At 35.9% G+C, this 55,581-nt stretch overlaps 4 protein-coding genes and 1 pseudogene across 10 annotated transcripts; 4 read left to right on the top strand and 1 right to left on the bottom strand.

Moving 5' to 3' along the window:
- Window positions 1-8,622: 8,622 nt before the first annotated feature.
- On the top strand, window positions 8,623-20,252 carry LOC105038807 (protein NUCLEAR FUSION DEFECTIVE 4). 2 transcript variants are annotated; one of them, XM_073261043.1, is made up of 3 exons: window positions 8,623-9,393; window positions 11,845-12,782; window positions 19,078-19,244. In XM_073261043.1, the coding sequence occupies exons 1-3, from the start codon at window positions 9,058-9,060 to the stop codon at window positions 19,118-19,120; spliced, it is 1,317 nt and encodes a 438-aa protein (XP_073117144.1). In that variant the 5' UTR covers window positions 8,623-9,057; the 3' UTR covers window positions 19,121-19,244. The 2 variants fall into 2 exon arrangements, with proteins under 2 accessions (XP_073117144.1, XP_010913012.3); XM_010914710.4 differs by lacking the exon at window positions 19,078-19,244 and adding an exon at window positions 19,283-20,252 and having other exon boundaries at window positions 8,624-9,393.
- A 1,990-nt stretch (window positions 20,253-22,242) lies between these two features.
- LOC105038805 (uncharacterized) lies at window positions 22,243-27,488 on the top strand. Of its 2 annotated transcripts, XR_012142838.1 has the most exons (3): window positions 22,243-22,440; window positions 23,609-26,429; window positions 27,292-27,488. XR_012142838.1 is itself a non-coding variant. In XM_010914709.4 (2 exons), the coding sequence occupies exon 2, from the start codon at window positions 23,758-23,760 to the stop codon at window positions 26,092-26,094; it is 2,337 nt and encodes a 778-aa protein (XP_010913011.1). In that variant the 5' UTR covers window positions 22,243-22,440; window positions 23,609-23,757; the 3' UTR covers window positions 26,095-26,663. The 2 variants fall into 2 exon arrangements, 1 of the variants encoding a protein (XP_010913011.1); XM_010914709.4 differs by lacking the exon at window positions 27,292-27,488 and having other exon boundaries at window positions 23,609-26,663.
- A 5,151-nt stretch (window positions 27,489-32,639) lies between these two features.
- On the top strand, window positions 32,640-34,431 carry LOC105038804 (nuclear transcription factor Y subunit C-1). 4 transcript variants are annotated; one of them, XM_073261030.1, is made up of 3 exons: window positions 32,640-33,006; window positions 33,281-33,374; window positions 33,527-34,431. In XM_073261030.1, the coding sequence occupies exon 3, from the start codon at window positions 33,601-33,603 to the stop codon at window positions 34,273-34,275; it is 675 nt and encodes a 224-aa protein (XP_073117131.1). In that variant the 5' UTR covers window positions 32,640-33,006; window positions 33,281-33,374; window positions 33,527-33,600; the 3' UTR covers window positions 34,276-34,431. The 4 variants fall into 4 exon arrangements, with proteins under 4 accessions (XP_073117131.1, XP_073117134.1, XP_010913009.1 ...); XM_073261033.1 differs by having other exon boundaries at window positions 32,640-33,032; XM_010914707.4 differs by having other exon boundaries at window positions 32,648-33,006; window positions 33,546-34,431.
- Window positions 34,432-40,567: 6,136 nt separating this feature from the next.
- Window positions 40,568-50,774, bottom strand: LOC105038803 (sm-like protein LSM36B). 2 transcript variants are annotated; one of them, XM_073261020.1, is made up of 4 exons: window positions 50,587-50,773; window positions 45,199-45,435; window positions 40,988-41,101; window positions 40,568-40,894 (listed from the first exon to the last, which is right to left on the bottom strand). In XM_073261020.1, the coding sequence occupies exons 1-4, from the start codon at window positions 50,687-50,689 to the stop codon at window positions 40,848-40,850; spliced, it is 501 nt and encodes a 166-aa protein (XP_073117121.1). In that variant the 5' UTR covers window positions 50,690-50,773; the 3' UTR covers window positions 40,568-40,847. The 2 variants fall into 2 exon arrangements, with proteins under 2 accessions (XP_073117121.1, XP_019703523.2); XM_019847964.3 differs by lacking the exon at window positions 45,199-45,435 and having other exon boundaries at window positions 50,587-50,774.
- A 1,250-nt stretch (window positions 50,775-52,024) lies between these two features.
- On the top strand, window positions 52,025-53,448 carry LOC140856534 (protein FAR1-RELATED SEQUENCE 5-like; annotated as a pseudogene).
- Window positions 53,449-55,581: the final 2,133 nt, after the last annotated feature.

The following is a 55,581-nucleotide window of genomic DNA, read 5'->3' as shown; positions in this document are numbered from 1 at the left end:
GGATATATTACTGATGAATGTTTGATATTTTGTTCAAGATATCTTCAAGGTGTAGAGACATTTTTATCGACCTCAACGGCATAATGACTTTGTGGAGAATGCAAAACTGTATAAATTCTCAACTGCTGGAAAATTCTTGGGAAGAGCTGAAAGTATTGTACTTGATCAAAAATCCTTAGCAAAGCACATCGTTGTGTTACTTTATAGTGACATAATATCTGACCATCGCAGGTTAGTATATTTAAGGCATGACATCAAGATTTAAATTTTATATTAGATATAATATTTTAAATGATATATTTATATTTTATGCAGTGAATTTTTAATTTATCAGAGACGAGCCAATCATAACATTCGTCATAATGCAAGGATTGAACAGTGATGGTTGGTTGAGTTATTCCCTATGTGGCTTTGAATCAGGTATGATTTATATTTAATTATGGGATATATTAATTTTTGATACATATTTAATATCAGATAACTCAACAGTACTTCATATCATTTTTTTTTAGGTATCAAAGATGATGGAGAGAAATAATTCAGATAAACTAATAGCTCTTGCTCGAGGACCTAACAAGATTGTGAATAGATATAATGGTTTCATAATTAATGGCTTTAAATTTCATACTAGAGAATGGGAGAAATTTAAAAAATACAGAATAGCGGTGTTATGGTGGAAGCGGATGAAAAATCCTATTATGGTGCACTTAAAGATATCTATGAGTTGGATTATTATGAAAAATTTAAAGTAGTATTGTTTAGATGTGATTGGGTAGACATAAACTTACCAAGGGTTTGAAATAAGATGCAAATGGATTTACACTTGTAAATTTTTCAAGGTTGATACACACTGGTGTGTTATTGAAGGATGACCCATTCATTTTTTTCATCTCAAAGCTCGTCAAGTATTTTATGTACAAGATGCAAAAAATAAAGATTGGTTTACTATCATCAAAACAAAATCTAGAGACTTATATGATATGGAAAATCAAGTGGAGGATGATGACGATGACACTTATACATAATGTATGCCCTATAATTTTGTGCCAGCTGATGATTTAAATGCTACAATGATGTTGGTTAGGACAGAATTTGAAGAAAATACTACTACTTGATTGTTACTGATAATAATTATTTATGATGCATATAATTTGCATTAATTATTGTGTTATTTTACTCCATATATTAACTGATTCTACTATTTATTTATATAAATGCTAGGTGACATCATGCGTCGTAGGGGATGATATGCTGGTGTGTAGTTCTAGTTTTCACAGACAGAGATCGGTATATCTTCTTCAGCACAGCAGTCTGAGGCCAGTTCAGCTGCATAGCATTTCGAGCCCTGTTTTTCTTCATCATCAGCACAGCACGATCCTCCTGTTCATCAACCAGATGATGAGATACACGTGCGGGTATATATTGTCTTTCATATAATTTTATTTTTATTTTATTTTATATATATTTATGATATCATTACTTTTATGTATTTTTTGCAGATGGATCCGAGAGAGTACACCTCAGATGCGGACCCACAGTAGTACGAGATGTGTGGCAGATGCGTGAGGGCGAGAGAATTATTGTGGAGTGCAATCAGCTAGGTCAGCCAATTAAGAAAGCTGTCTGCTTATTGACTTCATTTTTGGAGACTATTGCTCGGAGGCCTCAGCTATGTCCGTTGGGCTATGCAAAATGGAATGACATGCTTCCAACGTACAAAGTTGAGCTCCTCCGAGTTATAGGGGTAATAAATTGATGTTCATGCTGTATATTAATTGTTAATCACTTATATAATTTATTTCATTTAATTTTTTTTTATAGAGCAAGTTTGTTCTCCCTCCATCCACTTATGATTTTGTAATAAAGTCTCTCAACCGCAAATAAAAAAAATATAGAGCACAATTGAAGAGAGACTATATGAGACAAGGTATGACAGAGGAGGAGGTTGCTAGGAATTATCCTCCTGATGTACCCCCTCATCAGTGGATGGAGTTGGTTCATTATTGGTTCTCCGAGAGGGCACAGGTATATTATCTACTCATTATCTTTTCTTTTAAATATTTTATAAAAATATTGATTTATATTGTATATTATATATTATACATATAACAAGTTCTTTACTTTATTTTACAGACTTATTCTGCTATTGGTAGAGCTGCACGAGCAGCTTAGTCTGTTCCTCATATATCGGGGTCGAAGAGTTATGCACGACTCCGACAAGAGTTTGTATATTCCTTAAACTTTCATAATTAATTTTTAATTTTTATATTAAAATATTTATATAATTAATATCATTATGTATCGTGGACCATGTCTGTATCATGATACTCATATATTTTTTTAAATTATTATAACTGTTTGCTTAAAATTAAAATTATTTGTGTAGGTGGATGAGCATGGGAGGAAACCCGATAAAGTGAAGTTTTACCGGATGACTCATACTCATCAGGATGGTACTTTTATTCGAGATGAGTCGAGAGATTTATATGTACGGCATTATTAATATTCTATTTTTTACAATAATTTTAATTTAATTTTATTAGCTATTAATGTATAACTCTTGTTTTCAAAATAAATACAAGAGATGGCTACATCTCTCGTTACGGAGCGTGACGATGAGTCCGCAGCATCTATGCAGCAGAGCCGTATCGAGGTCGAGGTGTTCACAGAGTTGATGGGACCAGAGCGCTACGGCCGAGTGAGGGGTTATGGAGTAGGAGTCACCCCCACTCAGTTATCTGAGGTTAGTAGATATACGCAGCATGCTGCAGTAGATGCTCAGGATTCATGCGTCCACAGACTCGAGGTGGAGATACAGGAGATTAGACAGAGTCATGCCACTGAGATGGAGGAGATGCGACAGAGCCGTGCTGAGATGCAGGCCATGAGGGGATAGATTGATTGGCTTACATCTTTATTAGAGATGTATAGCCCATCTCAGGTAAACACATATTATTAAATATATAATTTTGAATTAATTTAATGATCTATATATTTTTATTTATAGATATGCAAATCAAGCTTTTCATATGTTTCTTGTAGGCTCCTGGCACATCAGGCACCCGTCGAGACGGCGGCACATCACGTGGAGACAGCGACGATCATCCGCCTGCAGATTGACATCATTTTATTTTTATTGTAGTCTTATATTTTCTGTATGCTTTTAGTTAGGTTGAATTCTTGATTGTAATGGACGATTAGTACTTTGTTTTTATTTATATAAAACAATATCTTTTGGTTTGGTTAAATTTGCTATTGAAGTTTACTTTTGGTGTGAATGGTGGTGATTGTACAGGTTTATGTTTGAATAATTGATATAATTTTATACAGGAATGTATGTATTTTTTTTGTATATAAAATCTATATTTTTTTTTTCTGTTAAAAAAATTAACGACGCTTATAAACGTCGTTAATAGACTGATTAACGACGTTTATAAGCATCGCTAGTGACTTAACTGCCGATGCTTCGAAAAGCATCTTTGTAGAGTGGAGGATGCGTTATCATTAACGACGCTAAAAAGCATCGATAAAATTTAATTTTACGATGCTTTAAAGCGTCGTTAGAAAATATTACGATATTTTTAAAAAGCGTCGGTGCTTTTCGTCTCCACTCTTACATAGGTGATATTTTCGCGATGCTTTTTGAAGCAACGTAAGGCTTATTTTCGACACTTATTAGCATCGTAAAATATCTTTTATAGCATCATCTTTTACCATTTTCACCGTAGTGCTAGGCTTCTCTTTGCATGCATGCTTACTTGCTAGAGGATGCTTTCAAAGTAGGCATACATTTGTTAAAATATAATAAATATGTACTAGTATAGTAAGCATGTACACACTGTGCTGATTATATTATAAGCTCTTTCATTATTTGCTAATTTTATTTGTCACCAGTTTTTGAAAGTCAAATGGTTAAAAATTGTTGGTACTTCGCTGCTATTATTTGTTGTTTTCGACCATAATGGCCAATAAATATTTCCTTAAATGTTGTTGATGATCGCTAATTAAGGGTGCCAAGCACTAAAATAAGTGATTTTCGAAGACCATATTTAGTAAAAAGAAATAAAAAGCTGGTCTCGTGGAACCCGGATCGTCTTAACTTTTTCGTTCACGTGAAAGAAAAAGCTGACCACTCTTTTGTTATCCTATTGGAACCACGCAAGTTGTTAGCACCCGTCACGGGATGCCTACAGTTATCACCACAGGTTTGGGCATGCCATCAAATATGACCGCCCAATGGAGACTTAAAAAAAGTTATATGAAACCATCACTCACGTCCACTAACGTACCATCATTCTTTTAGTTCGTGTCAAGAGAGCACTCATTTTTTTTTTTTTCTGGTTAAAAGAGGAGAAAAAAAGAACCAGGGGTGTTCCTCAACTGTCTTTTGCACCTTTTACTTCACACCTCATTTTGAAATGGGCAGGAAGAGATATTTGAACTCTTAACTAGAGATGATCTGTTGTCAAGCAACTGCATGTTTTAGCAATGAAATGTGGTTTATTTAAGGACTCATCTGATTCGCAAAAAGAATTCTTCTTTCCTAAAATTTTATTCCTGGAAAGCTAATATTATTAGTAACATGATCCGTGGGAAGTGGTTGAAGTATGCCGGTTGGTCATAAAAAAAAATATATTATAAAATAATTTATATTTGATTGAACATCTATTTTATTAAAAAAATTATATAAAATATCTATTATATTTTTAATATAAAAAAATTTTATTCTATTCTACATGTTATTTTTACTTTTAAATAAAAATTTATATTTAGTTGGACATCCACTTTATTAAAAAAATTATATAAAATATCTATTATATTCTTAATACAAGAAAAAGTTTTATTCTTTTATACATATTATTATTATTTATAAATAAAAGATTATCATGGTTAAAGATATTTTTGACCGTATATCGTGGGGGAAAAAAATTTGAAGCGTTGTGATAAAGAAAAAATTTATTTCAATCGTGGATCTTTTGATGGATTAAAAGGATATTTTGATCAAAAAAAATTTTTCACTTCTCATTTTATAAGAATTTCAAAAATCTATATCATATATAATTTTTTTTTTCTATGAAATATCATAAGGATTATATTTCTATAGAAATATCTTTTTTTTTTGAAAACTCTAACAATATATGAGAGATTTTCTCCATTTTCTATCGGCCAAATTTTCTCCCCTCCACCTTATGCAAGCCAAACGATTCCTAAATGATATATTATGGTGCAGTGAGCTTATATAGCACAACCAAACAATTAAGAGCATGATAAAAGCACTTGCCAACATAAAATTTCATAGTCCAATACCCACCAAAGCGAGAATTAAATTTGGACCCCTTAAATACTTTGACAGGTAGCATATGTTGATGTAGGATTGATTGGTGGGAATTGTGAGTATTTTCTAGTAAGTGTGCAATTGGACATCGACAAATTATTTTTTTTTTTATGGACAATAATAGCAAAAGCCATCGTCATTTTACTTAGAAATGAAATTATATGAGTGGTAAGATATAGATCCAAGAAAGACCATCCCCAAAAATAATAATAAAGATTTTTTTACGTGTATATCCTTCTAAACATTCAAATTTGTGTGAATATCCATTCTTGATATTTATATGTATATCTTTATGAAATACTTGTTTTGCACGTATATTCTTTTTTTCTTATTTTTTTGTATATGTACCTATATCATTTGATACTGTTAAAAAATTAATGGTTTAAAATTTAAATGAATAAAATATCCTTATGGATGTGCAAAAAAATATATATAAAGATATATATATAAATAATAATTTTATAAGGATATTCATGCAAATCTGACTATTTAGAAGGATATACAAGCAAAAAATTTTAATTTAATTTATATCTATTTCATCTAGATGAATTCAGGCCCTCTTACTCTACAATATAGTAACATATTATATAATATAACAATATGATGATGATATGATATAAAATTTTATATATAGAATACTATATTATATTTTATTTTTATGCAAGATAGGATAATTATGTCCATCTTATAATAACATGATATATCTTATACACTTCACAAAGATATTTTTGATAAAAAAATTTAAAATAAAATCTAATGAGATTATAAATTCTTATTGTTATATAATGTCCAAATCTGTAATTATGTCTATTCTATACAAATATATAAATTATTCATCTAATATCAAATTTAGATATTTTTTTTTAAAAGTATATTATTATACATTAGAGGAAATATGGATGGTTATGATCTATGTATTTTTTAGATAAAATAATTTTGATCTATCATTTAATAAAAAGATCATTTTATCTATGTAAATTATTCAATTAAGTAAATTTATTATTTTAGCTGTATATGTTAATTTTTTCTATTAGAATAAAAAAATAATTAATAAACCAAAGAAAGTGTATTTATGTTTAGGATTTTTTGCGTATATACCCTTCAATCTCTGAATTAGAAATTCAGTTAGTCCAGTACCAAAGCACAGTGAGTTGCTTGCAAGTCACTGAGGCGATCTCAGGTATAAGGGACACTTATACCTATATCCCATCAAAGACATTCTCGACAGCAGAATACTCTGGAGTTGGTCACGTTCAATGATGATGTACCCTTACATCTCACCTGTATGCCATACCAGTGTCTCCACACTCCTTGGTTAAGAGGACAACCAACCCATATGGCCTACAGCGACCTATTGAGTGCATATACAAGAAAAGATATTTTATGAGGGTATATATATAGATATCAATTTTGAAATAGTATTTATGCAAATTTGAATGTTTGAGAGGATATACATATAAAAAATTTTAATAATAATAATAATAAAAGAGAGCAAAGAGCAATAAAATAAAGTTTACTTCCCTCTCAAACCCCAAAAATAAAGAGAACAAAATATCTGTATAGCATCAAATACCTGTACCTCACCTCTCACCCTTGATGCTTCTAGCCATCTTTGGTGCACGTGTCATAGTTTTTCTATGAACAACTGAAAAAAATATAGTTTCAAAACAAAACTATCATCCATTTGCTTAACTTAGGATTTACAATATCCCTGCATCGTTCAAGAACTCTCAGGAGAAAACCTAAATTTAACCGAACTCACTATGCTACATGTCACCCTAGATTAACAAACATCAAACAACTTATATCCAATGGAACTATCCAGGAGGAAAATTTGCCCAAATCAAGCATACCACTTGACCCTAACTTAGCAAGCCCAACCCAACTGATCCAAGATGGAAAAGAACCCCCTTTTCTCTCTCCCTTGATGCTTTCTCCAAACTACTGAAGGGATTTCATCCAAAAGTGGCTGGAGGTTTGAGCGTATTCTCATGTATTATATAGCTTATCACATTTGGTTGCCAGAAATGAATGCATCTATCAAAATGTGGTTCAAAGTCCCAAATTGATTACTATGGAAGTCCACATCCAGGCTAAGGAATTCATTTATGCTGTTGTCTCGGAAGAACCATTGATAGCATAAATGTGGCTCCTCTTCAGCAAATTATGTGTTACTCTAACTAATTCATTTTTCTTGGGAGTTTGGCACCATACTTTTGGTTTTCTCAAGATTAATTTCGATATCTACGTTCGAAATAGGAATGCTTATGGCGGTTTGGGATATATTATCAAAGCTTTATAGATTTATTTATCACTATTAGTGGAGTTTGGGTTCTTGATACAATAGTCCAAATGGTAAAACTAAGAGTAGTATGAAAATATATGACAAATACTACAAGAGTCTTAAAAGCTCTGAGTAAGATTTATCATAACTCTATATCAGTACTATCCTATTATAGTATCGATATATGATTCGATACAATACAAGACATATGATTCGATACAATATAAGACAACATACTAAGCATCGATACAGTATGATAGAGCATACTGATATGGTATGATATGTGATAGTAGAAGACAGTATGGTAGACCATAGCCCCCTATATTATTTTGGAAGGAGGCTTTTTGATAGTTGTTAAATGTCTAATGTGAACATTACCTCCTAAGGCCGACTCCTATCCACTGATGCCGGTAAGTGTCAAATAATTTCCATCCTTTATTCTTTTTTGAAGAGATGATGCATGTTTATGGTAACATGACCAATGATTAGGTTATAAGTTATGGAGCTAATCATATAGGACTATTCTATTTTTCTGCTCCTTTCCAAATTTTGAATATTTTTGCATGTTTATTCTCATGGATTTATATAGGATTGGTGCAATATATCTAATTTATCAAAAAAAAAAATTATCCATCTAAATATTCTGACAAAGTTGATCAACTGGATTTAGTAAATCTAACGTGATTGCGTCTCCTTAAAAATAGAAACAAAAAAATGTTTTTTTTTTTTTTGGAAAGATCCGATCATGGGCCCCACCTCAATGACCTCACACGCTTATCCCCTCAGGAGCTCCGCCAAACGATCGCCGATGAAATGACGCTGGATCCTGGCAGAAGCCGAGGAATCGTAACCGCATCATCTACCCGGCGGAACCTACGTGCCGGATCACACGTCACGATAATGGAAAATGTTGTCGTGTCTTAGTGGCATTTGCGAAATAATCACAAACGAGGAGTTTCTTTTCATAAGCCCCGGTCTCCTTGTAAAATTTCAAATTCCTCTCGATACCTTTCGGGCGATCTCCTCCCCGGTTCCCTCTTCATTATCTCCTTCTCCTCCCAAATTTCAATCCACTTTTTTTCCCGTTAAATCCTAAAAGAAATCCCCATTAAATTGTCCGATCCCAAATTCTATCTCCCAGAGACCAAAAAGATCGGACTTTTCTTATTAATCCGTGCAGTATTCGTGAGTTCTGTGAAGAATTTCCCATGAAACCGTCTCATTTGTTCGACGAAACCTCTTTAATCCATCTCTTTTTATTCCTTTGTAGCTCTGGAGTATTTCATATAAAAAACAAAGATTTTTTTTTTGGGAGTAAAAAAGAGTAAAAGATTCAATTTTACTGGGTTTTTCCCTTTTATTACAATCTAAAAGTGACTCCAGAAGGGGAAAGATCCAATCTTTATCACAATTTTTTGAGCTCTCAATCTGAGAAGAAATGGGGAGGCTTCAAGGAAGATTTGGATCCTTCCTGAACAACAGATGGCTGGTTTTTGTGGCCGCAATGTGGGTGCAATCCGTCGCAGGTATTGGATACCTCTTTGGGAGCCTGTCGCCGGTGATCAAGAGCTCTCTTGGCTACAACCAACGCCAGATCGCCAGCCTCGGCGTCGCGAAGGACCTCGGCGACAGTGTCGGGTTCCTTGCCGGCAGCCTCTGCGAGATCCTACCTCTCTGGGCGGCGCTGCTCATCGGAGCGCTGCAGAATTTAATTGGATATGGGTGGGTTTGGCTCATCGTCACGGGGAGAGCGCCGGCGTTGCCTCTGTGGGCGGTGAGTAAAAGTGGATGTGTTTAAATTCATAGCTTTGATTGCTTTTTGTGGGAATTTTCCATTGATGTTCGAGGTTTGTCATGTTCTTTTGCTCAATCGAAGCAGAAATTTGTTGAAGATGTTCATTGGTTTTGTTGTTTTGTGAATTGTGATATTGTTTTTGTTGTCTGAAAACGTATCTTCTTTGCTCTTTTCTATTACTTTGATAATTGGATCTTTAGGGAATTTCTCTGGTTAAATTGGATGCTTCTAATTGTTATTTTAGGTGCCAAGCTTGGTTTTCTGGTCATTGAATAATATGAGAGTTCTTTGATTGACTTTTCTTTCTTGTTTGTATTCTAAATGGCTTTGTCTACCTTCCCACTCAAACGGTGGATGTTTGTTGGACTTACTTGAATCCTTTAATTATTGGTTCTCTTTTTTTTTTTTTTAAGCAACTTGCCCCCAAATCTTTTGCATTTGGATGAACTGAATTTTGTCTGGTGAAATATGTAGTACTCATTGTTTTTAGTTCTCTGTCTTCTTGGCTTTAAAAAGAAAAAAAAAACAAAATCTTTTCTTTCGAGTGCACTGCAGCTTGTTGTCTCTATTCTAAATGGCCTTCATTAAATGTTACGGTTATTACTGTTTTTTCCCGTTAACTGGAATTTGTCTGGTGAAATTTTAAGGATTCACTTTTCCTAAGTTCGCTTTCTCCCTGAAAGCGTTGGCAGGGATTGCACTGTGTTGCTCGTTTATGTGCTCCAGGAATTTATCCAGCTTTTGGGATGCTCAATTTGCTCTTCTGGGCAATGAGTGAGCGTGTTCTTTTTTAAATTTTATGGATTAAATGCACAAGCACATCAGTGATCTGGTGGCTCTGGGGAATATGATTACTAAGAATGAGGCCTTTGTCCAAAATTGTAGTCAATATATTGCTCAAAGATGATATTCACCATTTTTGGAATTTTTAAAAATATTATAAATGATTTGCAGATGGAAACTGATTTTTCTGGTGGAAATTGTGTTTGGAAGTGATCTGAGTGAAAGGCTAAGTTTGAATCCTTGCATGAAAGTGAGGCTTAGTGAAAGGCTCAAGGCTTTGTATGTCAGTAATAAGTTGTTATCTTATGTGGACTGAGTGCTTGGAGTCAAGAGCTATATGAGGCCAATGTCACATTTTATCAGACATGCAGTTCATGAACTCATAACTACTGACAGTTTTCTAATATCCAAACAAGTAAGCTCTCAATGAAATAGGAAAGAAGACAAACTCCATGAATCAAATTTGAAGAATGATTCGCCTACGATGAAAAAATGTAAATCACCGATTTTATAAATAAAGAACATAAAATTGGCAACCATAAGCTAATAATTACTGGTCATATAACAACTAGATCAAAATTATAGGTAATCAAAATGAACTCAAAAAATATTTATAAAAAAAGAGGGAGATGAAAAAATGTAATAGACAATAAGTCACCAAGCCACATTAAAACAATTGCTACCATAAGAAATCCTATTAACATGTGCTCATCATTGGTTTTCCTCTTAGGCCTCATACTCTGTCAAATCAAGCTTCCTCAAATCTCCACAGACCATCTTAATCAATCAACTCCTTGATTGTTTTCTTTTCTTTTCAGAACTTTACGCTAAAACCTTATTGTCATGTTTTTTACTTTGATAAATCTTACATGTATCATTTCGCTTGCAAGCTTGCATTTTTTGAATCCCTGTAATTCTTTTAGATGAAAATCAAATGAAATTGCTGTTAAAATTTAGCTTTCCTCTGAAATTTTGATTCTCTAGTCATGCTTGGACTTGTTTTCAGTGCTACTCGTCTAACAAAATTTTGTCCCCTGTTAAATAATAAATTAGTCTAATAATAGTCAACTCACTTTTATACTGCCAGCTATTAATATCTAGTTGGCATCAAAAGTGTTTTAGTTGCTGAGTAAATCATTCTATACATCATGCGAGTATGTTGTAAATTATGTGATATTTTCATGAGAGAATTTATAGTTTATCCTGATTTGTTTTGGTCATGGAAAGAAAATACTTAAAATTCATGGCCTTTTACTTCCAAACAAGAACAGTATCTTTTGTAGTTTATCTCCATGATCCTTATATATACCTACATGCATTTTTTGTGACTTTTTATTTATCCTTATTCTGGACTGTTCCATTTCTACTCTAATTATTATCAAATCACTAGTTCTAAGGTGAAATATAGGAGTCCCAACACTGTTTTATGAAAATATTTACTTGGAACTTTAGAACATTATTTTCTAAGTGTCTTGTCCTCCTTTTTTGTTTGCTAATCTTTCTGTTCAACTAATGACTGAAAAAATATTTTCCATCAGTAATATGTATTGTTAAGTTTTTAAAACTATACATAGGATGCTATCCCACTTTCAGATGATATGATTCCAAAAATATTCATTTTTAGCTCTGCTTTTACCTGTGGTGCAGATGTGCGTTCTTATCTTTCTGGGAAATAATGGAGAGACTTACTTCAACACAGCTGCACTGGTTTCATGTGTACAAAATTTTCCCAAGAGTAGGGGCCCCATAGTGGGAATACTAAAGGGATTTGCTGGTCTGAGTGGTGCGATTTTGACTCAGATATTTGCAATGATACACACATCTGATCATGCTGCTCTCATCTTTATGGTTGCAGTGGGACCATCATTGGTAGTTATTGCCTTGATGTTCATTGTTAGACCTGTTGGAGGCCACAGACAAGTGCGGCCTTCAGATAAATCTAGTTTTATGTTCATTTATAGCTTGTGTTTGCTTCTTGCTGCTTATCTAATGGGCATCATGCTTCTAGAAGATTTAGTTAACTTGAGTCATACTGTGATTATTGCATTCACAGTAATGCTACTCTTTCTCCTAATATTTCCCATTGTCATTCCATTGCTCTTGACTTTCCATTTTGATGTCATTTCTCCTGCTCAAGAATTTCTCTTGCCTGAGACTTCAAAAGGAGAGACAAGTAAGTCAGGTCAATCTGAGGAACAAAATGAGGTTATTCTAAGTGAGGTAGAGGAGGAAAAGCCAAAGGAAGTTGACTTACTGCCTACATTGGAGAGGCAGAAGAGGATTGCCCAGTTGCAAGCTAGACTATTTCAAGCAGCAGCGGAAGGAGCTGTGAGGGTCAAGAAGAGGAGAGGTCCACGTAGGGGAGAAGACTTTACCTTGACACAGGCATTGATAAAGGCAGACTTTTGGCTTATCTTTGTCTCTCTTTTGCTGGGATCAGGATCTGGTTTGACAGTCATTGATAATTTGGGCCAGATGAGCGAGTCGTTGGGTTACGATGATACTCATATTTTTGTATCCATGATCAGTATTTGGAACTTTCTTGGCCGTGTAGGTGGAGGCTATTTTTCTGAGATCATTGTGAGGTATGATTATTATTTCACTTTCTTCCATATCTTCCAACTCATAAAAGAAATAAATTTCTTGAGCACTTTATAACATACATGCATCGAAAATTTTTGTCTGTGCATGACAGCATCCAGATTGATCATTGCTGTTGGTAATTAGCAGAACTGTGAATATTTTTGTCTGAGTGTTTCTTTTTTTTGTTCTTTTTTTTTTTAATTTAAATGCAATTTTGTCGGATACGATGGAGCTTCCTGATACATGCAACAATTGGTTATGTCAATAATGGTAGGTTCAGACTTATTCTGGGATATAGTGGAAAACAGAAGTGATAAACAGGGGAGACAGGGATTTGGAGATGGGGATGGAATGTGATATTCAATACTTGACAATGTAGTGGCTCATGTTTTAGCAATTAAGAGTACCGACTTTAAGAATATGGAGCAGAAATAATGACGTTATAATATAAAGCATGCTAGAAATCAGCTTAATTTGTTAATCTCATGGAGTGACTATTAAATGAAAGGAGAATAAATTTATACAAGAAAACTTGCTTATTACAAACAGCATGTTGTTTTCGAAAATTAGAAAAATGAGTACACTTGGAGCATGTAGCATATGTATGAGACAGATAAATCTGATTACATTGACAGAGTATGAGAAGGAACATGTGGCATCATTTAGAGGTAAGCTGCTGAAGAAGATAAAATGGAACTTAAGAATTGCTATGATTATTGGGAAAAGCCATGTAGCTTATATGGTATGATGGTGGCATTAATTACAAAGAAAAGGACAAACACTAGAGAAGTCATTGGATATTCTAAGGCAATGCATGTATAGGGAGAATTAGTGAAGGAATACTTTGATTCTGCTTACACCCAAAAATTAATTGGTCATCGCTCAACTATAGAAAATGGTCAAAGTTGTTCGATTGATAAAGATCTCATTAATTTATGCATGATACTTGGAAGGGCTACATTTGTCCTCTTGTCACTCATACAAGAGGTCACTATTGGTAGTTTATGCTGGAATTAACTTCCTAAGGGAAGTTAGGAAGTTATTTTGACGAGGAGAAATTAATCATGCAAGAAATCACAAGCAACCATCAAGGACGGAGTTTGTAATGACCTAGGATCTCGTCCAAAAGAGCTAGCCACAAGGTACAACTTAGGTTTCTTGGCCTTGTGTAGGTACCTAAGATTTTTCCAGTGCACAACCAACATGGGATTAGATACATGCATATTCCTCTTGTTCCACTCTGATACCATTTTGACAAACCAGGACCTCACCCTAGCCAAGGTATTATTTGTATTCTTTGGCCTTATATAAGTATCCAAGGTTTAGATATCTAACTAATGAATAGCTAATGTGGGACTAAACACATGCTTGCATGGGTTCTTACAAAGTTGCGACAAGAAACCATACAAAAAAAGGTAGTTGTTGTTGAAAATAACTACCAATCTACAGCATAAGAAAGAGCAAGAAGGCTTCATTTGCTATCTCTCTTACTCTACACATGTGGACATTTGACTATATAAACACAGATAAAGCTTCCATGCCTTTCATATGTACCACAATGAACATCGAGAGGATTTTGCTCCCCAACCTTATTAAAAGTATCCAAATGTGAATTCTTGTTCCACCTCATAGTTTGCCGTGCCACCCTATACCGCCTGGTATGGGGCATCCCATAGTATATCAGTATTATACCAGTATGCTGTACCACTCTATACCAATACTACCATACTGTACCTAACCATGTATCGATATTGTAATATGGTTTTACTGCATCGGAGTCTAGTACCGAGACAGTGAAGCTTGTTCCACCTTGTAGAAGATCGAGCGTTAAGAGGATTCTGCATCCTTGGCCCTTATCGACAACTAATTTCTCCAACATGACAACCATTCCACCCTGGAAAATCTATCTTGTATTTAATTACTTTTCTTTCATGTAATCAATCTCTTATTGTGTAGTTTCTTCACCTGTAGTTATTACTTATTTGTTTTCTTTCTTTGCAATATTCTCTTCCTATTGGAAATTTTAAATCCTTTTACTAAAGAAAATTGAACCCTATCTCCTTATCCATCCAATTCTACTGGTCGATCTAATTGATCTAGCACACCATCAACTCCATCGGCCACTAGTTTTTGTTAGGAAATATTTTTGGTATCCTTAGTGGGATATAATAGGATAGAATGCCAAAGAAGAACAAAGGTAGTAAGCCAAGGTGAAACATTCTAAGGGAATGATCATATCAAAAATGCTGAAACCATAATCAATGAGCATGAAAATTATCCTACGCATAGTGAATTTCTGTTGCTGGAGAAAAATGGTGAGGAAGAAACTTGTGATGCTCATAAAATGTCTCATCTAGTTCTCAAGGCTAAGAAGCGGTTAGAACTTCTCAACAAGGCCACAAATTTGGCAAATGGAGAACACCTAATGCGAAAATTGAAGGCCACAGAATGGCTAATGTATAACATAGCAAGATTTTGTTTCATGATTAATTTATAATATTTAACTACTGCTACATTTCAAGAAGTGATTTGGCATCTACATGAGAATGATGCTGTGTATAATTATTTAGCAAACAAATATTATAATCTAGCCGTTAGAAGATTTAAACAACATCAAATAAGATATGATATATTTTGACTAGATTATCTCAAGTTACACAAATCTATTATGTCTGGCATAAGATTATTCACTTATCGAGTGGTCTCACATGAATTGGAAAAATGGAAATGGTCAATTGCTCGATAATGGCCAAATCAATGGTCGTTATCATATATTTCAAAACTTGGGGAAATAACTGTTCAAACTTCGAAGTGGAAGATTGATTCATATAAATATTGATCTTATGAATATATTATGAATATATCCTCAAATCTAAATCTGGGGACACTCATTTGGAGCCAGTTCACCTAAAGATTGACAATAAGACTATATGTCCACTAATTCGGAACCTGGGAGGCATATTCATTCAAATCATGTGTTTGATTCACTTAAAGATAGAACATATGATTATATGTTCACTAATCCTAATCATGGAGGGTGTAGTCATTCAAAACATATGGTTTAATTACCCAAAAATTGACCATGGGGATATGTGTCCTCCAATTCCCAAAATGGGGGTATAGTTATTTAAAAGATATTGTCCATTTAATCAAAACTCAACCATATAAGAGTGAACAAATTTATTGTCAAGATCAAAAATATCTAACAATCTTAAACAACACCCACAAAAAGCTAGTCATCAAGTAGCAAAAATAATTGAGGAATATTGGTCGAATTTAATTGAAAAAAATCAATTAAATGTAAAAGTGAAAAATCAACCAATAACGGTGGATCAATCAATGCCTAAAAAGATCAATCGACTCATAATGGTTGATGGAGGCTTGGAAAGGCTAATCACCCAAGGCCTAGAAAGGCGAATGGACCACTAAAAGCTAATTGAGCAAGGCCTAGAAAGGATAAAATATCAGTAATGGCTGATTAACCAAGGCCTAGAAAAGCCAATCAATCAAGAGAGGTTGATCAAACAAAGCCAAAGAAGGCTGACCAACCAAAAATAGTCAATTGACCATGGAATACCAATCGGCCAAAACATTTCTTCATGTTGACCAATAATAATAGCATGGATCATGATGATGGATCATGTACAATCACTGTTTTTGTTATTATTATTCATCTTACTTGGTTGTTGGGAGCACATTTATTAATCATTAAAGGTATGCCTTTGGTAACCATAAAGCATGTGTTTGTTCACTGTGCAAAATATAGCATTTTCTAGTTGACCAACACCATTGTCAATAGGTATCAAGATACTTGATCAATCTTCAATAGTAGTTTATTACCATGCTTGACTTACCGTTTGTTATGTTTGATTGATCGTATATCAACTTATGTATATTCTACTCAACAAAAATATCATTTTCATGACTCAATAAAAATATTTCTTTCATTCATTTTCATTAGCCACGGGGAGAAATGTTTACACTAAAAAAACTTAATTGGCAGTGACTGGCTATAGAAAATGGTCAGAAACATTAGATTGATCAAGATTTGATAATTAATTTTTCATGACACTTGGAAGGGCTATGTTCGGTCGCTTGTCGCTGATACAAGAGGCTGCGTGTGTTTTTGCTGGAATTAAGTTTCTAAAGAAAGCTCTTTGGACAAGGAGAAGTTAGCCATGCAAAGAACCACTAGCAACCACATAGGAGGGGGTTACCAAGACAAAAAACTATACAAAAAGGGTAGTTATTGTTGAAAATAACTACTAATTTGCAATATAAGGAGATGAGGAAAGCTTCATTTGCTATCTCTCACACTCTGCATAAACTCATGAGCTATTGACATCAGCACCAAAATGGACAAGGCTTCTATGCCTCTTCTGTGTACCGCGATGAGCATCAAAAGGATCCTGCATTACTGACTTTGGTCCAACGTTCTCCAACATGAAGTCTCATTCTGCTTTGGAAGAGATTGAGTGAGCATTGAGAGAATTTTGTATCCTTGATCCTTACTGGTCTATCCAATTCTCCAATGTGACAATGATTCTACCTTGGAGAATATTTGTCTTATACCCAGTTATTGTGTTTTCATGTAATCAATCTTTTATTGGTTGGTTTCTCTACCTGTGAGTCATCGATACCCTTATTTGCTTTCTTTCTTCACATGTTCTCATCTTATTACAAATTTTAAGTTCTTTCACCAAGGCAAAATCGAACTGTCTCCTGATGGACCTAATCCTACCGATCGACCTGATCAATCTGGCATGTCAGCAACCCTATTGACCTCTAAATTATGCTTTTCAGAAAACAGGCTCATAGGGCAATAGAGCTAGAAAGAAGTTTATTAATATGCAATAAAAGATGTGATTGAGCATATGAGTAGCATGCTGCTTTTATTGATATATAAGATATGGTTCTTTAAAAGGTGTTAAAGACATAGCTAAGCTGAGGGTGAGGAAAACTTGAAATAGAAATCATATTGGCAGGATTTAGAATAGAGTTATAGACTAAATGTGGTAAGATTAAGCCATTAAGGAAGATGGAAGGGTACTGCTGATGCTACTAAAAGAGCACTTCAAGGGGACTCATATTTAGGAAAATCATGAAGAACAGGATATTGGTGTATCTTTGTCAGCCAAGATAAAAAGGCTTTTAGAAGAAAATGGAACATTAAAGCATTCAGATTAAATGATGTGCCAGTGGTAATATGAAGAAAAGGAGAGATAGGTTTGTTATATATGACTTGCATATTCAGTGAGTTTTGAATTTAGTTACACTAGAAAGGACAGTGTATAAAATTTTAACAACCATTCTGGAATTAAGCTCATAAACCACGTAATGTAGGTACAGTTTCATAGCATTTTCAAAGAGCCCTATTGAAAGTTGTATGTTAAGGCTATAGTCTTGCACACTCATCTGGTGGAAGATTTAAGTGAAGTGATTAAATTTTTCTTTTTCTTATTTCTTTTTCTTTTTTGGTTAATGTGAAGAAAGTGTATGGTACGGTATTGCTTCTGTTTAATTGTGGGCATTCAAAGTAATGCTAGAATTTCATTGGCATGCAAGAATTTCATTTATATGCCATTAAAGCTATGCCTTAATGTGTCAAGGCTTGGAGCTTGTGGTCTACCATGAGTTTCTAGCTGCAGCTACCTTACAGATTTAACATCCCTTTTTAATTTGCAATACTTGTCATGTATGAATTGAATAATGAGTTCTAGTTGTTTTTCCTATCAAACCATGTATAGCCTGGAAGCTAGTTGAAAAATAGATTTTATTTAGTTTAGAAAAGTTAGTAATGTAAAAATGTCTGCAACTTTGGGGAAGCTGGTTCATGTTGTAGCAAATGATAAGCCAACAGAAAAACCACTAAAAAAATAATTTCCAGTTGTGCATGTGTTTTGCATGTATTTCTTGCTTTTTTAAAAAAATTCCTGCATATTGATTTTAATTTTATCACATGTTTCATACTTTTGTTTCGCAAGTTGCAGTGTATAGCCATGCCTTTAAGATCAGAACAAGAAACAAATTGAGGAAATGTCTGACAGTTTCTCTCTCTCTCTCTCTCTCTCTCTTGAAAATTTGCCACAACTAAAGTTTGAACCCTGGAGCTCTCCTGAGCGGAAAGGAGTGCCAATCAGCTGATCCAAGGCTGGTTGGCTGAAATGTATGATAGGTTGAACACATAATTACTTCACCTAATAAAGCTTTGTGTCTAATTTGTATGTAAATATGAATATTCTAACTACCACCAGTCAATAGTTGTCATATCTTTCATTGATTGCAAATTTTTTGCAGCTTTGCATCTTCTGAAACACATCTGTGGCAATATTGCTCATAAAACTCATTGAAATTCATCACTTGCAAGATCTATTAAGTCATCTTTCCAGTCACTGGGTTATCTGGTATTGTTATCCTCATATCGAACTAACAACATTTATTATTAGTTGCTTTGAATTCCTTGCTTTCTTTTGTCTAATAACACACTACTCTCCCTGATCAGGGACCATGCTTATCCAAGGCCAGTGGCTATGGCAGTAGCTCAGATTCTGATGGCTATTGGACACTTCTTCTTTGCCATGGCTTGGCCTGGAACAATGCACATCGGAACATTGCTGATCGGACTTGGATATGGAGCTCATTGGGCCATTGTGCCAGCTGCTGCCTCTGAGCTGTTTGGCTTGAAAAACTTTGGGGCCTTGTACAATTTTCTCACTGTGGCCAATCCTGCAGGTTCACTGATCTTCTCAGGTCTAATTGCTAGTGGTATTTATGACTATGAAGCAGGGAAACAAGCACACATGCATAATAGTTCAGCTTCTTTACTTCAGAGTTTACTTCATGATGTAAGTTTCCAGGTGGAGGAGCCGCTAAAATGCAAGGGGGGCATTTGCTTTTTCTTCAGTTCCTTAATTATGTCCGGATTGTGCATCATTGCAGTTATCTTGAGCCTGATTCTTGTTTATAGGACCAAGATTGTCTATACCAATCTATATGGATGTACTCGCACATGAAGTTTTTCTTTCAGGAAGAATAGAGTCTGGTACTAAAAATGGTTTTTTTCCTTGTATGTACCATCAAGCATCAGATTATCGGATTCAGAATCCTCATTAGTGTCTTATCCATGTTAAAATATCGGAGCCAGATCCCTACCATTTGTAGCTCTCAGGCAGCAGAATTTGCTGGAAAATGGAGATTAATGAAGCCTGCATAATGTTCTTGTTTGAAATTGTCATTTTATTTGTGCAGGCATGAGATGTCATGCTATCATTGTATATTATCTTCAGGAGCTTTGGTTTCCACCCTTATCTTCTTTGTTATGGTTAGTCTGTATTTGTAATTTGTAGTGTCATTAGTATCCATTGTCTTATGACATGGAATTTGGTTGGGTTCAAACTTGGCGTCTACTAATATGTCATTGGAAAAGGTTTTGAGGCTAGCCTCATGGGGCTGGCCCCAAAGCTTGAAGAAAAGCACCATCCCAATTAAAACATCAATAGTCCCCATCTCTCTGCACTTCCAATATATTAAATAGTCTAATAGCAGCACTTCTTCTCCATGGACTAATTAAGATGCACTTCTTCTGTATGGATTAATTAAGATGGTTTTCTTTAATGTACATTATTTTCCTTTTTATGCTTGACTGCGTCATGGAGAACAAACAACTTAATGCTCTTATCTGGTAACTATAGTTTGTCTTAAATTTCCTTTGGATTCTTGGAGTTATATGATTGAATTGCGGGTACTTAGTAGGCTCCTATTATGTCCTTAGTTTTGTACTCCAGGCTAAATGGTTTTGATCTATTCTGTGCCAATTCCAAAACTATATGTGCTTGACAGGTTTCACACTGCATCTTTGAGGCCACAAACTTGGATGTCCCAAACCAAGTTGGTGTGTGTGGGGCACTCTGGCACCAGGGGCAAAATGGAAGAATACTAGTTGTGTATGTATTTGCAATGGATACCAGGCCTTACCAACAAGATTTCATAGGTTTTCAGCTTTCACATTCTGGATGGATAATTCAGTGGTAACTTCTCATGGACACCTAAGTTCAGCTAAGCTTCAGTTCTGAAGTAAAAGATGAAAAGAACATTCCTTGATGCAAGAAAAATTCATGGACAAAGAGGCTTTTATTTTTTGAGAGTGTACAAGGAGGCTTTTGTTTGACAACTAGCTAGTTTTATACATTGTTGAAATGAGAATTGTTTGCAAGTCAGTCACTACAGTAAGCCTAACTACTAATCTATTTTTGGAGTCTTCTTACTGCAGTAAGCCCAAGTTCTGATCCATTTTTGGAGTCTTCTTACATTGTGAAATCTTTTCTTGATGTAACTTACATTGTGAAATCAAAATAAGTTACCTGAATAACAGCAATGGTTCAAACTGAAGCTGTATATTTACCAAAGTAGTACTATCAGTTCTTCCAAACTAAGCTGTCTCCAAGTATGCAATTGGAGTCTTGTACCCTAACCTTGAATTCCATTAAGATAGCACTTCTGAATGCATCATATGAAAGAGTTACTTACATTTTGTCAAATTAGAAATCTTGACAGTAAAAAAGGAATGATAGAGAAGAATTAATGTAACAAAGGAATGATCATTAAATGTAGTCAGCCTCACAAAAAAGTACAAATAATTTAGTATTATAATACAAACTCAAAAATATTTGACACTCAAGCAGGAAGTTTACCTTCTTTATATATATATATATATATATGAATATGTGTAGTCTAGTGAAGGAAACAGTACCCTAATAATAATAAGAACAAGAAGAAGAACAATAAAATTATTAAAGATCATTATTAGAGTATAAAAAATGATATGGATGACTCTAAAAGCAAGCAAATGCTTGGGCCCCGCATGCAAGAAAATTCCATGCTCAAGGGTTGTGGGATCTAATGGGTGGCCAGAGTGCCCTCTCCCCTGGAACCAATGTCCAAGTTAATCTAACCACGCAGGGTAGAGCTTGTAACCCTTCACCCTAGTTGATCTAACCACCAGGGTAACCCTTTACCCTAACTTAGATGTAACTTAACCCCACCTTCTGCATGGGCTAAAAGTCCTAAAGTTTCAAAACCTCCCTTATATGTGGGTCCCACATGGGTATTTATTAGCATGAAAATCCTTCACATGTGTTGTCCTATTGATCTATATATTCTAGTAAAAATATCAAAAAAAAAGAGAGATTATTCTGTGTAACTTAAAACAGAGATCAAATGTTATTTTATATTGCATCCAGATTTATAATAATTCTCGTATCAAATATGATGTACCATTCATTATACATTGCTAAGTATTTTATTTGATACTTTCTTAGTTAGAATAATAAATTGCTGCAAAATGAGCAAAATGGCAAACCAACCCTTGGGTTAGGACATAACCCTTTCATCTTACATGAATAAAGGTAGGTTAGGGTTAAGGGAAAAAATAATTAAAAAAATAGAAGGTTGTGACCTTTTTCTTTATTTTTCTTTCTTTTTCCTCCATAGGTATTTGGTATTTGGGAATTTTGGTTTTGAGGTGTGAGGGGGGTTTGACCAAAGGTGTTCAATTTCCCCCCCAATTTTTAACATTTTGGTGGGAAAAGATTGGAGTTCGAGGGTTTTTCATGCGGCGTCGCGATTCAAATTCCTCCATCGTCGTGGATTTTATCCGAATGGGTAATCGCTTCTTCCCTTAGATTTCCTTCGCCCTATCTCCTGTATCTTTTTGCACCACCGGCCGTGTTCTCTGGGCGGAGATCGGGCCATCTCGGGCTTTTAGGTTTTGAGCTCAACCGAGAATTTTTCCGAGCCATCGTTTGTTAATTGCTCTTCAGGACCAGTGATATTTGTAAAGTGATCGAATCTTAGCTTTATGTGGATTTCTTGGTGTTGTTTGTGCTATTCATTTGCTCTCATGCTCGATTCTCATATGGGGTTTCGGTTTTCCAACGGCCTGGTGCTTTAAAAATCCGAGATCTTGGGAGAATTATGGATTTTGAGACTTAAAAAGGGTGAGAAAAATTTGAGTCCCTTTGTTTGTTAGTTTTAAGAAACGGGAAGTTGCCTTTTTTATCATTTTTAAGCTTTGATGTGCTTGTGAAATGTGATCTCACTGTTGCTTAATTGACTTTTTTATTTGCTCATCTTGATTGATAGATATTGTCATCTTCTGATTTGAAAATACTCCATCATCAGGTTTTGAGAATACTGGTCTTCTGATTTTAGATTAGGGATCGATCGGTTAGGAGAGGAACTGAATGGTGGATATTTATGCGTTTTTACTTGTTTTCACTTGCATTGTGCGCTTTATATTTTGTGTTGCGTATGTCATAGAAGCTGAAATGATGGATTTTGAGGGTTTTTTTTTTTTGCCATCTGTTTTGTATTCACTGCACTTCATAAATTGTGCTGATGGTACGTTTTTGACAAGCTGAGTGATGAGTTCAATGAGCTTTTATTTGGTTGGGTACACATCTTGCTTTATGCATTGTTCTTGTAATAAGTTTCTGAGGGTCTGAATAAATGATCTTCATATATTTTTGTTTGCTTCTTGTATATATTTCATTCATATTTTTGTTCTTGTAGTAAGGATTTGAGAAATCAAATTAATCTTGATGTGTTTCTGTTTATTTCAGTACAAATACACTTTGGATTTTGTGCTTGTAATAAGCTTTGAAACCTGAATGATTTTTTGCGTGCTTCACATTACAATTTACATTTTGTGCATGTACTTTGTTTTTGAGAAGCTGAACAATTGATCTTAATGTGTTCTTATTTGTTTGGGCACTTTGCACTTTGTAATTGCATTAACTTTTCTTTGGGTGTTGTGTTGTTTGCTGTTTAGGATATGGGAGAATTTACTAGGACCAGTTGGCTTCAGGCATTGAAGAATTTATTGTTTCAGTTAGTAGAAGTGTAGGTTGTGCTGTTGTTGGTCTTGAATGGAGAGTTTATACACGAAAAGACCATTTGTGTGAGGATAGGAGGCAGATAATGGAATGCAATAGAGATGAGGCCCTTAGGGCAAAAGAAATTGCTGAAAGAAAGTTCAGTGCGAAGGACATTGTAGGTGCTAAAAAATTTGCTCTGAAGGCCCAAAATCTCTTTCCATCACTTGAAGGTATCAACCAGATGATTGCAACTTTTGATGTTCATCTTGCAGCACAAGTGAAGGTCAATGGAGAAAATGATTGGTATGCAATTCTATGTGTGAATGCTTCAGCTGATGAAGAGACTGTGAAGAAACAGTACAGGAAGCTAGCTCTCCAACTTCACCCGGATAAAAACAAGTCAATAGGTTCTGAAGGTGCTTTCAAGCTTATTTCTGAAGCATGGAGTGTTTTGTCTGATAAGAGTAGAAAAATTATGTATGATGAGAAGAGGAACGGAAAAGGATTCCAGCAGAAAGTTACTCAACCAAACAGAGATCATTCTGTTCCTAATTCTTCCAATGGTTTCTACAATTTTTCCAAGAACACAACATCCAGTAAAAGAGCTCGGAAGAGTAACAGTGGTGTGGCTCAATCTGCTGTACCCCCCTCATCTCATCCATCAAAACTCGATACATTTTGGACCTCATGCAATCGATGCAGGATGCAGTATGAGTACCTCAGAGTGTACCTCAATCACAACCTTCTATGTCCCAACTGCCATCAGGCCTTCTTGGCCATTGAGATCAGCGTTCCTACTAATGCACCTAATTCCTCTGTTTCTTATTCAACTAAACGGCACCAACAGAATTCAAATCATAATTCTACAATGAAGAATGCTTATGGTCATGAGAATAATTCGACTTTTCCAGCAACAGGACACACAGGATTCCAGTATGGAGGAAATGTTGACTCCTATAGTAATACAAACTTCCAATGGGGTTCATTTTCTAGTTCAGCTGGTGTTGCTAGCTCAACAGACTCTGCTGCTCGGGCTGCAGATGTGATTCATCAGACATTTGAGAAAATAAGAAGAAAATATGAGGAAACACAATCAACAATTAGATGTGAAGAGGTTCCTCGGAACAAGAATTATGTCTCAAATAATACTGTTGGTGGTTCTGGAAGTTATAATGCTAGTGCAAGTGGCAATGCATATGAACAGGAGCGACCTACTTCTAAGGTTGGCAAATCTGCAAAGAGAAGAAGAAATAATGGTGGCGATGCTGGTGCAAATCATGGCAGAGATGGAACAGAAAAAATGGTGGCAGGCACTGGAAAAACTGGCGCTTCCGAACTGGAAAAGGCTAATGGTGTTTACGTGGATTATGGTAAGGCCAGAGTGACTGCAAGGCAGAACAATTTCAGCAGGGAGTACGTGCAAGTTGACATTAGGAGTATACTGATGGAGAAGGTCAAAGTGGCAATCAATAAGAAGTTGGAAGAATGGAACTTGGATGCTGCATCCAAACTGGCAGAGAAGGACATGTCCAAGCAGAAACAAAACCAAAATGATAATGAAAATGTAGCAGATATGGTTGTTGGGGATGCTGCTGATCAGAACCAGTTAAATGACTCCAGAATTGGCAAAAAACAAATTCCTGATATCAAGAGTTCCCCTAATGACCGTAACGTAGATTCTGATAAAAAAGCTACCAAACCTATATCAATTGATGTTCCTGATCCTGATTTCAATGATTTTGACAAGGATCGTACAGAAAGTTCTTTTGAAGGTGATCAGGTATGGGCTACTTATGATAATGAAGATGGTATGCCTCGTCTATATGCTCTGGTTCAAAAAGTCATCTCACAAAAGCCTTTTAAGATTCGCATGAGTTTTCTCAATTCAAAGTCCAATAGTGAATTGGGTCCATTAAACTGGGTTGCCTCTGGTTTTTCCAAGACATGTGGAGATTTTAGGGTGGGGAGATATGAAGTCAGTGATACAGTCAATATATTTTCTCACAGAGTTAGATGGGAGAAAGGTCCTCGAGGTGTTATCAGAATTATTCCTAGAAAAGGTGATATCTGGGCACTTTACAGAAACTGGTCTCCTGACTGGAATGAGCGCACACCTGATGATGTTATATACAAGTATGAGATGGTGGAAGTACTTGATGACTACAACGAGGATCAAGGCGTGTCCGTCACCCCCTTACTGAAAGTAGCTGGTTTCAAAACAGTGTTCCATCGACATTTAGACCCAAAAGAGGTTAGAAGGATCCCCAGAGGAGAGATGTTTCGTTTTTCCCATCAGGTTCCTTCTTATTTGCTTACAGGTGAAGAAGCTCATGATGCTCCAAAAGGTTGCCATGAACTGGACCCAGCAGCTACTCCATTTGAACTTCTTCAAGTAATTACAGAAGTTAAGGAAGATGCGGTGATGGAGACTGCTGAATGACAGGCATATAGTTGATTGTGGAGTCTATAGGTGCATTTGTTGACTTCCTAATGTCAAACATATTGGACTTATCCCATTATCCAACATTCATTGGGCTCATTAGCTCTATCATGTCATCATTTTTTCTCTTTTGGCTGATGACTTGGATTAGGACACCAGGGTGAACTTCTTGTTTCACAATCCTTTATGATAGTCATCGTTGGGCATCCCTAACCTCAATCTTCTCTCAAAATGGAGATTACTTGGATGAGATTCTCAGGAATTGGTTTGCAGAGACTTAAGATTTTGATGCCAGAGCCTCATTATGGTGTTTCCACCTTTTTATGCTTCCCAAGGTGAATGCCCTTTTTAAGTACTTGTTCCAGCTACTCGATTTGCCAACACAGATAAGATTCCAGATGTATCCCTACCTTGTGTGTTCATTTACTTGTTCTTATGTATTTCTTGGAGGCATACGCCATCTTTTCTAATATGTTTGAACTTCATGATTCTGATTAAAGACTGAAAGCTCATTCAGATTTTATGATAATATCAAGTCACTGTTCTCAGTGGTGCTTTTATTGTGCTCGTGCTCATTTTTTTCCAGAGAGCCTAATATGTGAAAGACGTTACATCTTTTGGCATTTTTAGTTACAACTATGGTTTTTAATTGTTATTTTCATAACTTGATATGCAAATATATCTCAAAATTCTGATCATGATTATTGTCATAATTTGTTAGTTCTCGTCAAGAGGACCGTTGACTGGTATTTTTTTGAGTCAGAAGACTCAAAACACTGATTCCATGCATCATTTAATTTATATTTTTTATGCCACTTGCATGTGTGCCAATCACCAGATCTTCTGACACCTATTCTTAGTTTTCCCTTTGACAATCATATCAAGTAAAGTGTGTTTGTCCAGAGCATTGCAAGTATAATTACTCCAACATATATAGAGTTACCTGTAAATTTAATCCCACTTGTACATCATTTTAGGAACTTGGTTAGCAATTGGTATTTGATTGGTTTTACAATATTAGAGGTCTACTATGGTAAAGAGTTACTTTACTGCCCACCAAAAAAGAACAATCAATGTTGTTCTTGCATATTGGGAGCTTGATTTGCATAAGTGGAATCCTTTGTTACTGATGTAAATTTTCCTACTCTTGAATTTGTATGTTCCATGTATTTCTCCTTATGATTGTTGCACTTCCAGGAGCAAAGGACCATTATTATTGCTCTTCTTTCTTTTGTGCTATGGGATACGCTTAGCAGTAAGTTCTTAGCCTTGTTTCTTTTTATGGTTATATTGGGTATGTAAGTGAATTGTTATGTTTTGCTTTTCTGGGGTTTTTGTATGGGACTGAACTTACAGGAGGAATGCTTGAATGGAACTTATATGTTTTGGTCCTTTGTTCACCAGCTAGTGGACTGACATGTTGGTAGACTTGCTTCTTTAATGACATATTTATAGTATGACAATGCTCTCGGACGTCCTGCTTTATGAATCCATGTCCATGTCCATCTCTGACATGCATAACCCACTGGAATTAGCTCAAATATGTAATACCTAACTGTGGCTGTGGTGGAGCATATGTCATGAAATGATCATTGATGTCAAATCACAATTCATGGTATTTCTGTAATTTTGGCTGTGGCTAGCATGTTGCATGTGTCTGTATCTGCAAAACACATGCTCATTATGCTTGCTTGCGCAGAATGGTAATCCCATTGTTCTGTGTTTCTCAATGTTCTAACTTTAATATTGAGTAGGCTTGGCATGCGGAGGCTTAGCATGCTAAACATGGTCTTTCAGTAGAAAATTAATTTTGGGTCCATAGATGTTCTAGTTTGGAAGATGGAACTGTAATAGTTTCATTTGACATTCACTTTAGGTTCAGTCTTTGGAGAAACTTTCATGTTACCGTCCGTTGCAAGTGAAGTCCTTTGACATGGTTCTTGTGAACACATTCCATGCCTGTTAGTGTGTGCTTAATTGGCTTGTTGGGATATTCTTTGCTTGCACACTGACAATTAGTTGATCATTGGAACATTGTCTTCAGATGCTCAACTGTCAAAAATGTAGGCTTAAGATGCTTAACTTTGAAAGATTGACTGTAGTTGTATGTTACAGGGTCGGTCATATTTAATTTTTTTGGACTTGAAAATGTGGGCACGATATGGAGAACAGATTGTTTTCTTTGCAGACCTCAAATTTCAAGACCTCTCTACTGATCCATTGTTAGACTGTGCTTTAACTGACTTATACTCTTAAATTATCTATCCAGATTATATAATCTACCTTCATGTTCCCTGATTATTGATTGGAAGAGTAGTTAACATGGTTGTCCTGTAGTTCATACTGATCTTTTCCTTTTATTAGTTGATTCTATTCAAGCAAACTGTAACTAGTACAGCATCATTGCAAACTTGGACTTTCAGCCTGTGAACTGAATCTGAGAGGCTGGCATTCATAGTTTGTTCTACAATAATTTGCAGATAACACTTAGTTTTGAATATATTCTGAGGTGGAGCATGATAAAGTTTTTACTATGATGCACCCAATGGTCACAAATGCAAGTTCTTGCTGCTTATTGGCTACTTCAGACAGCTGGCAACTGCCTGAAAATGGAATGGAGTTTGTCTTTAAACCCACTGAGGTATCTACCCATCAGTTCTTGAAAAGCTTCAAGTGCTGCAAGCTAGGTTTTTTTGGATCATGCAGTGCCTATCGCAATTTTAATGTCGTCCTGACAATTGGGGAAAGATTTCTTTGGAAGGTGCGAGCTCACCAAGCTGATAAAGTTTGGTGGTTGTGCCATGGATGGATTCATATCCTGCTTCACCAAAGGCTGAAGGGTTAAGCATACTTGGAGAGCTATCTCTAGAGTGTAGCCAATTGCTTATGGATCACCTTTATTAATATCATCACATCAAATGTTCAGATTTTTTTTTTAATTATTTTTTATTATTATTTTATTTTATTTTTATTTTTATTTTTTTGGTGGTGTTGGGTCTTTTGGGTTGGGGGGGGGGGGGGGGGTGTTGTTGTGTTGGGGAGGGGATCTGCAACTGACGAATATAGAAGTTAACTTTGCTCTGTCTTATTCTTTTTTGATTCTGCAATGCACAAGCTATATCTAGAGTATTTATTGTAAACCTCTTCTCAGAGACTGCAGGTATGATAAATGGTGAAGCCATTTCATTTTCCAAAAACATACTGGCTTCAACATGATTACTATTAGTGATCTGTTAGTAATTTCAAGCACCTCCATGAAGTTTTTGATGAACCAAACCCAGATTTAAGACATGATGAAATTTAGAAACAGGTAAGTAGGATCCTGGATTGTGCGTGAAGAGAGCTTGTGTTACATGGACTGAGTATTTTGTCAGTGGTTATACTCAAAATAAAAAGAAGGAAAAAGAAAAAAAAAAAAAAAAAGGAAAAAAATGGTTGATGGTCAGATTGCACAATTTGAATGTTGAGGCATTATCATCCAATTTGTGACCTTACGTCATTACAGCATTGTGAGTGCCAATAGCAAACAATAACGGGTAGTTCCATTTGCCGGCCAATAGGGGTACCAAGTGTGGTATCCACTTTGCAGAAGCGTGGAATCATTGTCAAAGGCCAAGATTGGACAAGTCAGCGTGCTGTTTCCTTCAAAACCTCAGGCCTGAGGTGATTTAATATCTGAACAGGTTTGCTCATGCGCACTACTTGGTGCTTAGCCCGGCTGTTTGATATCTCTCTCCAAATGGACGTAGAAGGTTTAAGCATTGTCATGGCCTGGAATTTTTACGCAAGGTTGCAAATGGACCAAAGATGGGACACGAGATCGAGATATATGCCTAGATGCTGGATTGAAGAGATGATGAAGATTAGTGCTTGATGCCAAGTTAAGAAGGCAATGGAGAACAGGAAAATGGCCAACTCAAACCATGCACGTCCATTAATGGGTTATCAAAGTAGCAAGAGCTTACCATGAGACCAAGCCAGACCAATTTTTCAGAATTGAGGGGGTCTAGAGTGGACCTTCTTTGTGACTAGTTTTTTGATGAAATCTATTTGTAACCAGTCACACAAAGCTGACTGCCTAGAGGTCTCAGGTGAGGCAAAAGCCACTATATTGATGGTGTGGAGGGTATAAAAGTTAGAACAGAAGAGTAGTTACTTTAGGCTAGTGGGTATCTCCTAATTCCCACATATTAGATGGGTGCTTCATGCATAGGCATGCTCAAAGGAGAAACAAATATATTTCCTCAGTAGTCATTTGCGTCATTGCAGAGATCTTATGCTTAATGGTTTGTCATTTTGTGAGAGGTTCTTTGCTAATTATTTGGGCCATATGCATGTGATAAAGTAAGCAATCCACTTATCAAGGTAAATAATTAGTTAAGACACCCATGTAGCCATATTGTGGTGGCTAGAGTTGTCTTCTTCCCACTTGATGACTTTGACCAGCGCACAAGCCTCCCACACCATGGTGTCAGTGCATCAATGATGAACTTTTCTAAAGGTGACTTTAATGTTCTACAAGAAGGGTCTATTGTAAACCCGAGAGAGGGCACATTTGGCTGATGACTAATGAGGCTTATTGCTATCATGAGTTATTATTCCAGCTCCAGATTTCCAGGATCAAATGACTTTTGATGCTTGTTTCACTAATCTGCAGAAGTTTTGCTGACCCCTGTTCTAGCAAATCCTATTCCAAGAACTGATAGGGTATCGTGAGAGCTTATCCAGTTATGATATAAGTTCGTTCTGCTATGTTACATTTCTACTTAGAAAGCCTTTGCCTCTTCTAGAAATTGCATGCACCTCTTCCATCTTTTAAGAAATATGCTATGAATATTAAAAAAATAAATAAAAAAATAAATACTGTGATCATGACCTTCATTAAAAAAAAAAAAAAAAAAACCCTCAGGAGTATCGATTTTGGGACCAAACGTCACATACTGGTGGTCCTTGGAAGTCAGAAAATGATGTTTCTTTACAGAGAGGAGTGTATAGAGATTTTTTTTAAAGGTTGGCATCATAGGACTTCTGTGAAAGGTACGCCTGCTTTTCTCTTGACAACTGTTTCGGTAGCTAAAGTTTTTACCCAGATAAATTTTAATAAAATGTTTTAAAAAATTTGTATCCATTGAAATTTTATGTAAAGGTGATGCCTGATTACCGTATTATTAGATCAACTGGTTAAAGTGTGTATGAATATAGACGAAAACTGGGAACAAATTATGCATGCATTTTAAAGCATCACGAATTTTTCTCTCGATGGGATGGGAAGGATCCAATGGGCTTTTCATATGGAATGGGACGGGACAGCTTTTCGGTTTTTTCGGTTTACTTCTCTTTATTCCGATTTTACCCATATTGAAATGGGTGGATGAGATAAAAAGAGACAAGACCGGATAAAATGCTTTAGATGTCGAATCAAAATTCTTTTTTCTTAGTTATTTTCGCTAGTTTGTCTTTTAATTTGTCAAACCCCAGCATTATGGCCGCTTTATGGAAGGTTATTTTTTGCTTAAAACATTGGTAATACTTCAGCAACAATGTCAACAGACTCGGGAAAAACTCAAAGTTTATCAGCATAGAGGAATGACCCATAAAAATAAGGTAAGTGGTAACACAGTCAGAGAAATAGATTTCAAATATGTTTTTATGAAACATGAACACGGCAATCGTATAGATATTCAGAATCTAGTATACAAGTTGACAAGCTACCCTTTGTCTGGTGGTCTGGATAAATTCTTTGCTAGTTGAGAAGATGATGCCATGTATAGGAATTTTAACTTTGGCAAGGACTTGGTCATCTAAAAATGTACTTATTTTATTCCCAGAAAGGAAATCTTATCATGTCCAAGCAACAGGTAGAGCAGTTTTCTCCTACAAGGAAACTAAAACATAAAAAGGAGCACATAGTATCTCTTGATTTGTTGCAAGAGGCAGTTTTACAACTGGGCTTTTATTTTATAATTGGAGATTTTTGGGTTTTTCTTTTTCTTTTTTATTTTTTTGAGGGAGATAACCGGAGAAACTTAACCTACATTGGTTGATTAATCTTCTCCTAGGAAGAGAATACCCATATCATTGATCAATACACCAAGTTAGCACTCCAAGTTCTCATTTACAAAGATGGCAAACATTGTTCATTGGAAATTTCTTGAACACATTGAGTTTTGAGGAGTGAAAATGGACTTAGTTCAAGTGATTTGTGATGAACAGGAAGACAAGACTCCCACAACGGGCTAAAGCTTGTTGCGCTTGGTGGGAGGGCTTTGGAGCAGTCTCATTCAGAATTTCTGCACCACAATGGGCAAGACTCCCACTTCCAGACCAATGCCCATGCACTAACACACCCTCCCATCATTAGCTTCCCTGTGCACTGCGGTGCTCCCTCACTGCCTCTACTTGGAATTCTCACCTCCTCCACCACACTTTTAAAACACTATTCTTCTTTTCACCACCCCCTGTCAATTATCCTCTTCCTCCCCTTCCTCCTCTTGTGCCTTCAAAAATTTGAGCTTTCCCTTTCTAAGTTCTTCTGAGCACCCCACTACCAAGTCCAAAACAAAGCACCAAGGAGAATATCTTTAAGTTTATCTCTACACAGAGAGAGAAACTTCTATGGATAAGGTTCTATGGTCTCTCCACATCTTATCCTCTTTCTCTGTCATTCCTCTCCCTGTCTCTCCTATTAAACTATGAGTTCTGACCCATTTGAAGCTCATACATATTCCTGCGTCCACTACCACCATCAAAGAACCTCTGGAGCTCAGAAAGACACACAGAGAAGTTTCTTTGCTCGGTCTCCAGTGCCAAAAACCGACCCATCTTAAAATTCCTATCTTTCTGATTTCCTTTTGCTGGTCCGTTCCACTGTTGGACTAAAGGAGAGACCTTTGAGTAGAAAAAGGCCGAAAGGTACAACCTTTCCTTCTGGTTTTGAGGTAAAAAGAGGCCCCCATTTAGAGTTCCAACTCCGTGTCCTATTATCTAGCCAGAATTATATACTATTTTTAGCAGAAGAATCAACTAATAGGCACTAAAAAAAAGTCTTTTGGACTCCACTGGCATTTCTTCACCGAGAATCCGATGCCTCTGCAAGAAAAAGCTCAAATTCTGTCAGGTAAAATAACACTGCTCTGTGCTCTTGACTCATCTCTAATTTCGAGTCCGTGTTTTGCTCTCTTGCCAGATAAATGTTGAATCCAAAGAGCCAATAGACCAACTTCTATCTTCTCAGTTCCTTCTTTTGCCACCATTATCAACAAGACTTCAAACTCCGGAAGGTGAAAGACTACTCTCTCTCTCTCTCTCACACACACACACAAGTTAATATTTGAGTGGTACTTGTTTCAAATTTCAACTCCATTGCCTTCTTTCAGCTAAGTTTAAGCATCATTCTTCTCTAAACCGGAATTCAAAACTAGTTATTTTTGAGCTTTACTGGTGTTTGGCAGAAACTTGGAAGTTCTATAGTAGTTATTAGAATCAGAGGAGGCTAGAGAGTGGGGAATGGACAACCAGCAGCCACACTCGTTTCCACAAGCTCCCTTCCAGCACCTCCTCCAGCAGCAGCACCAGCAGCTCCAGATGTTCTGGAACTACCAGCGCCAGGAGATCGAGCACGCGACCGACTTCAAGAACCACCAGCTCCCCCTCGCCCGCATCAAAAAGATCATGAAAGCCGATGAAGATGTCAGAATGATATCGGCCGAGGCTCCCATCCTCTTTGCCAAGGCCTGCGAGCTCTTCATTCTTGAGCTCACCATCCGGTCTTGGCTCCACGCCGAGGAGAACAAGCGTCGGACCCTGCAGAAGAATGACATTGCCGCGGCGATCACAAGGACCGATATATTCGACTTCCTTGTGGACATTGTTCCAAGAGATGAGATCAAGGAGGAAGGGCTGGGACTGGTGGCAGGTGGCAGTGGTGGTGCTGCTGCTCCTGGGGTGCCATACTACTATCCTCCAATGGGGCAGGCTGGGTCAGGTGTGATGATGGGCCAGCCAGCGGTGGCTGGGATCGATCCATCGATGTACATGCATCGCCCGGCGCAGGCTTGGCAGCCGATGTGGCAGCAGGGGATGGCGGAGGATGGGTCGTATGGTGGCGAGGGGCAGGGTTTGGATGGGCAGGCCTATGTTGCCCATCCCCCTCCCCCTCCCCCACCTCCGCCCGGTCCTTAGAATGGAGAAAAAGGAACAGATATGTTCCTTCCAGTGTTTTTCATTGAGATTCTGAGTCTGCAGGTGCAATTTATGCGACGTTGATTGTGATTTTAAACTTTGAAATCATGTCACTTAATAGTTATGAATTTCTGATATGAATGGTTCTTTCTATGATATGTTCCTAATTGTATGTCTTTTTTGATGTAAGTTTCTAATCAAGTAGCTCCATATCTTCAAATTATATGAACAAGGAAATGCTAGTTCTGATTCGAGCTTTCATATATATTATGTCACATAATTGGCATGAGTCTTTTTATTTCGAAAATCCATTTTACAGTCTGATTTTATGAGATCTTGTTCTCACTTTGTCTTATTAAAATAAGAGGCAAGATCTTTCTGTTGGATTTGTCTCTGCAAAAGTTTTGGTTTCAAATGAGAAACAGTCACCAGAAATTTATACTTTCTTCTTCCAATTGATATAGTTGGCTCTCTATATTGTTGGGATGCTGCTTCAAGTCATCTCATGATAAGTGAGAGAGGAATTGGAAAAGGAGAGGAATCTGGTGGTTGTGTTGCAACCATTAGTCTAATGCGAAAGATTGTAAATGCTCTTATAGCTTGGAAGTTAATTTCTCTGAAAGTGCTATATACTTTTCCTCAATACAGAGGCTTTTTCTTTGTTGCTTCATTCGATGCGTTCATTTAAAGTTGCTTCTACTTGAAGTTTATTTTGGTTGGCTGGCTAAGATGTTCTAATTATCTGATTAAATACTCATTAAGAAAGCTTTGCATTTTTTTTTTTTTTTTGAATGGATAACAAAATTAAACATTCTTTCAATTGAAATTAGCTTCCTTTCTCATATATTACAATACTGCATATATTGATCTAGATAGAATTCAGCTAGCATATGCAGGCATGCAAGTCATTACCTCGTCATGGCATATCTGCTGAAATATGTTCATTTGACAGCTAAACCATCAATGCTCCGTGACAATCCCATGGATTGTGATACCCGGCCCCAAATCTTTCCCCACACAAGTCTTAGGGCATGAAAAAAAGAAGACCAGATCGAGAGTCTTCTTCTCCAGCAATTCAAGTAGGAATCGAAGATCCAGGCCACCAAAACCCTAGATCTCCTCTATAAAACTCCCCCTCCCCTCCTAAGCAAGCCATGATGAGCACCTACCTTCCTCCCTCTTCTTTCTCTCTCTTTCCTTCCGTTGAAGCTGTGGCATACCCTTATCGTGCTCACCTAAAATTTTCATCGAACTCACTAAGCTCGAGGTAAACCCTACCCTTTTTTTCGCTTTCTTCCCCTTCTTTCTAGCCGCGGACCGCCGGATTCATCGGAAAAGCCATCAAAGAGAAGACTCTATTTTTTTCCTATTTTTGGCCGAATTTCTTTCTTGTTTCTAGCCACCGGCACTGCCATCCTCGGTGCCGCACCCCTGGATCATGACACCTTGCCTATTTACTGTCTTCCTGTAGATTTTGGCTGCCGATGATTGAAAAAACCAAAGAAAATGGATGGTCCCTTATTTTTCCTAGTTTTCTTGTTTTTTTTATTGGCAGCCACTTGCTGCCGGCCATCTCTTGCTCCTCCACCATTGGCTGCCTGTGTTGCCGCCCACCGTCGGTCTTCTGGCCATCTTGCTCTCTTAATCGGCCAAGAAAAGAAGAACAAAGAAAAAAAAGGAAAGAAAAGAAAAGAAAAGAAAGAAAGAAGAAGAAAAGAGAAAAATTTTCTCTCTCTTGTGCCTCTAAGATTTTTTTCTCTCTCTCCTTCTCTCTTATATCTCTCTACTCTTTATTTTTTCTCTCTCTATTCGATGCATGGACTCCAATATAAACTTGAGATGATCTTTTCAAAAAGTTTCGAAATCACTTCGATATCCATATAATATGTCGGATCCCACCCTGGCCATGTTAAGTATCTTTGGTCCCCACTATTGAAGAACCATGTTGATTGATCTTTGCTTGATTCTAATTCATGCTTCATGATTCTTTAATCAAGTCATGTAGATCTGATCCTCGATTAGGAAGTCCTAAATTGTCTGGATGTCCGAGCAATTTGTTAGACCGACCATCCAATCTACAATCTTCTTTTCCTATAATTGAATTTATCGAATATAAATTAAATTAATTAATTATGTTTTAATATGTTAATAAGTTTGAAGAGCTAAGACAAAAGAGGTAAATAATCCATACACTCCTTACTTGTTTTCGAATTAGCAGGTACTTTCCACGCCTAAGATTTTATGAAATATAAAAAAAATATTTGACATCAATAATTCTATGTTTCCTTAAATTAAGGATCAAGCATATGATTTTATATAAATCATGTAGTATCATGTAAAATATAATTTTATGGATATTCTAATATTAACGGTTTGTTTGTAAACTATGAATCCTATATTTATGAAAACCATGTAGTTGTTATGAATGTCCTGATTTTATGATTATTTTACTTTTTGGATTATGAACTCTTTAAAGTTGTTAAATATTTTTCAACTTATTTATTTATGATGTAAGAATATATATTTTAAGAAAATATAATTTAAGAAATATGACTATGGGCTCTGAGATAGTTATCTATGGCTCCACCAATGGGTTACAGTAGTTGACAAACGGCCCTCGATCACCAATGGGTTATGGTAGCTCGACATGTGGCCCTCACCAGCAAATTATAGTAGCTCAACATACGACCCTCGCAATAGGTTATAGTAGCTCGATAATGGTTTCGTCAGTAGATTATAGAACTTGGTATACGTTCTCACTAGTGGGTTATAGTAGCTCAGCATATGACCTCGCCAATGGATTATAGTAGTTAATATGATTTGATTATGATCCTATCACGATATAAAGTGATCTTAGTATTTAGTCTAAGAGAATTATTAAGAATTATAATATTAAAATGACAGATGATTTATGGTTTTATCTATAAATTAATATAATTTATGAATTTATTTATACTATGCATCAGTACTATATTTATATACATTGCATGATTTATACCTATGCAAGAGCATCATTAATTTATGATATACTGTTACTATAAAAAAATTTATATTCTAATGATAATCATCTTCTCTAAATGATTTATTGATACATGTATAAACTTATGCTTGATCTGGATAAGATAGTGTAAGGTTTACTTACTGAGTTGGTGTAGTTCATATCTTTTTCTTTTTTCTATCCAGATGAATGATATTAATTAGAATAAAGGATGATCCAGATTGAGGGTCTATACTAGCGAGCTTGGAGATTTTGCAGCTGATCTTAATTTATAGGATAATTATGAACTTATAGTCAACTATTGATGAATATTGAGACATGTATTTCATATCCGATTTTGGATTTAGATACTTTGAATCAATCTTGATGATTTATTACTTGATGAATGATCGAATTAATTTTTTATTATATTTTATTTATGATGGATTTGAGCTAATTATGATTAATTGGCTTCATGTTATTGAGGACGGTACCTCTCGGTAGCATGGCCATATTACATCTCTAATCCTTGATACAAATCCATAATTGAAAAGTTTTGCCTCTTTGTTTCCAACGCCAAAAGCAGCATCTTTCTGTGATAAAATGAGAAGACACACTCTTTCGCTCATGGGCATCGACGAAGATGACTGAGCTAAGATGCAAGCATCAGTTCGTATGCCGCTTTCTAAGCCTTAAGCAAGCACTCATAAGGATCAAAATAATTTAATTAGTGTGAAATCTTGCCTTGAATTGCATAGCCATTATTCTCACTGGGAGACATTTGACTGTGCATATCCATGTTTAAAGTATTAAACTTCCAACTTCAAAGCAGTAAAATGAACTTTCTGATAAGCTGTCCAAGTATGTACATGTGTACCATATCACAAAATACAAAATAGAAACACAAGAAGACTGAGATTACTTCCACTATGATAATAAGTGTGGGAAAAAGAGATGCTGGCACTATTCAGTTTCTTTGCTTGTGAATTTTTAAAAGGCTTTTGAAGTGATAAGATCGGGAATATGATTTGCCATCACCTAATGATGAATCACTGTAGTTATAGGTGTCTAGGTTGCTCCCAAACATGGATTGACTGGAAAAAGCATCAGAAATACATCCTTGTTCTCTGCAAGAAAACAGTCCAGCACTTTTTAGGGGCAGCTCCACTATTCTTACTTTTTTTGTTTCTCTTCTGTGGATTCACCTATACTTTTGGTGTGTTCTAGTTACAACAGAACTCTCAGACCTCTCTTTGATGCCATGCATGCAACCACACCTACTTTGCTGCCTTAGAATGACCATGGATTCGAACAATCAAATGTTGGTAGCTCCAAAATTTAATATGAACCATTTCTTTTTGAGGGGAAGATTTTAAATTAAGCCATAGCTTTTGTGGTGACTCATGTTGGGAGACTGGATTTAGATTTCCCTTGTTCCTATCAAGGTCGAAGACACGAATAATGGAAATCTAGATTAAGAACATACTATCTCTTCTGGAGAACTCCTGCATCCATGAGGTCGCATCGGATATATAAATTGTTGTGCATTTGATCAGGTCCTTATTGTTGAATCACCCTGTTATCTTATCTATGGGATATCTCTTCTGAAGATGGGAATTTCATAAGTAGATGAAGCAAAGGGAGAGAGAACAGAAGAATTGAAGAAGCCATTTCTGAATATTTGGGATGCAAAATTTAGTTGAAAAAGGTTATTTCCAACACCCAGATAATCTTTGAGGATGACAGGTTGTATCCTATACTTGGTAAGAGATCAGAACCTCTTCTAGGAGTCCCTATCACATTGACATCTTGGATTGTGAGAGGAAGGATTAGATTTTTATTTGAAAAAAAAAAAATTCTACAACTGATTGAATCCAATCCTTTTGTTAGAGTTTGAAACCTCTGATCAGAGCCTTCATCCTCTTATGGCTGAATTTTTAAATTAGAAAACTGCTGTTTGATACTGTTACCCGGTGAGTTCAGGATATTTTGTGGTTGAGTGAAGAGTAATTTGAAAAAGTTCTCTCAAAAAAAAAAAAAAAAATAGTGGTTCGAAAAAGTGGCGGACAAAATTTAGATAAAATATTTTAAAATTATAAAGTCTTATTCTTGTAATATGATATAGATAGGTAGACTGAGAGAGAGAGAGAGAGAGAGAGAGAGAGAGAGAGAGGCCATTAATATCCATTACCGAGTGTTTTGGATTATACTGAAATTAACCAAAACCAGTGACCTCCAATATCCAGATAGTCTTGGGTCTATAGGATGACCCCCACCACCACTCCAATATACCATCCTTCCACCCTACATATTCACACCTTTCACCTGTGTGTGAAATCACACACTGATAACTGGCCAACCACCTAAATGGGCCCTCAAAAATTGCAAAAAAACAATAAATTTTAAAGGATAAACCAGCAAACAACCAAAAATGCACAAAACTATCAATGCTATTCTCAGAGCTAGCTTCCCAACAATTTTACAACCCAGCATACTGGACTTCTAAACTGTCAGGCATGATAATTCTGCCCTTCCAACGCTTCAAAGATTTAAGGTCATTTTGGCTATCTTCTTGTAACTTATACAACGTTCTAGTTATAAATCCGTTCATTTCATCACCAAGTTTTTCAGGTTGTTCAAATCTTGGAAAAGGTCCTTAGATAAGTTATAGAACAACTGAATTTTCTACTCTCTCAAGTTTGAATGGTCAGAAAATAATATAGAAGTGAGTTTTGCAAAATCAAGAACATTCCCTTCTACTAGGAGATTTTTTTTTTTTTCCTTTCGAAAGATTTCTGAACAACCAAACAGTAGTAAGGGCATCACATTCCCATACTTTCCATCTTGGAGAACAATAACCCTTTTCAAACCAGAACCAAACAACTCAGCACTCACAAGACAGAACAAAAGCTGAAGCTCCAAACAAGATGGTCTAATGGAGTGGAAGATAGGGAAAGTTTTCGCTTTCTCTGAACCGTCATGGAAGCAGGACCAGCTGTACTGCAAGTCTTGGAACCTTTGACAGAACCCCCTTAAACGCCGCTGATGATCTAAGGTTCCTGCATTATCAAAGATGATTGAGAGGTCACCAAATTTTCATTCAGATAATAGTCTATCCACATTCCACCAAGACCAACCTCAGCCACAGAGTAGGTATCCCTCATCTTTTTCTTTTTATGCTTTCTTTGCACAATGCTAAAAAGGTAAACATCATAACGCCCCCACTTGACAGCATCAAAATGCAAGTTGAACAGATTAATTTTTCCAAGTAGGAAAAAAAAAAGGTGACATTGCTAAAAAAATAGGGTAGCGGTCTGATCAAAACTAACAAAGATTTTCATGCTTCAATATTCCTAAAAGCCCAAAAGCAGCAGGATATGTAAGTCTTGCATACAATAATGCTTTCCAGTAGAGAAGCAGGACAGTATTTGCAGCCTGAAGTGTTGCTACTACATCGAGATTAAGCTCTAAAGACCAACATAAACATAATGTTAAAAAGCACACGTGCCCCTCTCATCTATCAAATCACATAAAGCTACAGACGTGCTTTTGATTGGGTCTACAATGCACAAATCTAGATTTCAGGGCAGCACCATCATGCCCCTTCTGCAAGAGTCCTTTTTGAGGTGCTGATATAGAGAACTGCATCCACAAGAGAGGAAAACAAAATTCAAACCACATTCGTCGGAAAAAATACAGTAAAGAACACAGATGATGTTGAATGAGAGAGAATACCATTATTTCCTCTGATAAAAGCATCCCCATATTTGTTCTTAAGTTGACCGTTGACATATTCTTCTGTTTGTTCCATTGCAATATTCATATAGCCATCCAAACAAGCTAGAATACCTGCATGCGAAGCATATGATTGCTAAACAAGAGGATCCAGGAAGAGCATACTGTGTTTCAGAAGATCTAGGATATAACTTCTCAAATGATGGCATTGGTGAAATTGCAAATTTACAAGTTCATCAGTAGGTAATACAGTTTGTGATTCTACAATTATTAACAGGGACAATCACTTGACATGATTGCTAAACAAGAGGATCCAAGAAGAGCATATTGTATTTTGGAAGATGCAGATATAATTGCTCAAGTGATAGCGTTGGTGCAATTGCAAATTCATAGGTCCATTGCTAAATAACGCAATTTGTGATTCTACAAATATAAACAGGATCAATCACTTGACATAAAGGCTTTCTTTCTTTCTGATACAATTTGTGATTCATTATAATCAGTAAAGGCTGGTAAGAAAATTACAAAAAATAAAAACAAATTGTAAAAAAAGAAAGATGAAATGGTATTTAACATAAAATTGCTAATAATTTGCCATGTACCGAATGTTACAAACTTAAAGTCTAGGTGTCTGGAAAACAGTAGGTTGTAAGAATAAGGACAACCATTACGTAGATGCTAATTCCCTCCCAAAGGCATGGTGCTAAGTTGCATGAAGGGAAGCTGGATTTATTCTGACATGAGATGCTCTGCACTGAATAGGTCTTGCAGTTAGTCAGCGCATGTATTAATCTATCTTGCATATCCTTCTTTTGGGGATTTTGTTTCTTTTTTTTGCTTCCAGCTGTGACAAGTTGTACAGCATCCATGAATGCATTCCAAACAGATAAAGGCCAAGTGCAAAATCTAACATAGGGTGCTTTCTTTTGATTTTTTTCTTCCTTTCTTTTTCTCAATTTTTTGTCTGATGAGGATATATTTGAAATAAAGGGACATGCCATAATGCCACATAGGGTAGAATTCATGGAAGTAAATATTAAGGGCCACAACTTTAGAAAAGAAAATTGGCACATCTTCAAAGTAATGGCAAGCCACCAGTGTCTAATAGGCCCACTGACCTAAGATTTCATGTCATTTCTCCTTCAACTATTAATAGGAAAGTGAAGGAGCTTGCATAGTCTTAAGCAAATAAACGAGGCTATCACATCAGCCTCAACCAAATAGAGGACTACTTAGAAGCAAGATGAACATTCTCATATAAAATCTAACTCAGACAAAACTGGAGGGGCCCAACCAACAAAAAGAGTTCTCAACAAAAGTTAGTTTAACCTCACTACAGCTGGAAAGATGAAATTTTGGCTTGAGGTTATGTACAATGGGTCGATAACAACAAATTTCGCTCCACATTCTATGCCAACTCGGAAGAGAGAATCCAGCTTGATTGTACTGATCTTAGTAAACATATGAGTTTTTCCTATTGAAGACAAAGATGTAATTATTGGCAATCTCCATGTATCCCTTGTTAGATTGCCATTTCTTGCTATTTCCTATTAGCATCGATAGAGCTATAAAAAATTTCTCTAGGCTCTAGGTTGGAAGTCAAGAAAGAGACCTCTTTATATTTGGTGATGCTTTTGGCAGGCCTCTACTGGTTTCGACTTTTTAAGAACTCGTTCCATGTTTTCAACCCTTTCTATGCTTTTATTTCTTTTTTAAATCTAGGTTGCTCTCTGTGTTTTTTTTCCTTCAAATCCTTCAGTCACAAACAAGGTTAGTTTGTGAAAAGCAATTGTAGAAGGTTAATTCATTAAGAAAGGACACCACAACCAGACTTTCCTAGGTGTGGAAAGATACATATATAACCCATGACAAATTAATTAGCAAATGATATAGAAGTACTAATGAGGAACTATAATATGTGGTGTAGGGACCATCCTATAATGATGCAAATCATTACTTACCAGTAAAAGCAATATGGGCCTTGTGAATGAGGAAAAACCATTAAGAGGTTAATACAGTCAAGCTAGTGGGTATTATTGGCATGCTTGAGCTTAACCATGTTAAGAATTTGAAGGAATAAGAATAAAAGTAACAGAAATGAAGTTGTAAGACAGTTTCTCAACAAAGCATAATAATGCTCATTGAACAAATTAAAAGAATTTTTTCTTTTTTCATTGATATGGGTAATCAACCTTATACATATATATATACTTAGAATGATAGAATCAGATCTAAATACAATCCCAGAAATCAGGGGATATAGAATCAGATCCAAATACAATCCCGAAAATCAGAGGATATTAATACCAAGGAAAAACTATGCAAGCAAAGTAACTAATAATAGAAAGAGAAGAAATAGGGATCTTAACAACTTTCTACATACACCTTATATGTTAACATAGAGGAAAAAGAGAGAAAAAGAGATAAAGAAAAGAGACATAAAGGAGAAGAGAGAGAGAGAGAGAGAGATTTCAACATTTCAATACTCCTCCTCAAGTTGGTGAGTGGATGTCCTCCATTCTCAGTTTGCATGTAAGCTCTTGAAATCTCGCTGTAGATAGTCCCTTGGTAAGTATGTCTGCTAGCTGATTTTCATAAGGCATATAAGGAGTACTAATTAAGCCACTGTCTAAATTCTTTTTTATAAAATGTCTATCTCAATATGTTTAGTTTGGTCATGGTGAACCGGATTGTGAGCAATATTGATAGCAGACTTATTATCATAGTATAACCTCATGTTTCCCTCTCTCTTAATCTTCAAGTCATCAAGGACAATTTTTAGCCATAAGAGCTCACAAACTCCTTGCACATAGCTCTGAACTCAGCTTCAGCACTAGACCTTGCCACCACATTCTGTTTTTTATCCTCCAAGTCACAAGATTACCTCCTAGAAATGTGCAATAACCTGACGTCGATCATCTATCAACCTGTGAACCTGCATAGTTAGCATCAATGCATGCTTCCAAAGTAAATGCCTTCCCTTTCTGAAATAGAATACCCTTTCCTGGCGTGGCTTTAAGATAGTGGAGGATTATGTAAACTTGTAAATGTTCTTCCTTCGAGTTGTGCATGAACCGACTCACCACACTGCATATGCTATGTCAGGCCTTGTATGAGCAAGATAGATTAATCTCCCTACAAGCCTTTGATATCTCCCTTTATCAACCGTACTCCCCTCTTCCATTCATCCTATCCTATGATTAGGATCAATGGGTGTACCACTGCTTTACTATTGAGAGTTCCAATTTTTTTTAGCAAGTCTAGTATATACTTTCTTTGGGATATGAAAATACCTTTTTCGAGTAGGCTACCTCAATTCCCAATAAACATTTTAATTTTTCAAGTTCTTTAATTTCAAATTCTTGAGCCAACTTTTTTCTAAGAAGCTCTTTCTCATTTTTATCATTTCCTGTCATAATAATATCATCCACATATACCAAAAGAGCTGTAACCTCACCTCTATCGGAGTGTTTGATGAATAGCATGTGATCCCCTTGACTTTGTATCCCATTTCAAGCATGGCTTTTGTGAATCTTCCGAACCAAGCTCGTGGTGATTGTTTCAGTCCATACAATACTTTTCTCATCGACAGACTTTATCATTTCCAAAGCTCCTATTAAAACCAGGTGGTGGCTCCAAAAAACTTCTTCCAAATCTCCATGAAGGAATGCATTTTTTACATCAAACTGTTGTAAGTTCCAATCAAACATAGTAGCCAAGAAGAGTAATATTCTAACAGTATTCATCTTTACCACAGATGCAAAGTTTCTTAATAGTCTATCCCATAAGTCTGAGTGTAATCTTTTGCCACTAGTCTTGCTTTGTATCTTTCAAGGGATCCATCGACTTTATATTTTAAAGTATACACCCACTTACACCCTATAGGTTATTTTCCTTTTGGTCTAGCAACAATTTTTCAAGTCCTATTCTTTTTTAGTGCATCTCCTCTTTCATAGCTTGTGTCCAATTCTTATCCTCTAGCACCTCTTTGACAGTTTTAGGGATATCAATTGAATACAAGATTGTGAGAAAATTTTTATGTTCTGGAGATAATCTGTGAAATGACACAAACTGTGCAATTGGATAGAGTGGAGTTTGGGTGCATTTTTTGATATATTTTCTTAGTGTAATTGGGAGGTCTAGATTTTGAAAAATTGATTCCTCATGCAAAGACTCAGGTGTTTCAGAAGTTGAAGAGAAAAAGTCAGTACCTTGCTTAACTAGTTCGGACGATGGATTTTGCTGCATTGGCATGGATGGCCTTTTTTGGTGTGAATATTGCAGTAACTCACGGGACTGATGCTGATTGAGTTTGGGTTCGACAGGTCCAGTGTTTGATTCAACAGCAAATTCGGCATCTTGACTTGAATGTGGTTGAGCTTGAGGAGAAGGTAGCTGAGCATCGGACATTTGTGATGGCTGGGATGGCTGAGCAGAAGCAACATTTTCTACAAAAAATTGAATCCATTCCAAGTCTTCTCTAGAATTCTCCCCCTAAAGACGAGACTGTGAAGTAGAAAAATAGAACTCGAATTTGTTGAAAGTAACATCCATAGAGACAAACATTTTCTGGATTGGTAGATGATAGCACTCATAACCCTTTTGGGTGTTGGAGTAGCCCAAGAAGACACATTTAAGTGCTCAAGGATCGAGTTTATCCTAGTGCTATTTATGAATATAGACATACGAAACACACCCAAAGATACGAAGGGATAAGTTTTTTGAGAAATGAAAGTCAGGATAGAAGGTAGATAAAGTTTCAAGAGGATTTTTATTCTCAAGACTACATGAAGAAATTCTATTAATTAAGAAAGTGGCTGTGAGGACAGCTTCTCCCCAAAATGTTTTTGGCATGTTTGACTGAAAAAACAAGAGCTCGAGTAACATTGAGAAAATGTCTATTTTTCCGCTCAGCTATCCTATTCTGCTGGAGAGTATCAACACATGAGGATTCATGAATGATTCCTTCTTTTTGAAAGAAAATTGCAAGAGTATAATTAAAGTAATCCCTAACATTGTCTGATCTCATTCTTTTGATAGATACCCCAAATTATGTATGAATCATTTTGTGAAATGACAGGAGAACATTACCGACTTCAAATTTTTCTTTCATTAGATACAACTACGTGGTTTGAGTACAATCATCAATAAAGGAAATAAACCACCTAGCCCCAGATAGATTAGGTATTCTAGAAGGACCTCAAATATCAGTATGTACTAGTGAAAAAGATTGGATTGATTTTTTATTATTCAAAGGAAAAGAGACACGATGATGTTTGGTGAATTGACAAACATCACAATGAAAACTTGAAATGTCAACATTATTGAAAAGTAAAGGAACATAATTTTAAGCAACAAAAAAGGTGGATGACCACAACGAAGATGTAGGAGCCATATTGCAGATTTAGGAGAGATGACAGAAGCATTAGAAGTCCCAACCGAATTGCATGCTGAAATTTTGCATTGACCTGCCAAACCACTTCCATCTTCTAAATAGTAAAGTCCATCCTTTGCCTTAGCAAATCCAATTGTCCTCTCCATGGGTAGGTCTTGAACAATACAATGAGTATCAAAGAAGGTTATCTTACATTTCACGTCTTTGGTAAGTTTATGAATGGAAAGTAAATTTGTGTGCAACTTTGGGACATGTAACACGTCATGCAAGGGCATAGCTGGTGTCAAAGTGATGTGGCCTTGGCCAACAATAGTGATGGGGAAACCATCAGCTATTGTGACCTTATTTTCAAACAACGGTTTATAGATTAGGAACTTAGTTGGGCAATTGGTCATGTGGTCTGTGGCTGTCGAGTCTATGATCCAAGAGTTAGAGTGGTCTAATGAGGCAACCAAGGAATCAGAAGTAAGACGCTTACTAGATTGAGCCAGCGAGCATGTACTAGATGAACTAGACAAAGAATTAAGTAAATCTCTTAATTTTTCTACCTCCTCCTTATTGAATTTTCGAACCTCATCACCTTCAGGCCTTTTATTCGGAGTACTATTTGCATTGATAAGATGAGCTTGTCCTCGAGACTATCCCTTGAATCCTCTATTTCGGCTAAGTATATTTGTCTTGCCATATAACTTGAAATAATTTTCTTTCGTATGATATGGTTTTTTTACAATATGAGCTCCAGAGTCCATCACGGCTAGACTAGTTGGATTTAGGATGCTCAGAGGTGCGTTCATCTTGCTTGGGTCCTGATGGATTCTTTTCATACCCTGCATCAACCGATTTTCTGGTCACAAAGGCTAATCCTTCAAGAGTGGTAGACTCGAGCATAACATTCCGACGACTCTCTTCTGCATGGATAATAGATAACACTTCCTTTAACGAAGGAAGCTGCTCCTTACCAAGAATATGAACTCGAACTAAATCACATTCAACATTCAAGCCTACAAGAAATTCAAAAATACGATCTCTCTCTACTATAGATCCGAGAGCTTCAGTATCATCATTGCATCTCATCCTTATGTCTTGATAGTGGTCCAATTCCGGCCACAATCCATCCATTATATTATAGTACTTAATGACAAGAAGATTACCTTGCTTTGTGATAGAAATCTTAGTCTGTAGTTCATAGATAACTACCATGTCCAACTTTTTGGAGTAAAGTTGATGAACTATCTCTCATATATCTCTAGCAATCAGGAGAAACATGCAGTTCTTGTTGATATTTGGCTGCATGGAGTTTCATAACCACGACATAAGCATAGAATCCTCAATATCCCAGGCAGAGAATTTTGGATTATCTGGGCTTAAGCCTGCTTCGATCAAGTGCTGAATTTTTTTCTTTGCCCTTAAGAAAGATTTTGATCAGTTGTGACCAGAGAAGAAAATTCCTTCCATTTAAGTGACAGAAGGACTAATGTTCTGTAGTTCTCCATTCGCCCCACCTGTTCCAGCAGCGAACACCAGTGCCATCTCGAATCCAGATGCAAATAATGATCCAGTAACTGATTCTAATACTTCAGTCATGGTTCGCGTGAAGGAAGGCCGAAAAAGAGGGGTTGTCGTTAACGATGAAAGGATAGGAGGAAAGACTTGTTGACTCTAACAATGAAGGCTGGGAATCACAGTAGAAACAACAATAGTGTAATGATGTGCCATCAATGAAGGCCGAAGAAAAAAACTAGGATTTCATCACCAATGAAGAATGACAGACAAGAAGTTACTGCCCAGAGTCGTGGCCTTTGATACCACGAACAAATTAAAAGAAATTTTTTCTTTTTTCATTGATATGGATAATCAACCCTATACATATATACATTTAGGATGATAGAATCAGATCCAAATACAATCCCGAAAATCAGGGGATGTTAGAATCAAATCCAAATATAATCCTAGAAATCAGGGGATATACTAAAAAAATTATGCAAGGAAAGTAACTAATAGCAAAAAGAGAAAAATAGGGATCTTAACAACTTTCTATATACACCTTATATCTTAACATAGAGGAAAGAGAGAGAAAAAGAGATAAAGGAAAGAGAGAGAGATTTCTGCGTTTCAATACTCATCAATTAAACAAGAGATTAAGGATCTTCACAGCCATAAGCATTCGAAACAGATCACTTTAATTAGAATACAGGCTTTTATATGGGTTGTTCATGCAAAGGAGACATCCTTGATCAATTGCAAAGCAAGATGACCTCTTTATGATCCAACAGTTCCCTGCAAACTATGCGAGTACTGGTTGCTAAGACTCGCTCCTTGATCAGGTTGTGTTTACAACTACAGATCCTAGTGTGAAGGAGGATGTAAAAGACCATGAAAAGCAGCATACATTAGAGAGAAAGCAAGATAGCATTTTGAACATGAAAAAACATAAGCATTGAGAGAATATGGCACTGGACATTTCTAAAAATGTTCCAGACAGGATAAAGGTTGTTCTGCTACACAATATAGGAATCTAATTTTTGTAGATCTTGCAGAAGCATCAAGCAATCTGATGAAATTTAATCTAGGAACCATCAATCTTGCCATATGATCATCCATCAAGTTTATCTTTTGGTACCAATAAAATATGGTTAAAAAAAGATTGAGAAGCATACATCCCTCAAATAGTTGTCACATGCCTTTCAAATTCATACTCCTCCTTCCTCGATTCACTGTTTGCATGCCTGTGCCATAGTCATCTCTACCTAGAGGCAACCTTCAAGCCTTTATTTGCCAAAAGTGTATAGACATAGGTTGACAACCTTGAAATCTTCTAGGAATCTTGTGTACTTTCACACTTGAAGAGGAAGCTACTTCTATATATCCAACTAATGGCTCTTCATATCCTCAGAGGAATAACGTTAAAGTTTTTAAGTGAATAAGTGACAAGTGTATGTCCCTTCCTATCTGAGTCATACATGAATGTAAAAGTAGAAACTACAGAAGATGAGTAGAATGCAGGAAACTTGTCCTTCAAGAGCTAAGATTGGTTGGTCCAGATCTTGAACCTGTCGCTCTTGATTTTTCTTATGATTTCTTCATATGTATCTTTAGTGAATCCAATAGCAATCTTCTACCTAACTCAAGCATGTAGGCACTAAACAATAAAGCATTAGCTTGAAGGAACCAATAGTTCAATGGTGGGAGTAAGTGAGAGATACACATTGAGTCATAATGTCATTATGAAATGTTCCAATTGAACACTGCCCCCGTAGATAATAACATTTCCTGAATTAAATTGCATGGCAGATATGACAAAAATACATGTAGTCTCTAAGGCAAAAATTGGGATGTGAAAAAGCATTTAAGGGAAAAATCAGAAATTAAGAAGAATACCAAACAGTCTTTGTTCAACAAGTTGGTGCTTAGATGGAAATAAAGAAATTGCAAATTGGTGCTCATAACAAGAAGTGTCATTTGAGGAAGAACAAGGTGGATCCTCCAATATTTATGAGACCATATGTGAAATGAAGAATCTTCTAAAACGTAAGTTTGAAGGAGAATGTAGTTTGTGATAACAAAAAGGAAAAAACGTGGACTATGGTGGCTTGGGCTAAGGAGCTAGCCACAAAAGGACAGCCTTGGATTGCCAACTCAGTTCTTTACTCGAAGTGATATCAATCATAATCATTATGAACGATTCTAAATCTCACGAAGATGAAATTGTCACACAAATAACTCAAGAGTAATAACCAGGCCTCATCCACCCAAATTAGTAAGTCTATCATTCTTTTCTTCAATTTCACTGCCGTTTAACCTATCTCACATTACGAATGATAAGAAACCGCAAAAATTAGCGCAGCTCCTCGGATAGAAGCCTAAAAAGATTGCTCTTTTATGTTTATATTACCGAAATAGTAACCAACAAGCATCAAATTCAATGCCCATGACCATTAAATAATTGAAATGTAACCAGAACTAATAGAAGAGATAAACGTAAAATTGCCAACAAATTTCGTTAGGGTTTATGCAATAAACGCTTTTTCTTGTATCCTGATCCGAGAACAAGCAAGAAGACCTAATAAAAGCTTAAGCACGGATCGAAAATTTCAAAGAATAAGAGAAAATACTCGGCCTTTTCTCGAATCGGAAACTAAAATTAGAATAGGAGAGGCTATGGACAAATATAAAAAGTGAAGCCCTAGAAGGAGGAGAGAGCAACCTCTGTAGTCGACGCCGGAGTTGAGCTTGACGACGACGGGGCGTCCCCGGATGGATTTCAGAAAGTCCGCCGGCGTCTTTACAGCGCCGCCGCCGCCGCTCATATCTCTCGTTCTGGCTTTTTCTCTTTTATTTGGGCAATGAACTCTTTTTCTCTTTCTACTTGCCCTCGCGCGCGCGTGGTCGATTGCGGGCCGTGCAGGGGTATTGATGGAGGCCGCTAACCCGTTCCGAAACGGACCCGAAACAGGATATGTGTCGGTGTTACCGAAAAAAAAAAAAAGAGAGAGAGAGAAGGGGCATGAGTCCCCAAAAAAATTGGCGCAATGGGTTATTAGATTGGATTTGAATCTTAAAATCAGATCCGCTTACTGATGGGTCCGATCAGAAAATGTAGGTCTGTATTCAATTAGGTATGTCTAATATTATTATTTATTATTTTTTTGATTTTTTTTTTTATTTAGAAAACAGTTCAAAGAGCTTGGCATGTGCAGCTAATTTGAAAGTGGGTCGTTGGCTTGATCTCCATGTGGGATCAGGATCCTCTGCCATTCTATTTAAACGGCAGAGGTAACTTTTAATACATCTCAATCCTCCATTTATTTTCACTCTCATCCATAGCTATTACGGTGCCATGATGCAAGCTATTTAAACTCAGCTTTAAAACTCACCGTTTCAATTAACCTTTCAGTCGTGCATCTCCTCCTTTAGCTTAAAAATTTTGATGCTAAATAAGCTTGATCCCCTACTCCTGTTAGTGTGGCTTTTGCTCTACAACGCTCAATAATAATTTGGGAGATTATATCGTACAATAGAGAACAACGAGAAGAAAGAAAGGAGGAGGAGGAGGATAAAGTTAGCAAGAGAAGGAAGAAGATGAATCATGATTGAATCCATATCCTTTTCATCCATGGCAACGAATTCAACTAAATCAAGGTATTTCTTACAAAATCCTGATTTTTGAAATAATTCTTAAATTTAAATTTATGCTATTTGTTTTAAACGAAATGCTATCTTTATAATATAGAAGAAAGTTATGATGGCTTTATGCATTTTTTTTTTTTTTAATTTTCATCAACCAATTCTGCTATGATATGATATCTAAGAGAATTTTGAATATTTAATTTAGGAAAATAAGTGAAAGCACTATTCCATCAATGGAAAATGTTGATTTGGATGTTCACTGAAGGCCTAAATTAGGAATGAAATTTGATAATGGAGAAATAGCTTGAGAATTTTGGGTTAATTATACTGAAAAAATTGAATTTTATGCTCGAAAATGATGGTCCAACAAGAGTAAGAAAAATGGGAAGATAACTTCATACAGATTTGTGTGTTCCAAAGAGGAATGTCGTAGGCCAGATATAAGGGATTATCTTTGTAAGAAATCTCGATAAAAGATTACAACAAGATGTCTAGCAAGAATGAGAATTGTGTATATGCCGAATCGTAAAAAGCATCGAGTGTATGACTTTGTTGATGAGCACAATCATGTTCTTCATCTTATAGAGACAACTCACATGTTGGCATGTCAGTGCAAGTTATCTCAAGTCCAAGCATATGAAATTGATGAGCAGACGTGTGGGTGGAAGATCTAACCTAGGTTATACTAGGTTGGATCAAAAAAATATATCTTCAAAATAAAAGACAAAGAAACATGGTGATGGAGAAGCAAGTGCTCTATTGCAATACTTTCAACAACAATTGTTAGAGAATGCATCATTTTATTATGTAGTATAATTTGATGTGGAAGAACAAATCATCAATATTTTCTGGGCTGATGCAAGAATGATAATTGATTATACTCATTTTGGTGATGTGGTAATATTTGACACGACATGTAGCACCAATAATGCATATAGACCCCTTGCTTTGTTTGCAGGATTCAATCATTTTAGAGGAGTTGTGATTTTTGGGGCTGCTTTTTTATATGATGAGACAACGGAGTTTTTCAAATGGCTATTCGAGATCTTTTTAGAAGCACACAAGCAAAAAAAGCCACAAACATTTTTCACTGATCAATATCATGCAATAGCCAAGGCATTAGTCCAAGTGATGCCCGAAACATGTCATGGATTATATACATGGCATTTGATGCAAAATGGCATAAAGCATCTAGGAACTATAATGAGGGTGGGTCTAATTTCTTAAGAGACATCAAGGCATGTATATACAAATACGAGGAAGAAACTTATTTTGAGACAGCATGGAATTCCTTACTTCAAGATTACAATATTCTTGCAAACATACGGCTGAAATCTGTATATAAAGTAAAAAAGAAGCGGGCAAGGTGTTACATAGAAAAAGCTTTCTCAATAGGAATGCAGAGTACACAACTTAGTGAAAGCTTAAATTCAAATTTTAAGAGTTGCTTAAAATCAGATTTGGATATTATCTAATTTTTTAAGCACTTTGAAAGGGTTGTATATGATAAGCGGTACAAAAAGTTGCAACGTGAGTTTCAATCAAGGAAAAAATTATCAAAGTTGAAGTGTGAGAACTTACCACTGTTGCAGCAAGTTGTACAAGTTTATACTCCTGAGATCTTTGATATGTTCCAAAAGGAATATGATTTATATTCAGCTACTTATATAAAACATCGCAATGAAAGTCCATTGGGTCTGAATACGTGGTTGCTCTAGTTGACAGAGTGGAACAATATAAAGTCTCATTTTATCCTTGTGATCTCACAATTTCATATAGTTGCAGAAAATTTGAGACTTTTGATCTTTTATGCTGTCATGCTTTAAAAATTTTTGATGTTAATGACATTAAATTTGTTCCTATGCAATGCATCTTGAGAACATGGATAAAAGAAGCAAGGACTAAAATTATACAAGATATTGCAGGAAGGAAGATTTAAGAAGATGTTAACTTGGATAGCACACAGTGATACAAACAACTTTGTCCAAAGCTAGTAAGGCTAGCAACTCAAGTGGTTGATAGTATGGAAGCATATGTGTTTGTAGATAAGGCCGTGGATGAATTAAGCAAGTAAGCTAGAGAGATTTGCAAGAAGTAAATTAATTTAAATAAAGATTCAGCTCATACAACTGAGTCTGTACCAAATATTAATGAGTTCATGGTGCATCAAAATCCAAATGAAGGGCTATCTAGAAAGGCAAAAAGATTCAAGAAGTGAGATGGTAAAATGAATCGAAAGCATCCAAAAAGTTGGGTTGAGAAGCAACCAAAGAGGAGAAGAAAAGCTCCAACTACTAATGATTTGCAAAATCAAGCTTATAAGGTTTGTGAATTTATAATTTGATTGCCTATGCTGATATATTTTATGCATTAAGAGGTGATAGAGTGTCTTTCTTTTGGTGTAGGAAAAAAGTCTAGTCCTTCAAGTTACACCCAATCTGGTGCATCCTATCCCATCATATCAGCTGAATGGGGTATATATTAGCATCTTTAAGTTAATTTTAAATCATGTGACATGTATTCATTACTTTGTATTTTGTATTCATGTCCCAGAATATAGAATAACATTCACTAGCTTCAAATAATGAGTGGTTTCAAGAACTTAGAGGTCCATACAGTTTCAGCAGATTATTGATGGTAATATAATTTAGGTGTGCTGCATATGTTTCTATAGTTTTGATTCTGAATATTGTACTCATTAGTTTTTATTGTATAGCAATCATTCGGTGATCCTTTCCACCCACTAGATTCCTCAATGCCAAATAAAATGCATCTCAATTAGGTGAATGTTAGTGAAAAAAATATTTTAATAATTAAAAAAAGTTTTCATTGATTTTTGTTAACTAGAGTTACAAATTTATATGTATATCTTAGGTGGGGAGCAGCAAATCCTCTCTTGGTGATATCACAAATTTAAGCTTGCAATCTAGAAAGTAATGTACTATTATGTTATCTGATATCTGTTTCTTCATGGCCACTGGATAATTAATTAAGCTTTAATTTGGCATTTACAAGTATGGAAACACTATCAGTTGCTGGAATAATTAATCCTAATTTTGAAAGATATCAGAATCTCTTTTTTGGTAAGGAGGAAATTGCTATCCTAGTGCATGCTAGGTAGGCACATAGTCAAGTAGTATTTTTATATTATAATTATTTTTTTTTTCATTTTAGCACTATTTGTAAAGTGTAACATGCTGCTGAACCATACTTGAGTGGATGATTTTATGGCATTATGATCCAGCACCCTTTTAATGGTCATGTGGAACCATATTCTTTTGACTTTAACCATGTGCTATCTCTTGAAATGATTAAGACCTATTGCTTCTTTTATACAGTTATGTTAAAATTGTGTCCCTCCACTATATACATCAATTTGCAAATTTTCAGTCTTATTGATAAATTGTGGCTAGAGATAGCTCAGATCAATGATTTACTACACAATAAGTGATCATCAAATTGTTCATAATATATAAAATCAATTTTTTCTCTAGGATAAGCAAGTTTTTCGGTTAAGTCTTTTCCAATTTGTGCTCTATAGGACTATAGTTATATAGAATAAGAAAGATAGAAATGGCTTAATGATGCCTGCATAGCTAATTATAGAATAGGACAACAATGAAGCAAGGATTTCCAATTAGATTCCAAGTATTATTTCACAATATAATTTACAAGATAGAATCCATATACACAAGCCTCACTCTAATGTCATGGATGTTTACATCAAGGCAAATCCAAAAATATAATTTTCATCTATATGCATTACATGCTAGTTGTACACTTTTTCTATAACTAGCTTCACTTGCTCCTTAATGCTGGATCAACCGAATATCCAAGGCAAGTTGAAGTGCTACAAATTGCTCTCTAGTCCACTTGGTTAATATATTTTGATGCACCACTACAACACAAACTTTGTCATTTTGGGAGTAATCAACTTTGATTACTTGCATATAACAATTAATTTCAACCCCAAATAAGAATTTGCTCTCAACACCAAATAAACAATTAGCTCTTAGCCCTAGAAATTCGTATGCTAAACGAAAGGGGAAAAAAAATTAGGAAAACACTCACA

Source organism: Elaeis guineensis, chromosome 1, assembly GCF_000442705.2.
Source record: "Elaeis guineensis isolate ETL-2024a chromosome 1, EG11, whole genome shotgun sequence".
Taxonomy (NCBI): domain Eukaryota; kingdom Viridiplantae; phylum Streptophyta; class Magnoliopsida; order Arecales; family Arecaceae; genus Elaeis; species Elaeis guineensis.
This window is presented reverse-complemented; position numbering and strand designations above follow the sequence as displayed.

Coding starts and splice junctions, on each gene's coding strand:
- LOC105038807 (XM_010914710.4), top strand. CDS start 9,058: ATGGGGAGGCTTCAAGGAAGATTTGGATCCTTCCTGAACAACAGATGG. Junction 9,394..11,844: donor CGGCGTTGCCTCTGTGGGCG/GTGAGTAAAAGT, acceptor CCTGTGGTGCAG/ATGTGCGTTCTTATCTTTCT. Junction 12,783..19,282: donor TTTTCTGAGATCATTGTGAG/GTATGATTATTA, acceptor CTCCCTGATCAG/GGACCATGCTTATCCAAGGC.
- LOC105038805 (XM_010914709.4), top strand. CDS start 23,758: ATGGAATGCAATAGAGATGAGGCCCTTAGGGCAAAAGAAATTGCTGAA.
- LOC105038804 (XM_073261030.1), top strand. CDS start 33,601: ATGGACAACCAGCAGCCACACTCGTTTCCACAAGCTCCCTTCCAGCAC.
- LOC105038803 (XM_073261020.1), bottom strand. CDS start 50,689: ATGAGCGGCGGCGGCGGCGCTGTAAAGACGCCGGCGGACTTTCTGAAA. Junction 41,102..45,198: donor GTCCGAACTAGTTAAGCAAG/GTACTGACTTTT, acceptor CTTCGCATGCAG/GTATTCTAGCTTGTTTGGAT. Junction 40,895..40,987: donor TTTTATCAGAGGAAATAATG/GTATTCTCTCTC, acceptor TTGTGGATGCAG/TTCTCTATATCAGCACCTCA.